Source organism: Magnolia sinica, chromosome 11, assembly GCF_029962835.1.
Source record: "Magnolia sinica isolate HGM2019 chromosome 11, MsV1, whole genome shotgun sequence".
Classification (NCBI taxonomy): domain Eukaryota; kingdom Viridiplantae; phylum Streptophyta; class Magnoliopsida; order Magnoliales; family Magnoliaceae; genus Magnolia; species Magnolia sinica.
In genome coordinates, this window is record NC_080583.1 from 22,987,189 (window position 1) to 23,059,277 (window position 72,089).

A 72,089-nucleotide genomic window follows, 5' to 3' on the forward strand; every position below is an offset into this window, starting at 1 on the left:
TGCCACTTGCAATATTCTTCTTTTTTAGTTGTTTGGCTAATGGAATCTTCTAATAATAATTAAGTTTGATAAATCCGACCTCTAACAGGAGGTCAAAGATTTCGTCGACTCTAGAGATGTTGAAAGGGCATTGTCTCGAGGATTCGAGGATACCCTTCTGGGGTTTAACGCCTGTGGATGTTTGAATCTCAAAACATTTCAAGGTCGGACATTTGTATGACTGTTTACCTACTACCTCCACAAAGACCAACTTGTAATTAGTGTCTTGACCTTCGCATGGCTGTTTAAGAGTTGTCTCTCTAATGCCTGACTCATAATTAGAGCTGCGGTAGAATATACCTTGTAACGAGTTCATCCAGTGATTCTCCTCATTGAGGATTCATTCGTAGTGGGTGGCCTTGATCGATAATTCAAATAGGTCATTAAAGTGCATGCCTTCTAACTTCTTTCAAAGCCCAAAGTCCATGCCTTCTTAGGCGAGCCCGACGAACTTGGCCTCGAGTAGAATCACAGGGCACCTGAGTTTTTATGCCCTTAAACTGAGCGATAAGTTATTTGGCCAATTCACTTGGCAATTGACGAAGTCTAGATAAATCGGCCATAGAAACCTCAGGCTCAATCTGGTAGAATTGCATGTGAAACCTTTCCTCCATCTAAAGCCATGTTTGAATTGAGTTTGCAAGGAGATTTATATACCAAGTAAAAGCCGCTCATGTTAGGGAGTTACGAAACAACCTCAATTTCAAGAAATCATGGGTCGATAACTCACCACATTACATGGTGAATTGACTGATGTGCTTGACTGTGGATGTTTCCCTTTCCCTCTCCAGAGAACGGGGTAAACTCAGGGAACCTGAATACTCTGGGCCATTCAAAGTATTGATATACTCATCCAGGATATGGTTTCTTGATGTCGGTCAAACAACTCATCAGCTGGGTGTTATACTCTTAGATGAGCCCTATGACGTCTTTCGACCGAGCGATTGCTACAACTATGCAAGATATTGCCTTTGCCACATGATTGATGGCCACTAGAGGTGGTGGGATAAGAGGTTGCCCCCCAGGTATCCTAACCCTATAATAGCCTTCAGAAACAGATAGTGCCATAGGAGGTTGCTTCCCGAGGTTCTTGATTGTTAGGTAATAATTCTTTGGCATCAACGAGATAGTTGGTTGCCCTGTGAGGTTATCAATGTCAACATGGAATTGCCCCCTAAGTGTATGAAAATTCTGGGGGTCGACGAATTTCAGTTGACTACAGTGTTGATCATTTTAGTTGTTCCCCCTTACCACCAGTGGGGTTGGTATCATTCGGCCTTGGGGTTCAACCTACCTAACCTTCGTTGAGGGTTTAATCGGCCGTTCTACCTTTGTTTTGTAGGAAAACTATTGGAAGGTTGAAAGTTCACAGACATCAAAAGTCTTTTAAAGAAAGTTTTGAGGCTTTGGTGAACGAATCCACTGAGGCCTTGTTGCCCACTACGATCTACGAAGATCTCCTCGCAAGTTGAGGATATGTTTCACGACATTTCCGAGGGTTAGTCATTTTAAAGAGGTTCCTGTACCCACGTCAACGACTTCCAACTGCTCTTCTTCGTCTTGTGGTTCTCCTATAACTTCAGGCAGGGAACTAGCCTTTCTTGCTCTGCCTATTATCTTTTTTTTTAACACACGCGCACACACCCCCACACACTCAAGCCATAGTGGGATTTCACCCCCTATGGATGCTCGAACCCTTGACCATTGTTGAAACTCCTGAGAGTCTTCCACCTGAGCAAGAGTAAGGATCCAACTCTGCCTACTGCCTTACTTTATTAGGAAACACTAAAAATAGCACACCGTGTCCCATCGGGCATGTCGAGCACACTATTTCGACTACACGTGCTGCTCGTGTGAGGGCTACATGTCTTTCGTTACAATGTCTTATGTGCAAACGTGTGTACGACTCTAAGCTGTTTTGCTTTCAGCAGGTAACATGCCACTGAAAGATATAATGTAAAAGATATCATCGAGGCGAGAGTAGGATTTCGTTCTTTGTTCGTGCGTAATGCCGACACGTGGTGACATTTCCTTAGTCCACCATAGGACAAGTGTAAACGGGCTTATGAATTTTAAGTAGGTTGGGTAAGGTCATAGGGTAATGGGTTGTGTGTCGGGGTTTGGGTTGGAATCATCACTTGTTTAGTAGATGGGCTGACCAAAGCCCAAAGCTTTGTTACTAAGTCATGGTCTAGATCCACCGGTCACAAGACAATCCCACCCATTGCATCAATGAATGGCCCAAACATAATGCAAACATTGCTCTTGAGTGCCTCATTTGAACTCGTAGAGAAAGGAGAGTACGTTTTGTACTACTCTACCAAGTATCCATATCTATGGCCCACAACGTTGCCATTAGGGCTAGGATGGCCCGATGGGCCTTCGAGCCAGGCTTGGGCTAGAGTATTAGGCCTATGGCCAGGGTCAGGCTTGAAACTCCAGCCTATTTCATAATCGGGTCAGGCTTGGACTTAGTTGTCTAAAAGCCCATTAGCTCGGCTTGGCCCGATAAACTTTTAAATTTTAAAATCAAAATTTGAAATTTTCCTCTCTATAATATTCAAAATTAAAACTTCCACATTCTTTCCTGATGTAGAGCGGGTTGCAGACACTTTCATGTCCAAGAAGGCCCGATCGAGGGTGGAAGTGATCATAACCATCAGAACCTTAAAACAGGCATATCCGCAAAACCGGAATGAGTTATTCGACGTACCATATATGATTTTAGGGGTAGGAGAAGCTACTTTAGCCAACCAACCTCGCTATGCCAGGTTTCCCACGCCGAATTTGTGATATTTCATTAGATCGACAGTCGAAAATCTATTTTATTTCCATTTTTACTATTTATAGTAAGTTTTAGTTTGATCATAACTTCTGATCCATTGAGTTTTAGGAGTCATGCCCGATATGAAAAGGGATTAGAAAAATTAGGGGAATAATGTGGTTAGGCCAAATTGGACACTTACTATTTTTGGCCGAAAACCATGAAGTCCAGTGGAAATCATGACCGTCTATAAATAGTAAGTTTACTATTTATAATAAGTAACCATTTTAGAGAGTTGGAGTTTGATTATGAAACTCTTCCTAGGTTTGGTATTACTATTTAAAGGGTTGTAAATTCATTTTTATTATCAATCAAGATATTTTCAAATTTATTAGAATTATTTTTATTTTTCTATTTTCATATTTTCCTTGTGGATTCGAGGAACTTCTATGAGGAGTCCAGAGAAGCTCCTTGGATTCGGAGTAGTTATCCCCAAGGAGATGGTGATCTACGTTATCACGTCCATCCTGCGTAATTTCCTAAAGTCCAAAACCTTGTCTTCTTTTAGTGTCAGGTAAGTAGATGACCTATCATAGGATGATCCGTGTGATTAAGGCCATCCATTAAATCACTCTGATAAAAAGGGAAAATATGGACATGAAAGCTGGTACTCTCTCTATAAATGGGAAGAGGGGTTTGCATATCCTTTAAACTCCTCTACATTGATTTGGCTGGTCCTGGTTTTGGGCGACCATCATTTTGAGAATAAGTAATCAAATAAACTAACGGCGAAAGCAATAGAGGAGATGCTTTCCTTTGTTCTGCTACTCAAACCCTTCCCACAGTTTTTCGACACGACTCTTCCAGGGAAATTCAGTTTCCTTGACCCATGCAATGATTCGCTGGTTTTGACTCACCTCGTTGAGTCGGTGCTGGTCACGATCTGTATTCCCCTCAACTTGACCAACTTGGCCACCATCAATGCTTCCCTTATTCCTTCTGCAGAGAGAGTACATGCCTCTTGCTTTTAAGGTACCCCTCCATGCATACTCGTTCTAGGCTAGGCTTGGGTTGGACTATTCTTTCCTGTCATGGGCCCGAGCTAGGAATGGACATGTTTTGAAGAAGACCGGTGACAATTGGACAGAGCTTGGTCCGGCCCTAACCTGCTATGTTGACACCCCTAACTGCCATAGTGGGGGAGCAGATAAAGTGTTACTTGAGTAAGACCTTGGTGGGGTTACCTTTACCATGGGGCCCACATTAATGATGTGTCATATATTCATGCCGTTCATCCATTTTTCCAGTCCAGTTTAGGACAAGTTCCAAAAAGTTATGCAGATCCAAATTGAACGTGGGCCGTACCATATAAAACATTGGTGATTGAACATCTGCTATTAAAAACTTCCTGAGGCTTATTGTGATGTTTATTTTCCATCCAACTAGATAAGGTTACATAAAGATAAGCTTGATTCAAAACTTTTAATAGTCCACACACAAAGATTTTAATGGTCATTCATCACTATTTCTAGTGGTGTGGTCCACTTGAGATTTGGATCTTCTTAAGTCCTAGGATCACATCCTAAAATGCTAAAAATGATATGGAAAAATGGATGAACGGAGTAGACATACAAAAAATTCATCGAAGTGGTGTCCTGTTAAGGGTAACGCCCACTAAGGTTGTATTACCCGGGTAACAACTAACACTTGATCTGCTCGCTATAGTGGGGAGCGGATTGTGTTTCGAGCAGGGTTGTCAACAGGCCGGGCCTGGGTTGGTCTTGGCCTGAATTTTAAGCCTTTTTGGGCTAGGCCGCTGCGCCAGGCCTACTTAAAATCTGATTTTCGCATGACTGAGCTCAGCCTTACCGAGTTAGTAACTAGTAGGCTAAAGCTTGCTTGGGCGGACTAGTGGATGCCTTAGTGGGTGTTACCTCAACTGTGTGGGGCCCACCTTAATGTTATTATTATTATTATTTTTGGGTATATCCACACCGTTCATCTATTTTTCCATCTCATTTTAGGATGCAATTCCAAACATTAAGAAGATCCAACTCTCAAGTCGACCAAACTACAAGAGACATTGATGAATGACAATTTAAAACTTTTTATGGGCCACAAAAGTTTTGGATCAAGCTAATCTTTGTATTTTCCCTTCATCAAGTTCTTCTTAACATTATTAAGAGGTTGGATGGGAAATAAACATTAATAGAAACTTACGATGGGCCCTTTGAAATTTTAATGGTGAGTCACTGAATCACTACTGTTCCCTGTGTTATGATCCACCTGAGATTTGAATTTTTTAATTTTTAAGACCACATCCTAAAATGAGCTAGAGAAACTGCATGGATATACAACACATCATCATGGTGGGTCCCACTGTAAGGGTTAATACCCACTAAGGTGTTACCTGGAAAACACAAAACACCTAATTCACACCTAAAGCGTTAAGAGTAAATTTTGTGGGCCCACTGTGATATCATGTGCTATCCACTTCGTCCATCCGTTTTAACAGCTCCTTTTAGGGCAAACTTAAAAAAATGAAATATATCCAAATCTCAGATAGAATAGACCACAGCAAACACTGTGAATTAATACTTACAGTTGAAAACGCCCGGGGCTACAGTAGTTTTGGACCAAGCTGATATTCGTGGTTTCCCTTCATCCATGTCATGTGTGATATTATGAATATATTGGATGACAAATAAACATCACGGTGGGCCTAAGAAGGTTTCAACGGTGGATGTAATTATTCCTACCGTTTTCTGTGTGTGGTCCACTTGAGCTGTGGATGCCTCGATTTTCGTCTCATGCCATAAAATGATCTGAAAAAACGGTTTGGATAAGATCCATACATTCACGGTGGGCCCCACAGAGTTTACACAGTACTCAATCCGCTTCGGTCATAGTGATGAATCTCGTCCTCCCCAATTTCTCGGCCCGGAAATTTTATAGGAGATTTTCGAATTTGAGGTTTTCCCGGAAAATATCGCCGGAGGTAAAATTATTAATTGTTTAATGATAAATATATTTAAATTTAAATATATATTTGTAAAACAAATTCTTTGAGGATTTTACTATTTTTAGAGTCAATATCGCGAGAACATAGAGATATTTAAAGATCTATTGGAAATATCGCGATAATATCATTGTGTATTTTACCGAATATTATCGCGATAATTGTCACGATGAACACCCGAGAGAGAGAGAGAGAGAGAGTGAGAAGAACCCTAGCTCTTTCAATTCAGAGAGAGAGGGAGAGAGGATGTCTCGAAGGGAAGAAGGTCGGGATTCTCACCATCAGAGCAAACGCCTGCCATCAAGGGTCGAAAAAGAAACCAGGTACCCTTCTTTCACACACACACACTCTCTCATGGACGGTGGGGATTTCTCATGTACGGTTACTATGATGATGATGATGCTGAGAACATTTCTATCAATGACATGATGATGATGATGATGTTCATTCGCTGGATTGTGGCTCTCTCCCCCTACATGCATGTCTTCCTCGTTTGTGTTTGTTAGGGCCTGTTTGGATGCCTGTAAGTTGGATTAGTGGGAAGTGACTTCCATGTATGTTTGTTGGAGTAGGTATACATTGCAGCCCCTCAATTTCTGAACAGAATTTTCAGGGCTAGACTTCAATGCGCTTTCTGTGAGTTTTTTGGACGTGGTAAATGAATTACAAGTGTAAATTGTTTACAGTCTGTCTTGTTTGGTTTTAAGCTGTAATTTGTTTACAGGTAAACAATTGTCTGTGTTTGGATGCCTTCTAAATTCTTTAAGCTCAAATTTCAAAATTCTGTCCATTAGGGCCTGTTTGGATTTCTAATTTCCTATGAAATGCAAAGTAAATAAGCCATCATTATCATTTTCAAGTGTTTGTTTAAACAAGAATTATGGCTTGTAAATCGAGAGTCAAATACACTCGTAAAGAAAATAGGTAAAGTGTAATCGTCACATTTTCACATTATAAAACTACCATTTTTGCAATGATTTCTGGGTGAAAAAAACAATGTAGGAAAATCTTGCAGTCAAATTAAGTGATTTCACCACACAATTACAAGAGTAAGTAATTATTACTGATTTGCAGCCATTTGCCGTTGTAATTGGAAAACCAAACAGGCTGAATTTCATTTGTAGGTCAATGGAATCAGAGCGTTTCGACAGGTTTTCATTTAAAAGCTGTAAATGCTTTGCAGCTTGTAAATCATTTGCAGGCATTTTTCAGCATCCAAACACTCCCTGTAAATCATTTACCTGCAATTCATTTACCACTAGCCCAACTTGTGGAAAGGGAAACCTAGATTAGAGTGGAAGTCGCCACAAGGATTAGGTGGAAAGGGATTCTTTCCATTTGGTCTGTTTGGATAGAGAAAAATCCAAAATATGGAAATGGAAAACCTCTATGGAATCTTCAAGAAATGGAAGATTACATAATCTAACTAGTTCCATTGTTTGTTATGAGTGTTGTTTTCCATGGAAATGTTTGAAGGTCAATGGTCAAATAGCTAGATTGATGCAGGGACATGTGATGGCCTAACCATAGATGCACGTATAATTAGGTTGAAGAGATTCAAATAATAAAATTAATCAACTAACTGTTATCAATCATGTTGGTTAAGCAAATCTCAACACAGAGATGAAATTGTTTCGTCAGGATCATGCTCCTTAGCATAAAATCACATAAACAGTAAAAATGGAAGACGTAGGAATATGAGGATATCCTTGATTTAGATTAAACTAGTCAACGGTCAAGTTTAGATCCGATTTTCCTGATTAGCCATCCCTCTTTTTCGTTCAAACCAAAAAAATGAATATCCAGAGAGGAACGAAAGAGATGAAGAATAGATGAGTTTGAGATGAAAGAAAGTATCGATTCTAGGGCATCAAAGAAAAGAAGATGGCTGATTCTTACCTTTTCCTGCACCTTAAAGATCTCGAAAGAAGGAAAACCTGAAACCGGGGTAGAATCCTCAACACCCAATGGCCAATCCTAAAACCCTAATATCTTTGGTAAAAAGGAAGAAATCATACGAATTCTCATTCATTCAATGCTAAAATAGGGTTTCTCACAATGTATATATAAGCCGAGGAAAAAATAAAAAGTGCATTAAAGCCCTAAAAATAAGGAAAAGAACAAAAAGACGCCTAAAACTAAAACACCCGCGTGACATGGTGTGAAATCCGCCCCATGGACTTGTGGTCAGGGTATGGTTATGCCGCTCCTGTATCCGTAGTACGTCAAAAAATAGGTCTGATGGACCCGGCATCCATACACATCAACTCTCTGCTTCGGTACTCTGTCGGTGATGCCTCCTCTAGTATACTCTAAAGGGTGCACTACTGATATTCGCATTATAGACTTATCTCTCGTACCACGAGATACATTTAATACGTTCTTTTTTTTTTTTTCTTCTGGAAATGGTCTCTCTCTCTCTCTCTCTCAGGAAAAGCTCGGAAAAGGAAATCAATTTCCCCATTTTGTTTGGTTTCCGAATAACAGGAAACCGTCACATCAAGGAATTCATATTCTTTTCCACAGTTTTCTACCTAAACAAAACAGGCTAGTTCTTGATTAGGTTTGTGTCTCATCCTAGTTAGCATGGACAGTTTCTCCTGAACTTGGTGTATTTCTAACAACATTACTTGGATCGTTGGTTGCTCTGGTACATGTTACTGGAATGGGTATGCAGTATGTGGCTTCCTCCAATACATGGTACGCTACGGCCTATGGGTAGAATCATGTGGGTCTCTCTAGTTTATATGCTAAGAATATGTGCTGTAGTTTCATATACAAATTGATATTGTATTTTATACACGAAACAATGAATTGTCAATCTTGAATGCATGGTAGGGGTGCACACGGGTCGGTTCGGTCCGGTTCTGGGGTGAAACCGGAATCGAACTGTTCCTAATGGTTCCAAGATATTCGGAACCGGAACCAGACCCGGACCGTTAACACCCTAGAACCGAACCGGAACCGAACCGTTAAAACCGGTTCAGGTCTGGATCGGTTCCACGGTTTTGGGCTTTTTATAATCCAGCCCAATTGCATGTTTTATTTTATTATCTAGCCCATGTCCATTCATGTTGTGATCCATTTGATGAATGGTTTAGATATTGTATAAGGTGTGCAAAAATACATTTATAGAAACAATCAAATGGTGCATTATAAACCATAAATCATGAGTCAAATATGAAAACAATCAAAGGGTTCCTAGTTTGGTTCCACGGTTCGGTTCTACAGATCGGTTCATAGTTCGGTTCGGTTTGGTTCGGTTCGGTTCTACATACCCCCAAACCGAGAACCGGACCGATGTAATCGGTTCTTTGATTTTTGGAACCGGAACCGAAACCGGTGCACTCTAGAACCGGATCAAACAGAACTGTTTGGTCAGTTCCGGTCTGGTTCCACGGTTCTATCGGTTCGATGTGCACACCTAATGCATGGTTCCATATTACATGCATGTTGCTAGAAAATCAGAATATAAATGTCTGATATTATTTATATAAATATACATTACAGCTCAATCAACACTTAAAAATATAGGACCATAATTTTGGATTGCTAAAAAAAATAGGGATCTAGATCACAAATGGTGATTTAGGTAACAGTGGAATCTAACCATGAACAAAGTTGACGCCTATAAAATCCCTATGATTGTTTACTACTCTGGCATCAACATTTGGTCACAAACCTACCTAGAATCTTACATATTCACTTCAGCAAATGAAAAACTAGAAATAATTTGCCTTTTAAGGAGAAAGGGAAAACAATTGGCGTCAATATATACCAAAGGGAAACAAATGATTGATAGAAAACATACTTCTGGTATAATTTGGGAATGATTGTTCCCCTTCAGTTTCTTGATGACTAAAGTTCAAACTATAGTTTGAAGGGAACCTATGTATTATCACAATACATTACCAATATATTTTAGTATTACAAACATATTTTGATATACACTTGTATCATACCACTTGATGAATTTTTCATGGTGCATTCCTAGCATGCTGGTATGATTTGATACATTTTGATATTTTGAACCTTGCCAATGACATTTCCTTCATCTTACCATTTTGTTTTGAAAGGCAATGCTTTTATTTAGAAAGAGGCCAAGGCCTTAAAAATTACAGAACCAACCAAGAAAGGGGAAACGAAAAAAATAAAATTAGTTAATACATGTGAAGCTATTGCCCATTCCATTACATTTGATTTGGCTGTATTTAACACTTCTAGAATTCAACCACTTCCATTCCTAAAGCAGCAATTATTTCATTTCTCCACAATGGCTTGCCAACCTTAACTATGCCACCTCCATGCCATGTGAAAAGAAACTCTCAATTGAGCTCGGCGATACACATGCCACTCCAAAATAGATGCAAAAAACTATTCGAAATACCTATCGAAAAGGAGCAATGGAAAAGGAGACGATTTACCGACTTGGCACTACGAAGGCACATCGCACAAACATTTGGGAGAATCATTCCTCTCTTGTGAAGGTTGTCCCCCATAAGCAGCTTTTCCTTTTCCACAAGCCAAGCCAACTTTGCAAACTTGGGAAGAATGCCACAGCACCAAATCGGAGCTCAGGGGCTGCATTCGCTACCCTTGGAAGATCCACTTTGAGCCTTATACTATGCTTTCATTGAGAAACACATAGATTTTCCTTTAATCCACACCATTTCATCCCCCTTGCCCAGCGACAAATTTGCTTCACATAATACCATCAAGAGATTAATCAAGTCTTCCGCCTCAATATCTGACAAATTCCTACACCATGTGGGAACCCAAATCACTTCTTCACCTATATTTATAACAAGTAGCAACAAGCCACCGAAATATTTGCCTCTGTTGAGATTCTTGCTGACGTTGGAAAAACTTCGATCAATGCCTTCTCACTCAACCAAACATCCTCCCAAATATGATTGTTCTTTCCATCTCCTAAGGAAAAGCCCACATTCTCTATAAATTGACACCGCAAAATCACTATTGATTTCCACACTGATGAAGCCCTATACAATGATTTCTCCCTTGTCCACCACTTCCCTATTTGAACCCTATAATTTTTTCAATAACCTTTCTTGGTGTCTGTTCTATCAGTTAATCCATTCATTGACCTAGTGATAGACTCATCTATCAAACAACTGCCGGACTCTTCACATGTATCTTCTTAGATTTTGGCGGTTTTGTCAGGTGCTTCAACCATGAGATCTTTAGACACTTCTAACGAGCCTTGGTTTTGTTCTTTGTTTTAAGATTCTTTGAAAAACTTGGCGTGTTGAGGTTTACTGCATTGGTGGTCACAATCCTCCAATCAGTTATCTCTTCTACCACGAGGATGATCGAACGGAACACCGTCGGAACTGCTAACATCTGGTTCATGATGCTGCTACATTTTCGTGCACGACGAGGCACTCTTTGATGTTGTGTCGACATTGCGAAATTATCCAATTGACCCAAAACCTCATGGAGCATTTCCTCTATAGTATCATCTCTCCTTTCTATTTCCTCCAAGACATTCCTCTTCTTAATTGCCACTGATCTCATAAAAGCCCATGGATGAAACCTGCTCTGATACTGATTTGACATAGGATGTGAGTGAGAAAGAAGAAAAGATTGAATTTTTGCACACATGATTTTTTAAGGGTTTTCTCCCTTTGCAAGAGATCAGTTTCTCCCAAAACTCAACATTTTTATTTGTTAATCATCCTCAACTTGAGTGATCCACCAGGCCCAGCCAGATTGCATGGGTAAACCATACAGACCAATTGGACTGTTGAATCTGGTCCAGATATATCATCCAACCCTGGACCTGGTTCAGATCCAGATACTTAAACCTGGTTGGTGATTTGTTGGATCTTTGAAGGAACATTGGATGGCCTTATCCGGCTTTGATGTCCAATCTAACATCCTGATCTTTGATTGGCCAGCCTCTGTAGCTATCTGGGGCCCCATCTGATGGCGATGGCTGGCTTGGTTGCGTCAGCATCAAATTTGAATGTGATATCTAGCTTTTGAAGTCAGTAAATTACATTGATCTACTAAAATTGTATTTACAACATAGAAGACCTTGAAATCCTTACCGCAACTTTCCTATGCCTGATACTTGTTACGAAAACACAATTCCCAGGAACAGGAAATGTTTTCCACATAATGAAAAAAAATCTCTGAAAATGTAGTTCTCACTCATTTCTCTTTTCTTGTTCACATTGTTTAGACAGCAATAGACATGAATCTATGGCTTTACATGTAGAAATCCACGATAAAAATGCATGTTAACATTCATTAGATTTTAGATTCGGTGTCTATCCAAACTAAGCATTCTAGCATGCATTTGGTTCTTGATGGCATGAGTTGAATTCTCTTGTAGTTTCAGACTTGCAGTAGCCCATGTTGGTCCCTTGGCATCATCAATCTTCAGCACCCAATGGAGGAAGCAGCAGGGTGGGAAAGAGATAATGCTGTGGTAGGCCTGTTATTAATCAGGCTTGAAATTCGGGCCTGGGTCTAGGGCTGGCAATGCGCCAGGCCCATGCAAAATCAATATTTTGAATACGCATGGTCCGGTTGGCAGGCTTCACGAGTTCAAAATCCAGGCTTGAATGAGTCTCATGTCTGACTGTTGCAAGGCCTACCTGGGTCCACCAGTAACACATAAACAGGCATGGACTGAAGCCCAAGCAGGGTATCAATGGAATTGCGAAGTATAGGCTAGGGTGACGTATATACCAAGGGTGTACTGCATAACTTGAACTGCTCTTTTACACAAATTTCATATTGATCCAAAACTTCTGTGATCCCAAAAAGGGTTTCAACGGTAGACGTTCAATCCCCTACTGCTTTTTGTAGTGTGGTCCACTTGATAATTAGATCTGTATTATTTTTTGTGTCAAGCCTTAAGACGAGCTCGTCAAATGAATGGACAGTTTAGATATAACGCATACCTCATGATCAGACCTACAGGAATTATTGACGTCAAATGAATGGACTGGGTACGCAGCGCGCTTTTATCGCACAAGTTCATAAATGGTACACGTGCCACGTGGGCCCCACCATGATATATGTATTTTATCCATGCCGTCCATCTATTTTGCCACATCATTTTAGGTCATGATCCAAAAAATTAGTAAGATCCAAATCTCAAGTGGACCACAACATAGGAAACAGTGGTTATAGAATGCTCAGCGTTAAAAATTTTTGAGAGTCCACTGTAATGTTTATTTTCCATCTAACCTGTTAATAGGGTCACACTGACGTGGATGAAGGGAAAACACACATGTCAGCTTGATCTAAAACTTTTGTAGCCCCCAATAAATTTTTAATGGTGGACGTTTAATTATTATTGTTTCTTATGGTGCGGTCTACCTGAGCTTTGGATCTACCTCATTTTTGGGCTCATGCCCTAAAATTATTTGGCAAAATGGATGGACGGTGTGGATATAACACATTCATCACGGGTGGGGCCCAAAAAACTTTGACACTCGTGTGCTACACTTCACAATCCGAGTCCCACCTAATTCGGGCCCTTAAAAAATTATACACAAGACATGTATTAACTTAAAATTTACCAATTAAATTATGGACTGTAATTGCTAACTCACAATGCCAAAATCAATTTGTTTGAATAGTTTTAATTGTTAATTTGTGGACACTTATTTTTTAAAATAGGGCCTTTTGATTTTTTTTTCATGATTCACTATCCAATACATATCCACCAATTCATAAGTGGGATAATGCCAATAAATTGCATGAATTTGAGGCTGATTTGGGGCATGGATTGGTCCTCCAAGTCAGCCCCAAATTGGCAGCGCCATCTACCTGAATTTAATTTCATTTTTTTAAAGAACTATTGGGAGAAATGATATCAAATTGTTAAGTATATCAATTAGATATTTAGAAAATTAAATATATGAATTTTGTAGTCAAATTCAGGTTATCTGGTTCATAAATTCATTAGACAGTTCGATACAACTTCTCACCAAAGAATGGACCGTTACACCACCATAAACTTGTTCCAATTTATAAATGAATGAATATTTGGAATGCTTAGAATATTCCGGATTTAATCCATATATTTTCATATTTTTTTGGCAAAAAAAAATAAAATTGCACCGTTACGGGCTGTTACACCCCCGTATCCGTATCGGTATCGGAGGGCACCATTACGCCAACCGATACCGATATGGGATACCATGGAAATTAGCGTGACAATTCTATTACATGCATGAGTCCCATGTATCTATTCCAACTTCTCCCACATGCTAAAGTTGAAGTTACACTTGCACAAAATCTCTCCTATTCTACATAGGACAGCTAGTCCTTAGCATCATTCAAGAAGAAAGGATGTCCAGTCTTTAGTGGGCTTTGTTTCTCATCCGACATGTTCTTCTAAGTTGGTTCGTATAATGAGGTATGGCTTTTTGTTACTCAGGCATGCGATTTAGGACTAGGCCCACCCTGTAAACCTTAAAAGCAGGCCAAAGTCAGTCCAATGGCTGGTTGGGCCTGGAAGCCTGACCAGCCAGTCTAGTCCATTGCCTCTCCTAGGCATGAGCAATGTAGAACTTCCCAGGAATTAGTAGCATATTTTTCCTTTTCCCTCTTCAATCATGCCAGCTCTTAACTTAAAACACTAAAGGGGGGAAAAAAGAGAGAAAAGAGGAGAGTTTAAAACCCTGCAACTTATTTGATTGCTTGATTTCTAATATATTGTTTACTGAATGGCTCCTAAACTCACTCTCATTTATTTCTTTTGTTTCTCCTCCTTACTGAAAACTCCAAAACTTAGATAATTTCTCTGATATCAAACTGGTGCAAGCTAAGGGCTGATTGTACAAGTCAACTCTCTAATTTTGTTGATGGAAAAATAGTCCTCTAATTTGCCAATAAACCCAAGCAAAGCAAAGAAAGTCCAAAATACAGAATAGAGAACCTTTTTTTTTTTTTTTTGGGTTATCTGCTATTTATTAACCAGCAAAAGACCACAGCAGAAAACAACCAAACAAAATGAGCCAACAATCACAATCCCCAAAACGGCTACCCAGCAATCAAAATGAAAGACCAGCATTGAGACAAAAGGACCATGGCCCCAACTACAAACCATCCCTGAAGTCCTCGTTCACAAAATTGCCAGAAAGTGCACCGGCTTTGGCCAGCTGATCAGCGTCCCATGAGCTTCTCTGTGGATATAAAGAAAGGACATCTGGTGTCTGGTTCTCAAGTCAAGATCCTCCACCATGTGCCTCCATGGGTGCCCATGATATCACAGTTTCAGAGTTACCTTCCATGACAGGGCAAAGCTTCATATCAACCACCTGACTGTCGTCAACAAGGCTGAAGCCTCTGAAAAATTAGAATCCTGGATCCCAATAGGACCTACAAACCTGATTATAATCTCTCATTTCTATCAGGCGTCAAACCCCCAACACCTGCAGGGCCTGGATTGCTCCAAGAACACCCATTGAAATTGGGTTTGAGGACTACATATTGATGCAGGACATGAAAATTAAATATGATATGCGAGATTTCAGGCTTAAGATCACGTTAGTTCAGAAACAATTACACAAATTCCATATCCCACATGAAAGTCCAAACATTCAATTAAGGGGAATCTATGCGGGTCCAGGCCTACACATGATAGGGATGGATCAATAAAAATTATGAACCAAACGATACTCAAAGATAAGAAATAATCATCCACACATGCATAGTAATCAGTCCCTAATCCAAGGGATTCACCAATTTCAAATCAAAGAACCCTAGGGTAAGAAAAGGGGCATAAAATTGGAGATTTGAGTAATTTAGGGTTAGGTTTAGGGATTTTGGGTGAAAACGGAGTGAAAGAGAGGAAAGAGACGAACCAGAGAAGTATCGCACGCGTGGACAACAACAACAGCCCAGACGCACGTGCGTGTGATCACGGCCGCACGTGTGTGGGGCCCACTATTCAGAAAAAGGCCACCTTAGCCCTGGTCGGCTAGGGATGGACTCCAAAACCCCCAAATCTCAGCTCGATCCGATGTATGGTTTGTGCGTGGTGCTCCGTCGAAGTTTCAGCCCTCCTGTAGGGCCAGATTCTAAAATTCTGAAGTGGAGAGGAGAATTGCTGCAATAGATGATTGATTCGAAGTATAGATGATGGGGTGAGATGAGAAGAAGGGATGGTAGAAGATGAGCAGTAGAGATGGCGATGATTAGGGGCGAATTGGGATAGATGTGGCTTCGCACCACGGTAGTTAACCCTTCGATGAAGGGAGGGCTTCGCACCCAATTAGGCTTCACAACTCAGAGAGTAGGAAAACGCAGAATTTTTATTAATCTTCAATGAATCAAAAGAACTACAAGGGGTGCCTATTTATAGGGAAAATCCTATACCTCAAAACTCGCACCATGTGCGCAACCTATTACTTGGTGATGAAGTAAACTAAAATAAAAACTAAACAAAGAAATCTAAAGCGTTCATGATGTTCTAAATAATAATAATAAGCAAAACCTAAAATATGAAATCAATCCGACTAACGGGCTATGATCATGAGATCCCATGATGGGCTTTTCTTGATTATCGGGCCCACTCTTTTGAACCAAAACTCCGTCTTCCAGTATGGGAGCCCTCCCTGGACGTCGTCATCGATCCAGATCGATGGTGGGGCCCTCCTTCCAAGAACACCCATTGAAATTGGGTTTGAGGACTACATATTAATCAAACTCACAAGAAGAATCTTCTCTGAAGTCTTCAAAATCCAGCAGCAACAATAATAACAAAAAAACAAGTCTAAAGACAGACCCATAAAGAGTTCAATCAGCACAAGTCCACACACAAGCCCCTACAGTTTGGGATGCATCAATTTAAAGCTCCCTAGCGTAACAGTAAACTGTACTTAGATTTTAAGCCTTCATTTATTCCAAGCTCATCTGTCTATTTCTGTATAAAAGACACTCCAACTTGGACCTGATTAAATGTGATGTGATGGCTCCATCATCACTCATTTGAATGGCAGAGATCCTCCGTCAACCGCATCACTTCCTAATGACATTTTTTTTTTCCGGTTTTATTACACACACACAGAGAGAGAGAGAGAGAGAGAGAGAGAGAGAGAGAGAGAGAGAGAGAGAGAGCTGGTCTCCTATGGTCCACGGGAGACCTTAAGTACTGTCTTGAGTGCCACCCCCACCACCAAGTGTGCCATCCCATATTATCCCCAAGGCCCAAATATCAACCCTATCAGTGATTCAAGTGGGCCACACCAAGGGAAATAGTTTGGAGGGTGAGTGTCACCTGTGCACTTGTCAATCATTTGGTTCACTTGAATCATGGATAGAGCTAGTTTTTCTTCCCTAGACCTAAAATTGGGTCATTGACTTGCTGGTCAGAGTGGATTTTGGAAATCATGATGGTGAGGCCCACCCCAACTAAATCATCCTTTGCCTCAAATTTATGGAGAAGTCTTTGTGAACGCGGTCGATTCTACAGGAGGTGGTACAACTCTTTACCATGGTGTTAAGACTGTGGGACCCACTATATGTATTTGTTTTATCCACACTGTCCATACATTTCTCCAGCTCATTTTAGGGAATGAGCCCAAAATTGAAGCATTTCCAAAGCTCAAGTAGACCACACCACAAAAAGCGATGGTGATAATGACGTCCATCAAAACCATCCTAGGCCCACCCAATGATGTTTATTTGTCATCCAAACTGTTCATGAGGTCTCATAGGCCTGGATGAATCCAAAACACAAATATCAGCTTCATACAAAACTTTTGTGGCCACGTAGGCGTTCAATTTCTACTATATTGTATGATGCGGTCCACTTGAGATCTGGAAATGCTTCAATTTTGGGGTTATGCTCTAAAATGAGTTGGAGAAATGTTCGATCAAACACATACATCACAGTGAGCCCCATAGAGTCTTCACACCACGTTAAAGGGATAACTGCCTCACTGCAGAGTCCAGAGTCTAGTCCACAGTCCAGTCCACGTAAAATTCTTTTACGTTAAAAATGTAAATTCCAAGTAATGAGTTATATAGATGGCATGGGCCCCACCATCATGAATTTTAAAATCCACTCCAACTTGTAGGTTAGGGATCTAATTTTAAATTGATGGGAAAAAAATCAGCCCAATCTATGATTCAGGTGGACGGCATGGTTAGAAACAGTGTACGAACAACTCTCACCCTCCAAAATTATTTTCCTTAGTATGGCCCACTTGAATCACAAATAGGCCTGATATTTGGGCTTTTTAGGCCTAACATGAGATGACACACTTGGTGATTGGGATGGATTCCGTGTAAACATCATAGTGGAGCCCACCTGAGCTGGCTAGGCCTCCAGACTGTAAGTGGATTACGTGGTGTGCCACACCCCACCTTGATTGTTTGTTTATGTCACCATGTTCTGTGGGCCCAACCATGAAGTATGTGTTATATCCACACCGTCAATCCATTTTTTGAGATCATTTTAGGGAATGGGCCAAAAAATGGGTCAGATCCAAGGCTTAGGTGGACCACATCACAGAAACCAATGGGGACCATAACACCCATCGTTGAAACCTTCCTAGGGCCCACCATGATGTTTATTTGCCATCCAACCTTTTCGTAAGGTCACATAGACCTGGATGAAGGGAAAACAAAAGTAACAGCTTGATCCAAAACTTCTGTGGCCCCCAAGAAGTTTTTAATGGTGAGCGTTCAATTGGCACTACTTTTTGTGGTGTGGTCCACTTGAGCTCTACATATGCCCCAGATTTGGGCCCCTTTCCTAAAATGACCTCGCAAAATTGATTATCGAGGTGGTGGTGGTACGGATCCATAGAATTTTGTGACGTCAACCCACCACACAAAGACCCTAACAGGACAGTCTGTCTCTAGTTAGGTACTGGGGGTAGTATCCAATCTGTGCTTGTCCGCTTCCCCCAAGATTGTAAATTTCTATTTACGGCCTGGTGTGCAGGAGACCATTATATATATATGTGTGTGTGTGTGTGTGTGGAAATGGTACTATGAGGTTGAACTGTGTGGGCCCCACTGTGATGTGTAATGGGCATCCATGCCGTGCATTTGGTAGGTCCCCTCTAGGTTATGGGATCTGCAAAAAATCAGCCGTATCTGGAACTCAGGTGGGTCATACCATTTGAAAACATAGAAAATCATGCTTAAAACATCTAAAATCACTTGGTGGGGCCCACCTAAGTTTTGGAATGGCCTGAAATTTGGTGTGACCTCTCATCCAAGTAGGACACACAATGGATGGGCTGGGCGTCTAAACCACATCTCACTAGGCCCTACATAGAATTAGGAAGATTTCAATGGGCAAGCATCCACTCTTGACCGTTGAGAGTGGTGCAGCCCACCAAAGTCATGGATTGGTCTGATATTTAGGGCCATGGCTCACCATGGAAGGGTGCACATGATTGATGGGATGGATGCTGTCACACATCATGGTGGGGTCCACAGACCTCATAGTGGTACCCCCTCACACACACACACATGAGAAAGCCTCATATTGGTTGGACCACAAGTTACACTCCAGCCAGTGGGTAACTTCCATCCTTTCATGTGCTTGCAACATCCACTCTGTCCAATAGGTTGGCCGCATTATCAGGATTTCCTAATGCAAAAATCAGCCACATCCACTAATTGACTTGGTGACCCTTCTATTTTACTATTTATCAATGGTTAGACATTGTTTTCTAGGTGGACCCATCTGATGAGTAAATGGGGCTGATTTTTGCATTAGGTTATCATCTTGGTGGGCTCAACGTATAGGGAGGGTTGAATGTCACATTTCACTTAATAAGATGGAAATTATATGTAATATAATATGATATAATGTAATTGAAATTCACGTCCTAAGATTCAAGCTTGATTACTGGATGTCTTATTGTTACATTCTTTCCAATATCAACTAAGATCCAGGAGAAAGGAGAGATGCCCGAAAACTTTCCTCTCTGTAGCCATACAACTCCCATGCCAAGCAAGAAAATCCTGGGTGGGCATCATCACCCAGGAGTCCCCTATAAGATTAATGAATTGTCACAAAACTGCCTATGAAAACGAACCATGCATGAGATGAACCACCAATTCTCGTCCCGAAGATAAAGTGATGCAAACATGGTCTCTTCAGGCATGAATCAAAAGAGGATGAGGGTTCCCACCTGGTTGCATGTGTCACATGTGTGGGCCCCACATGGTCATATGCGTAGTCCCATTCCCACCATGTCAATGGTAGTGCATGGTAGGTTCCAAGTCTCTTTAGGTGTTTTAAGTTGTCCAAATACCTTCTAATGCTTGTATTTTAAAATTTTTAAAGAAGGGGTCTATATCGGCTGGAAATTGTCCTCACCATGGTTCCAAGAGCATGATTACAAGCTTGAAGTAAATGAAATCTGTTTTAACTTTAGAAGGTGATCCTTCTCTACTATTTGATTGTTGCAATTACAACAGTGAAGAAAAATTGATGGGAGAAGTGTAGACTAGAGGAGTCCATTGTATGGAGAATGTATTCTGTTGTGCTTCTTCTCTGGTTCTCTTGTGTGGCGTTGCTTGCAAAACAACAGAACTTTGAGGCCTAGATTCCACTTGAGGATAATCTTGACTCTTTGATGTTGTTTGTTGATTATTGTTGATGCCTCATCAGAAGCCCAACAAGACTCAATCTGGTCATGCTCGGGAGAATAGGCATCCATTATGAACTGTGCTATTCTAGCTAGAGACCATTAAGATATTATTCAGGTCCTGATACATCATGACGCCACCATTCCTCTAATGTTTAGCTAGAGACCGTTAATTGCACAATGATTCTATTCCATTGCTCTTACAGGCATGCATGTTTGTGGATTTTAATGCTTTGTGACGGACTGGAATTTTTCTTAGGATAAAAAAATATGGGTCCCTTGGGTTCCCTGTGTGCCCTGATTAAGAAAAGAGCAATAGTTTGTCTTTTAGCCCATCAAAAAGTTGGGAAACCATTGTTGTCATCGCGTGAAGGTAATTAAACAACCAAAAGGTGGCCCACCTTCTTTGTAGATGGGGTAGATGTGGAGTAGTGATCTTTGCTGGAAAAAAGTTGAGCATGTAAATTACCTTTAGAATGATAGTTTGGCAATGATACAGCCAAAAGCTACCTTTTAGTTGTTGGAAAAAAGAAAAGAAAAGAAAAAGAAAATACCTGTAGTGTGTGTGTGTGTGTGTCTCATGTTCGTTTTGCCTTGTTCCAGTCCAAAGAGACCAAGGAGAGATGGGAAACCAGCTACAGAGAGAATATCTTCCAACAACCATAATGTTGAGATTGCGAGTCCAGCAAGTGCTGATCAAAAGCATCGTAGGCGGTTACAAGATGCTTTGCCCCTAGAGGCTCCACTAGCGCCTGACTCTAAGACAAGGCCTGATGTAGACAACAAAGGATCAGAAAAGAAGACTGAAGAACCACCAGATGCCACCAAGCGATCTTCCAACCCGACTGAAGTACCCCGCTCTCGATCTTATTTCCAGGTTTCGTGTCTGTTTCTACACCGTTGCTACAATCATCATCATCATAAGCATCTTAGCCTTTCTTCCAGCAATTAGGGATCGGCTTTCAAATGCTATATTATGTTCTTTGGAATTGGCCACAACAGCCTCACAATTACCATCCATGGTCATCTAGTGAATGCTTTAGATGCAAATATTTTAAATTGAGTCATTGAGTGGACTTGACCCTGCTGGACAACCAGTCGAGTTTATGGGTTTTTGAAATACATTTGCAATCCATGGGACTACGGTTAATATTATGAGAGGAATTGCATGATCTTTGGTGCTGGGACATGCTTACACTCATCCTTTGCTACAACCTGTTGTTTAAATGTGCATGTCTTCCTTTCTCATGTTTGCTCTGTGGTCTGACAATTGACAAGTGCTTCCTTGTGTGACATGGATCCTACTACTCCCCTGCCCCCCCCCCTCTCTCTCTCTCTCGTGCCTTTTTTTTAATTTCTTTTTGTGCTAGAGATTTTTCTGTAATCTTGATCTATTCTGCACAAATACCTGCTACATTGTTCACCTGATCTGCATACTGTGTATTTATGCAGACGTAAATTGCCATGATTTCCCGCACTTTGCAACTTGGGCTATTGGAATTTATCTTGGTCTTAACTGATACCAATTGGTTCTTTGCTGCCTATATCTTTTAGATTTGATCCGTCTTCTCTTTTGAATCGGTTATGAGAATTTAATGCTTGGTATTATGTTTCAAGTATTAAGCACTTTGGACTTGGTATTGCATAAGAAACTCCTCGCATTTCTCACCCTTAAGAAGAAAGTATCACAAGGATCAGCCATTCAAACTATGATACTTAAATATGGATATTGATACGGTAACAAATACCAGAATGGAGAAATGACTCTTGTTTTTCTCATTAGTGCAGGATAAGGATAAGGCTCTTCCATTCATAACAATGCTATTAATATCTAACCTGCTAGAACTGTATGATCTAATCTATTAATTTGTTGTTTTATTAAACAAGATTTTTTTCTCTAATATTTCAGGATTGCTAAATTTAATTATCAGGTTAACAGTTTTTGTAGTACCGTATCATCTTCATCATCAATTCATCTTCACTATCATGGCCTTATCCTAGCCATTTGTGGTCAACTTTATGAATCCTATTTTGCCAAAATTCCTAAGGCCATACCCTCACTAAGTGAAATGGCTTTCATGACCTCTATCTGAATCCTTTTAAGTTTTCCTCTCATCCTTGTTTTTGGCCCTTCAACCGTAATCAGAGTTCCCTTCATTTACCAGCCTGGTCTTCGGTTTTCTTAGCAAATGGCTGAACTGCTCTGTATCATTTTATTTCCATTCGGTACTACTTCAAGGTTGCATGTAATGACCTTGTTCTTAATTCTATCCTTCGTAGTCTTCCCACATATCTGTCTCAATATCCTCATCTCTCTAATGATCTTTCTCTGATCATGTTGCCTCTTAATTGCTCAATACACTGACCCATATTGCATAGCTGGCCTTATAGCTGTATTATAAAGTTTTTTCCTTAAGTTTTGTTTGCCCACGGTGATCACACAGCACTTCAGAGGCGCTTCTCCACTTCATTTTTGTCTACCCAGTTATAGTTTTGTTGTTAACATCCCCGTCATTCTCTCCATCTTTTCAATGATAGAGCTGATATAACAAAATATGTCACTTTGAGGATTTTCCTTACCATCACTTTTAACTAAGGCCTGACATCATGACTATTCACAAAGCTGAGTTCTAAATATTTTACCTGGGGAGTGCTCCCGTGTACCGGTATCACCATAACCTTTCAGTGGTACTGGCCAGATGTGGGGTCCAGTGATATGTTTGAGGAATCCAACCCTGCCATTAGATGCATCACCTCAAAAAACCCCAGCCTGCCAAAATAAACTCAGGTGGGCCTATAGTTAGTAAAATGGCATATGGCAAAAAAGATTACGGGAAATGTTCATGTTTAATTCAGTCTAGATCATTAAAATATGGTAAAAATTTCTGTAAAAAAATGGAATAACCAAAAATTCGGAGAATGAAAAGTTCAGGTTTAATGTGATTTGCACTAAAAAAAGCGAGTGAAACAAACAGCTATATGTGTGTATATATTATATTTAAATAAGGTTAATAAATTAGTCCGTCTCTGCTAACAATTTTCACCTTTTGCTCAATTTTATTGATGGGTGGCAGCTACCAATCTTTATCTTTTAAATTGCCCCTCCCCCCCCACCAAGTTTTTTTTTTGAATAAAACGTGTTCTATTAAAAAAGTGTGTTTAATTTGGTGTGAAAAAAGTCTTTTTTGCCTATCTTTTGAAATATGTGGAGTTTTAAACATTTGATCAATTATAGGTTCTTTTTATTTATTTATTTATTATATATAATATAGAGTTTGAAAATGGAGTTTTGCTAACTAGGGGTGGGCCACATCATGTAGAACATGTTATTTTTTTTTTAAAAAGGTAACTGAATTTTTTAAGAAACCGTGCAAAGGCGGAAAAGAATACAAAAAGGAGAAGAAAGAGAAAATTACAACCCCAAAAGGGCAAGAACTACGCAAGCATCTAAGTCCTTAACCCAGGAAGTCCATTCCACCACCCAATGCACCTCCTTGCGATAAATCTGATCTTCCAATTCCGATTTATTTTCAAAACAGTGCATGTTTCTCTCTCCCCAAATGGCCCATAAAGACGCCATCCCTGCCAGGCACTAAATCGCTTAGCCTTCTTTGCCAGGAATTGTTGTTCCCTTGCCAAAGAAAACTCCTGCGCATGCTATCACTATTTGAAATAACAGATTGGGGCAAAGAAACAGAGATCGAAGATGATGGTGGAAGCCATGAAAGAGATAGGGGATAAGGCTTAGATGATGATGGTAGAAGCCATGAAAGAGAAGCAAATCGCCGAAACGCTAGAGCTAGAAGAAGGAGAAATACTAGAAGAAGAAGACGAAGACAGTAGCTGGACCAGAGTGACTCGTAAAAAAGTGAAAGGCTCGATGCTTCCCAAGCAGAAGAAAGATGTAGCCAGCTATCCTACTCTTATGTAAGAGGGTATCCAGAAGGATGGAGATGCATAAATTTCTCAAGAGTGTTCGGAAAAGCGGGGGACGTGATGGATGTGGTGATCCCCAAGAACAAGAAAATTGGGTTTCCCCGCAGTTTTGCATTGGTCAGGATGAGATCGACGTTCGAACTCCACAACGCGATCAAAGCTATCAACGGTACAAGTTACGGTGGAAATAGAATGTTCGTCTAGAAGGTGAGATTCGGACCGTAGAAAAATAGGAAACGAAGTCCTCAAACCACTAATAATTCTTCATCGCAACATCGGGGCGTCCCAATCAAACAGCAGAAAACTTTCTCAATCAAAGATGCGGCCTCAGTTTCATTCAAGGAGATCCTCGTAGGTCAATCGTCCTCTTGAGGAATCATAGCGTGTAATTCATCGGCTCAGTTGAATCAAAGGAAGGACGTTCCAACAAACGAGTAGAAGTCGGAACCCACAGAAGCTAACACAATTCATATACGTCAGGATTCTATCGATAGCTATAGGAAGGCACTAGAAGGAACTCTGGTGGTGATGACTAGAGCAGACTCCTCGATATTGGAAGTATATGGCTAGAGGAAATAGGCGGGTTAGCGGAAGATGCATATGACTTGAAACCCATCGGTTTTAACGAATTGTGGCTCACGATGTCTCCGGGAGTTGACACTGATTTTCTTCTAATGGTAGCAGCTATCCATAGTCATGGGCTGGTTACTTAGATCCTATCTTGGAATCAATTCTCGGCCTTCAGACATGAAGACATATGGCTGTTGGTATGGTCCATCCCTCTAGAGCTGTGGAACAAAGATTTCTTTCTTCAAGTAGCTACATGTTTGGGAGAATTCATATAGCTAGATTCTAAAACCAGATCGGGAGACGAGATGGGGGTATTCAGATTCGTATTAGGAGGAAAAAAGGATTTCAGCTGCCATCGTTCATCAAGATCGTCGTAGGCGGAAGAACGCTTCTGTTGCTAATTCAACTGGAGCCGAACAATCAGCCCATCGCTAGATGGGGAGACGTTTGGAGATCGAGAAGAAAAGGAACAACATCTGGTTCCTCATTGCCCGGAGCAGGGAAGGATACAATTCCAGGTGCCCTGCGATGTCGAAGCTCGGATTGCCAACGAACCACTGGAATCTGTCCCGCGGAGTACCGAAACAACATTCGTCCATCTGTCCAGCTCAGCCAGTGGTGGAGACCACCATGCGCCAATGGCAGACCTCTCCTACTGTTAGTCCAGCAGACACGCGTCCGTGTCCGATCGCCCTAGAGCCGAGAGCACGACTCCCAAAGCATCAGAGAATGTAAGCTTTTTGGAAGCTTCTCCTCCTTACAAGCAAAATACGTGGCAACGGACGAGCGAGCAGGATCACACAGAAGGAGGTACGTGTCACCCATTAGCCTCCCAAGCGCCTTTTGAGATTTATCCTCTGGGTAATTCTCATCGCGACCGGTTGGCCCAACGAAGGATAGGTTTTATCCATCGGGTATCGACAACGTAAGTATTGAGAAGGACATGTTGCAGCAGGAGACGACGCTCCTTGCCAGTCATTCAGATATGTGTCTCCATTAGAGTGTATTTGCTCCGTCCATACGTGCACATCTAGCAGGTTTTGATCAGGCCACGGGTCATTAGGCGAGCATCTCGGATTCTGCCGAAGGAGACACGTGCTGTGCGATTATCATTTCCTCGCACGATCCCGCTACACCCTCCAAATTTCCAACGGGTCCTTCAGCCAGCACATGCGAATCTGAAGTGTGCCTAACTCAGGACTTCGCCACGTGTGCCAGATCTCTCTCTGTGGGTTTTCACATGAGACGGGTCGATCATCTTGAGGCTTCTTAGCGAGCAATATTTCCTGACCCTAACTTCTTCAACCTGCATTTGCTACTTAGAGAAGACAGCTTCCTTCAGGCCCCATTTTCTCCCTCGGAACTTCAGGAATACGAAGGCAGTGCAGCATCCCCCCATTCCCCTACTATTTCGACTTGCTCCCAATATACCCCGACAGGTAGTCTCTTAGAAGCGGATTCCTCCATGGCGCTGCTCGTTCAGGAAGATCTGCGAATCATTGAAGCCAAGCCGTTGCAGATGAGGGCATGCAACCCAACAGAGGAAATGGAAGATAACACTATTGCAAATCAAGAACTGGCTAAAGAAATTCAACAGAAAAGATGGGTAAGGGAAGCGGTGGGTCACATCGGAAGATCGATCGGTCTATCCGTTGGGGATCACCCGGAGGACTTCGTCTCGCTATTCCACTGTATTGAAACTCGGGGTCGGCTTCTATCCCCCTCCAGATCTCCTAAAGCCAGATGACCCAAGCCAAAGGCCAACAGAGAACTTCAAGTGACTTGCATTAGCTCCGGTGGGATGGTTCATGCTACGGTCACAGAAGGCCGAAGGGGTCCATCAGTTTCCAGATGTTAGTCTTATCTTGGAACGTTCGAGGGGTGGGCTCAAGTCGGAAGAGAAGCATCATCAAAGACATGCTTCAGAAGTAAAGCCGACATCATCTGTTTACAGGAAACCAAGGTTTCCAAATTCTCAGACAGATTATCCCGATCTTTATGGAAGTCTAAAGACTTCAAATGGGTGACATTGAACGTGGTTGGCTGTTCGGGAGGGGTGGTTATGGCTTGGAATTCTGCTATTTGGTCTCTAGATTGCAAGTGGGTGGGTAAGTACTTAGTTTCCATAATCCTTAAAGACACAGCTTCGAATTTCTCGTGCCTCTTTACCTCTGTCTATGGCCCCAATCTTGCAGATAGAAGGTCTGAATTTTGGGAGGAGCTTACACAAGCCCGAAATTTATTCAGCGGTCTGTGGTGCTTAGGTGGGGATTTTAACATCACAAGATTTGCAGAGGAAAAATCAAGCTGTCGCAAAGTTTCCTTGGCAATGAGGCAGTTCTCCAAATGGATCAACAGTCACGCGCTAGTCGACCTTCCCCTCCAAGGAGCCAGATTCACCTGGTCGAACGATAGGGCGAATCCAATCCGAGCGAGATTGGATAGATTCCTCCTCTCCATAGAGTGTTTAGAACAATTCCCCCGTTTATCTCAATCGGTTCTTTCTAGACCCACCTCAGACCATTGCCCGGTTATTATTAGTTCCGCAGAGGAAAACTGGGGGCCAAAACCCTTCAGATTCGATATCTCCTGGCTAAGAATTGCTGGATTTCATCAGCTAGTGACTGATTGGTGGAAGGGATTCTCAGTTGAAGGCTTCGCAGGCTTCAGTCTATTCAAGAAGCTCAAACTCTTCAAGGGCAAAATCAAGGAATGGAAGAATTCAGTCCTCTGCGAAAGACAACAAGAAATGTCGAAGATTCTTGAAGAGCTTCTCCTCGTAGACTCCAAGTCTGAAGAAGCTCCAATGTCAGCCGAAACTTGGAACCAACGGGCTAACTTAATTCACAGATACTCAGACAGAAGTTACGAAGATGAGATATCCTGGAAACAGAAAGCTTGGAGCACCTGGATATTGGAAGGGGACAAGAACGAGAATTAACATGGTTAAAGCTTTAGAAGTTAACGGGGCGCTGATCGATTCCCAGGAAGATATTTCAAAAGCAACAATCGATTACTTCAACACTCTCCTCAGAAAAGAGGATTGGTCCAGGCAGAAAATCGATCTCCTTCATTTTGATCAAATATCGGAAGAAGAAGCTTTATCCATTGAAGCCCAGTTCACGTTGGAAGAAGTGAAGGAGGTGATCAGCTCCTTAGCAGGTGATAAAGCCCCAGGCCCTGACGGTTACCCGATGCTATTTTTTCAATCTTTTTGGGAGGTGTTACAGAGGGACATCATGGCATTTATTTCTGAATTTCATGATCGGAGTCAGCTTTCTAAAAAGCTGGGAGCAGCCTTCATCGCCCTTATCCCAAAAATAGTGGGAGCAACAACTTTGAAGGATTTTCGGCCGATCAGCCTTCTAGGAGGGCCATACAAGATCTTGGTGAAGGTTCTCGCCACTCGGATAAGTCAGGTCATGGGGAAGATAATTTCAGAAAATCAAAGTGCGTTCATATCAGGAAGACAGATCATCGACAGCGCCTTGATCGCGTTTGAATGCCTAGATTCCATTCATAAAGCCAAGTCCAAGCATATCCTTTGCAAATTAGACATAAAGAAGGCTTATGATCATGTGGATTGGGATTTTCTTCAATATATGATGCATAAGATGGGATTTGGTGCGAAATGGTGCGGCTGGATTAAGGAGTGTGTGGGGACTGCGTCATTTTCGATCCTCCTCAACGGAGCTCCCAAGGGCTACTTCGCCAGTTCTAGGGGTCTTCGCCAGGGAGATCCTCTTTCTCCGTTTCTCTTTCTGATAGCGGCCGAAGCCTTGTCCAAGATGCTTCAAAAAGGAGTCGACGCTGACATAATTGCAGGTGTTCAGATCAGAAACATGCATCTCATTTCCCACGTTCAGTATGCGGATGATACTCTTCTCTTCTGCTAGACAAGGCGAGCAACCTTTGCACTATAGTCCGCTGCTTCGAAGTAATTTCCGGGCTTCGGGTTAACCTGTCAAAATCTTCGGGGTTAACATGGAAGATTCAGAGGTCACTGCTTATGCTGATCTGTTCAACTGTGCCATTGATTCTCTTCCTTAGACCTTTGTTGGTCTCCCTCTGTGTGTAGGTATTCCCCCCAAATCAATGTGGGACAGAGTCATCGACAAATGCCGAAGCTCGGTTCTCAACAAGCTAGAAAGATTGAGACGCGATTTTCCTTGGTTCGGAAAAGGAGATAAGAAGAAATTTCATCTGGTTGATTGGAACACGGTATGCCTTCCTGCTAGAGAAGGTGGCGCTGGCGTCAGAAAGCTGAAATGGATGAATATGGCCCTGCTCGGTAAATGGACTTGGAGGCTGGGATCCGCTCCCGGGGCATTATGGAAATCGCTGCTTAAACATAAATACGGTCGGTCTCCTAGAGGGTGGTGGACCAAAAACTCCACAGCATATAGAGCGTCTGCTTTATGGAAAGGGGTTCTTGAGACGAAACAGGAAGCGATCAAAGGGATACATTTCTCGGTGGGCAACGGAGAAAACATCTCTTTCTGGAATGATATTTGGTTAGGGGAGAACCCTCTTAAAGAAGAGTTCCCTCTTATTTATCAGCTCGCCTCAAATCGGGAGTTATCAGTCTCTGATAGCTTCTCCTTTCTCGGTTTCAATTTAGTGTGGGATATCCCTTGTCACAGAAATTTGCAAGACAACGAAATTTCCGAGTTAACGGCCTTGTTTCTCCTTCTCAATAACAGTAAACCAGATCCTGACAGCCCAGACAGTATTCTCTGGCATCAGGACAAGAAAGGGATTTTTTCAGTTAAGTCCCTTCACAGTCGCATTCTAATCAGACCTCAGTGCTCGTCAGCCCCTTCAGCAGATCACATGTGGAAGTATAAACTGCCGCCTAAGTTTGCATTTTTCAGTTGGCTGGTTAGCAACAGGAAGGTGCTAACAGTGGACAATCTCCGGAAGAGAGGTGTGTGGATCCTAAACATATGTCTTTGCTGCATGGCGGAAGCGGAATCGGTGAACCACCTCTTTATTCATTGCCCCCTCACGTTTCAGTTATGGACAGTGGTGCTAGCTTGCTTTAATGTTTCATGGGTTTTCCCCTCTTCTACCGTCAATTTGGTTAAAGCTTGGCATGGGGCGGATTTCAGAAAGCAGAAAAATCAGATTTGGAGATTGGCGTTAGTGGCAGTGTGGTGGGCGATTTGGGAAGAGCGTAACGGGAGATGCTTTAATGGGGAGTCCAATGTCGTCGGGTTTCTTATTAGGAGAATCCATTTTCTTGTAGTGGAATGGGCCTCCCACGGGTTGCATGCTTCTAGTGTTTTATTTTAGCTTCTTTTGTTGAGGGATTTTGGTTTGCTATCTCAGCGGGCCATCTCCTTTGTATCCTTTTCTTCTCTTTTTATAAAATTTCGTCACCTACCAAAAAAAAATAAAATACCACCACCATGCCACGAAGCCAAAAAGGAGGGGAGCGAGCTAGGCATCACCCAAGAGACATTAAAGGTGGCAAGAAAGCTATCCCAAATCTTTCATGCATAAGGGCAATGCAAGAGCAAATGGTCCACCGACTCAGCATCATTCAAGCACATGATACATCATTAGTGAGCGTCAAACCCCTCTTGCAAAGATTATCCACAGTTAAGATCCTTTTCTTGCCTGCCAACCAAATGAAAGTAGTGACCTTGGAGGGAGCTCCATACTACCAAAAATGGAACATGTTGAGAGGGAATGCCTACCGTTGATTAGAGGGGAGGGCCGATTTTGTTGTATATGTAGAATCCAGGCTGTTCAGATCCTTCATCCAGGCCAAATGAATGGTTAGGTGAAAAAATCATGCTGTTTTACAACTCAGGTTTGCCCCCATGAAATTCAAGGGCAGGTGTTCTCTCCTGGCCTTCCCTTTTCTATGGCCCAATTCAGTTTTGGATTGAGCTGAGTATTGTGCCTTACTTGAGGTGACACATCCGGTGGACGGGTTGGATGGCGTGAATACACGTGGGCTATTTTTGAGGTGACGCATCTGATATTTTCCCAGCTTATGCTAATTTTAAATCTCTAGATTCTAAAGCCTTCTTCCAAACCTACACTTTTGCTAGAACCTACTCTCCAGTCCCAACAACTAGCACCTGGGAATGCATCCTGGATACTAGCAGTTAATTCATCTATAATGAGTGCGCAAAGGGAAGGGTGTAATGCAGACCCTTGATTGAGACTCACTGTTACCAGGAACACATTTTCTAATCCAGAAACCCGAACCGGACTAGACACCCAGAACAGACCCATGCATTATGGGCCAGGTTGCTATGGGCCCCGCTTTAAGAATGGAACCACCTGGGTCATATGGGCTTTCTGGCCTCACCACCTAACTGTTTGGCCTAGATGGTTTCTACTCTCAAGTGGCCTGGACGGTTAGACCAGCAAATTTGTCTCCTTTCTTCTTGCTGCATTGGTTACAGAGATTGAGGATTAAAAAAAAAGAAAAAAGAGAGTTCGGATGTGGTATATGCCCCCATGTTGTGAAATCTACCTCGTGTATGGTCCATCTAAACTCTCCAAATGTGATGTCTGGTCCATTTACAACATTTCCCACCACTTTTAAGACAAGAAACTAGGGTGAAAATCAAGATTATTCCAAGATGGAGCTTCCAGTGGCCGTCTGGCTACATTTCTCATTTCTCTCTCTAAATTTAGGTGCCATTCAATTGTTTACAATCTTTTCCAAGTGTTACTTTTCATATCAATTGCTGTTTCGTCTGTTAATGGTGATTTAATGTTCACTCCCCAAGTGTAGGGTTGTGATGTAGTAATAGACTCGGTAAGACCGAGGTCGAATCCACAGGGACTGATACCTGTACGTGATCTGAAACCAAGTAGAACTAGAACTAGTCTAAGATGTGATCTAAACCAAATAGAATTTAAGAAATATTGGTGGAATAATTATCGAAAACTTCAGACAATCCAAGGAAGAAAACTAGGGATTCAGAGGATCCACTTATAGAGATCAGGGAGATCTTTTGCCTGCATCAGGAATCATGGAAATTAAATTGAATTTCCTCTGATATAACTTTAAAGGGATGAAAGGTATTTGAATCAGAATAGATTCCATCATCAGACCATGCCCAGGAGACAGAGCAAATAATAGAATTAAACTAATCACCAACCAATCAGATGATTATGAAGGTTAGGAAGGGTACCGACATCCAACCATGCCCAGGAGACGATGGCGAACATCAGGGCTTCCTGACATTATAATCAAAATAAGAGAAGAAGAATACTCAAAGCCATTGCAAGCCCATTGTAATTTCAGTCACAACATGCCATTAAAAACTAAAAATATTCCCATAAAATTACATCAAAAATCTCTTCAATCTAATCAAAAGGCACAAGCAACATCTCTCCCATCAGGCTACAAGCTTCACCTCTTAGCCCTAGCTAAGAGGTTCAGCCGGACATGGATGGGCTGGAAAAAATAAATAAATTAAAATACAAATAAGAAGAAAAGAAAACAAGAAGAAAAAGAAACCTCTGCCTTTGCTGACGTCCACCTCAAGCTTCCCTGCCAAACTCCCACGTTGAAGCCTTCCTGTTGCCTTCTTCCCCAGCACTCCCGGCCAACGTGCCAGCAGTTCACGCAAAGTCCAGCGCTCCCCTGGAAAACTCTTCTCACGTTTCTTCCTTTCTGCTTCCGTGCTTTCACGTTCCAGCCGCTGATGCAGCCAAGCCAAACTCCACGTCTTCTTCCTCTCTGTTTTTTCCCAAGACCGAGCACACCCTCCCGTTTCTCTCTTTCACACGCTCCTTATAGAGCTGTCCTCCGAGAGTCCTACCGGAAATAGGGTGCGGAGATACTCCTTACGCAGCCAGGACCGGTGGAGAGCTGGAGTCCGCAGACGAGCCAGCTGCGGAAACTTTCTCTACGCAGCGTGCGAAACAGGGCTGGTTCCGTGTTCGACGCTGGTGATGATGGGCCCCAATTATAGTATTTTTTTCGAAAATCAGAGCCGTTTAATGTATTTGTAGGACCGATTTAGGCCATGAGCCAAAATCTGGAATGAATCCAAATCTTAGGTGGGCCGCAATATCAATCAACGTGGCGTCCTTTCCTCCCATCTTCCAATCTCGCTGTTGTGCATGGTTGCAAAAGAACACCATGGTTCTTGTTGAAATCATTCCTTGGACCCACTGGACAGCTCGGATCATCCATCTAGATGATCTTTGTGGGCCACAAGAATCCAACCCGAGCCCCTGTTTATGATTTTCGTCTCTGCTTCGGATTCCACGGAAGTGCAATAATCAGTGGGGCCACTATGGAAATCTTCTAGAAAATCAGCTCCGTCCATTAGCTTCCTCATGAAAAACCGGTCAGTCCTGATCAGTTTTGGATCAAAAACCGTGGTAGCCCACCTGTTGGATCTTTCGACCGTCTAACCTGCGTTTACATGGTTGAGATGCCATTGTCGCTGGCATTTTGAAACTCTTCCACCTAGGCCTTGGTAATACGGACCTATCTGGTCTAATGGACGGTCTAGATTAGTCCTTAGAATCGTGCTGGCGGCCCACAATAGAGAACCGCGATCCCTGTTTCTTCCGCAGGAAAAAAAATTCGAATTGGAGAGGGAGACTCGGTCAAACTTGTTGCCGTGCACGGCGAGTGCACCTATGCTGTACATGTGCAATGCACATGTGGGTCCCACGCTGATGTATATGAGAGATCAGCTCCGACCAACCTGGTTGCCATATAATTTAAACGGTTGACACCAAACTTGAAGTATTTCAAGATAGCAGGCGGGCCCCAGATTGATAATTTGTGGGCTGATCTGTCCGTTGGGACATTTCCACAAAGATCCACTGGCTGATTTTTGACGTGTACGGTTAATTTATGGTCTTCAGGCCGTGTATGAAGTTTTGAACCAAGCAGATGGCGGAAACCCAATGATCTTGCATTTTGGCTGACTTTCAGGCCGCTTGAGCTTCAGTTTCTCAATTTTCGCGGACCCCAGGAGTGTAATTCCGTTGATCCTGGTCCCCTGGAGTCCGTCCCTTGCTCTGATGACTTCGGAGTGTCAAATTCATGCTTTTGATACTATTTTTCAGTCCACGCTCCTGATTCTACCTTGCAACAGAAACATGATTAAAATGAGATATTAAATGGCACCATGTTTATAAATCTAGGCAACAACTGGGTCTGATATGCAATATTTGACCCTCAACACAACCCCCAACCAGCATCTTGCTAGTCCCGAGCAAGGTATGCGAAAAATAAGTTGAGAATTACAGAACAATTTATAAACTCGAGTGATTTTTTGCAGAGTAATCCAGATATGAGAAGGATATTACTTTCTCCTAGACTCCAGCGCACGGTAAACTTCATAATCAAGTTCAAAGTATTATTCCATTAATTAGAAAAATTCTAACTATTGAGATCTATGAATGTATAGTCTAATCTCGACTTGTCAACATTAAGATTCACCTCGATATTTAAGGATATCATTGGTAACAACTAAGAGAATTCACGATAACCCAACTTGACTTACACATTATCTTTTTATTCTTTTAATTTTTTGATTTTTTTATTAGACGTAACGCCAAGAAGAGGGATCAGATCCTCACCTATAGGGAGCAAACCTAAGATAAAGACTGTACACCCAATTGTTTCACATATCATTCATGGGGAATCGAATCCTCACCTATAGGGAGCAAACCTATGGTAAAGATTGTTCGCTCAATCTATTCGATTTCTCAAGTTGGTTCCTTTCATATTTAGTGATTACCAAGTTAATCCTTTAATATCGAACTGAAACCTTAATATGCAAGCGAGATGTGTCCTACGAATTCATGTCTCAATCAATGTTTACAAATTCTGGTAATGGATTAACAATTCAAACTTAGCTGTGAAATTTAATAGATAACTGAATCCAAGAGTCATAAAGTACCAACATCACGCATCTTGAAATTCTAAGTGCCCTAGATGGCCGTCAAAATCACTTCGAATTCATCAGAAATCCTGAAAAATTAAAAATTTTCACAACTTTTGCTCAAGATGAAGAAAACACTGATTAGGAAACCTAATCCCCCACCCCCAACCAAAAATCTACATTGTCCTCAATGTAAATAGAAATAGACATGCAATGCACATGAGACAACGGAAAAATAGGAGTGATGGAAAGATAGTACCTGGACGAAAGAATCAAGAGGCTTTCCAAAGATATCTACGTAAGAGCGGGTCAGTACAAGAGAGAAACCAACAAAAATAACAAAAAAATGAAATCCTACCTACACCACTTTCGTAGGTACTCTCGATTGCACTTAGCATATGCAACAAGCCTTTAAACCCCTAGGTTACCCCTAGTGGACGAGTTGTAGTCTCGTGAGGGTTTGCAGCAATGTTACCCACAAACATTCAAATAACTAATGATAAGAATGAAAAGAAGTGAAGAGCTGGGTTGCCTCCCAGGAGCGCTAAGTTTACCGTCTTCAGCCAGACAAATAAAGCAACTACCCTAGTCCTATGAAAACGATAAACCTACCTATACCTCCATCAGACTAGGAGATCAATCCTGGTAAACAGGATCAGTCAGAGGCATGGACATGTCCTCTGAATCAAATTTCTCGACAAATGATTTCAATCGATGTCCATTGACTTTAAACTCCTTGCCATTGTCGGGATCTCTTATCTCAACGGTCCCATATGGAAAAACAGTGACAACAATGTAAGGGCCGGTCCAACGAGATCAAAGCTCACCCGGAAAGAGATGTAATCGAGAATTGTACAAAAGGACCTTCTGACCAGGCGTGAATGATTTTCGCAAAATTTGTTGGTCATGAAATGCTTTCATCTTGTCCTTGTAAATTCTCGAATTATCGTACGCATCATTCCGAATTTCTTCAAGTTCATTCAATTGAAGTTTGCGTAGCGAGCCAGCGTTGTCCAGATTGAAATTTAGATTTGGATCGCCCAGTACGCTTTATGTTCCAGCTCCACAGGCAAGTGACAAGCCTTCCCATAGACAAGTCTAAAGGGAGACATTCCAATAGGGGTTTTAAATGCAGTACGGTATGCCCATAAGGCATCGGTCAATCGAATTGACCAATCCTTACGATCTGGGTTAACCGTTTTCTCCAAAATGTGTTTGATCTCCCTATTGGAAATCTCAGCTTGTCCACTTGTCTGAGGATGGTATGGGGTGCTCACCTTATGAGAGATACCGTATTTCTTCATTAAGCTCTCAAATGGTCTATTACAGAAGTGTGAGCCCCCATCACTAATGATGGCTCGAGGCGTTCCGAATCGAGAAAGGATGTTTTCTTTTAGGAATTTAATGACCGTGCGATGGTCATTCTTTCGACACGGAATCGCTTCGACCCATTTAGTGACATAATCCACGGCGAGCAAAATATCTGATTTCCAAATGATTGGGGAATGGTCCCATGAAATCGATGCCCCAGCAATCAAATGCTTCAATGATAAGAATGGGATTCAAAGGCATCATATTTCGACGGGATAATGCTCCCAATTTCTGACAACGCTCACAAGCTTTGCAAAACTCATGAGTGTCCCTAAACATAGTGGGCCAGTAAAAGCCACACTGCAGAATCTTGGCCGTGGTCTTTTTAGCAGAAAAGTGACCACCACAGGCCTCTGAGTGACAGAAGGAGATGACGCTCTGATGCTCATCGTCTGGTACACATCTCCTTAGAATTTGGTCTGGGCAATATTTAAATAAATAAGGATCATCCCAGAAAAAGTTGCGCACCTCAGTGAAAATTTTTTTCTTATCTTGCGCAGTCCACTATGTCGGTATGGCACCTGTAGCAAGATAATTAGCAATATCAGCGAACCAAGGTGAATGGGAAACTCGGAACAGTTGTTCATCAGGGAACATGTCGTTGATATGAGTCGCCTCAAGGGAATCAGAGGTATTAAGGCGAGAAAGGTGATCGGCCACTACGTTCTCTACTCCCTTTTTATCTTTAATTTCCAAATCAAATTCTTGGAGTAGAAGGATCCATCGTATCAAACGGGGCTTAGAATCATTCTTAGAAAGAAGATACTTAAGTGCCGCATGATCTGTGTAGATAATGATTTTGGATCCGATCAAGTAGGACCTAAATTTGTCCAAGGCGAACACTACAGCTAAGAGTTCCTTTTCCGTAGTCGAGTAGTTCACCTGGGCAGAATTTAAAGTTCTACTTGCGTAATGAATGACGTAGGGCCGCTTATCTTTTCTCTGGCCTAGGACCGCTCCAAGAGCATAATCAGAAGCGTCACACATAAGCTCAAAAGGAAGGCTCCAGTCGGGTGGTCGCATGATAGGTGCGATGGTTAACGTGCCCTTAAGCTTGGTGAAAGCTTCATGGCATTGCTCGATCCACTCGTACGGAGCATCCTTTTGAAGAAGATTACATAAAGGACGAGAGAGAAGACTAAAGTCCTTTATGAATCGCCTGTAAAATCCTGCGTGTCCTAAGAAGGATCGCACGTCTCTGATGTTCTTGGGTGGAGGTAGGTTAGAGATAAGATCGATTTTTGCCTTATCTACCTCGATTCCTTTGGACGAGATGATATGCCCAAGGACAATTCCCTTTTGAACCATGAAATGACACTTCTCCCAATTAAGTACCAAGTTCTTTTCTTCACATCTTTTCAGCACACATTTAAGACTTTCCAAGCACTTGCTGAAAGATGGACCGTAAATAGAGAAATCGTCCATGAAGACCTCTAGATATTGCCCCACCATATCAGAAAAGATACTAAGCATACATCGCTGAAAGGTGGCAGGGGCATTACATAGTCCGAATGGCATCCTTCGATAAGCAAAGGTGCCGTAGGGACATGTAAATGTGGTCTTTTCCTGGTCTTCAGGGGCTATCTCTATCTGGTTGTAGCCCGAATACCCGTCAAGGAAACAGTAATAGGAATGACCAGCTAACCTTTTCAGGATCTGATCAATGAATGGTAAAGGAAAGTGGTCTTTCCTCGTGACGGTATTCAACTTCCTGTAGTCAATGCACATTCTCCAACCAGTAGTGACTCTAGTTGGCACGAGTTCATTATTAGCATTGGCTACGATGGTGATTCCGGACTTCTTAGGGACCACTTGAGTTGGACTCACCCATTGACTATCAGATATAGGGTATATAATACCCACATCCAATAGTTTAAGAACCTCGGCCTTAACCACTTCCTTCATGTTTGGATTTAGTCTACGTTGTGGTTGCCGAGCGGTTTTTGCATTATCCTCAAGATATATACGGTGAGTACAAATCGAGGGATCGATTCCCTTGAGGTCCGCTATCGTCCATCCCAGGGCTCCTTTATGCTCAATGAGAGTAGATATGAGCATACTCTCCTGTTCTTTCTCCAGGTGGGCAGAGATCACCACCGGGTATGTCTCATCTTGACCTAAATAGGCATATTTCAAATCAGAGGGCAAAGGTTTTAGGTCAAGCTTCGGCGGCTTGAGGTTAGACGGTAGAGGTACTACATCAGTTTGTGGCAATTCTTCAAATTGTGGCCTCCACCGGTTAACTTCAAGTACCGGTGCAGTATCAAGCAAGGCACACGTCTCCCTAATCATGTCATCATCAAAATCATGGTAGTGGGCCAGGCACGTCTCCAGATGGTCGGAGGATAAGGTTAGAGGTGTTGTATCTTCCACGAAAGAGTCAATCATGTTAATGTCGTGGAAATCGTCATCATCCTCTGCATTGCTGCCGTTATTGAAAAAAATGTTTGACTCCAATGTCAAATTTCCAAAAGACATAGTCATGATACCATTCCTGCAATTGATAATTGCATTTGACGTGGCAAGGAATGGGCGACCAAGAATGACGAGAATCGTTTTCCCATTTCAGTCAGGAAAACTTTCCAGGATGATAAAGTCTACAGGGTAGTAAAATCTATCAACTTGGACCAACACATCCTCAATTATCCCTCTTGGTACACGAACAGAGCGATCAGCAAGTTGTAGTGTGGTTAGGGTGGGTTTTAATTCACCCAAACCTAACTGTTTGTATACCGAGTAGGGAATCAAATTGACGCTCGCTCCTAAGTCAAGAAGTGCGTGATCAATTCGATGGTTCCCGATTACACATGATATGGTTGGGCTACCGGGATCCTTGAATTTCTGCGGCACGTCTTGCTTCAGGATGGCACTCACTTTCTCAGTCAAGAAGATTTTCTTTTGAATAATATTCCGTCTTTTGGTCGTGCATAAGTCTTTTAGGAATTTGGCATATGAAGGTATCTGTTTCACGACATCAAGTAGAGGAATGTTGACTTTCACCTGTTTCAACACCTCAGGATATCCTGAGAGTTAGAGAGAGGTTTTGGTGAAACCAACCGTTGGGGGAATGGAGCAACTGGCTTCTCTAGAAGTTCCGGTTCTACTTTTTGTGGGGCATCACTGGATCCATCATTGTTGTCCTCTTCTGGTTCTTGAGGCTTTTCGGGCCTAACCGGAAGAGTTTTATCAATGATCTTCCCACTCCTAAGAGTGGTGATGGATTTAGCATGCCCCATCTAATTTGAAGAGCTGGGATCATTATTCTCGTACTGCGGTTTAGGATTGGGGAGAGGTTGTGCAGGAAGCATCCCCTTTTCTATAACCGTCATACGAGAATCTATCTTTTGCATAAAATCTGTAATTCCCCGCATTGCCTGAGCCAGCTCTTGTATGGGATTTTGAACCGTTTCCTCTTGAGGTTTCACTTGATTTGGATTTTGATTGAAGAAACCTGGAGGAGTAGCCGTCTGTCCATTCCTCCAACTAAAGTTTGGATGATTTTTCCAGCCAGGGTTGTATGTATTGGAGTTAGGTCCAGTAAAAGGTCTTTGATAGTTATTTACGGCATTGGCTTGTTCATTCAACACTCCTTGAAAGGCAGGTATTGTAGGACAGTTTTCAGTTGTGTGAATGTTGCAATCACAGATGCCGCAAACAGTTTCATTAACCTTATCCTTCTTTCCTTCCATGGCCTCAACTTTTCTTATGAGCGTAGTTACTTTACACTTGAGATCATCCTCTTCTTTCAAGAGATATAATCCACCTTTCTCCTTTAATTGAGTCGGCCTAGATGTGGTGTTCGCCATTGGGTAATAGTCCCATGATTGTGTTTTTTCAGCGAGACTATCGAGGTAATCCCATACCTCGTCAACATCTTTGTTGATGAACTCTCCATTACACATTGTCTCGACCATTTGGCGCATGGAAGATGTCAGTCCATCATAGAAAAGATTTGTAATGCGCCACGTTTCAAATCCGTGTTGTGGGCATGAACTGACCAAATCTTTGAACCTTTCCCAACATTGGAAGAATGTTTCATCTTCCTTTTGGGCAAAGTTCATGATTGCTTTTCTGAGGGTAATCGTTTTATGATGTGGGAAGAATTTTTTTATGAATTCCCTCTGCATGTCGTTCCATGTGCCAATGGATCTAGGACGCAGTGAATGTAACCACGTCTTAGCTTTCTCTTTTAAGGAAAAAGGAAAGAGTTTCAGCCTAATTGTATCCTCAGATACATTAGGAAAACATAATGTAGCTATAATCTTATTGAACTCTTTCAAATGCAAATATGGACTCTCTGATTCAAGTCCATGGAATTTGGGAAGAAGTTGGATAACTCCTGGCTTGATGTCCATTTGTCCTGTGTTTTCAGAAAAAATCATGCATGAGGGCGTACTCACTCCCGCCGGTTGTAGATAATCTCGTAAAGTACGAGGCGGGGATGCCTGTTGCACCTCATTTTCATCTTGGGTATCCTCCACCCTGGGTGGAAGTAGAGGAGGTTGGTCTTCAGTCATAATTTCACTTAACTCAGGGGATTTCGAGTGGTGTCTAGTCCTGCGATGGATAGTCAACCCCTCAACCAATCCTCCTTCAGTCAAGAGACGTCGAGTGTTGTCACGGGCCCACTTGGGCATGAAACACTCACAGCCCTCAACTAAATTCAAAGCCTAATCCTAAGAAAGGAAAAGAAAATCTAGAAAGAAAGAGAGAGAGAGAGTTGGAAAGAAATTACCAAATTGGAGTCCTGAGTTAAAACCTGCAAAATAAAAATAAAATAAGTTAGATTATAAAAGAAGAGGAACAATCCTTTAAAATAAAGGTAGTAGTAAACTAATTTCTAAAAGAAAGTGGAACCTTCTAAAATAAACTAGGAAAGTCCTATACTAGAAAGTAAATTACTAAAAGAGAATTGAAAAATAGAAAGTAGAGAAGGAGTGTACCGAATTAGAGATTTCTATCTTAAAGGGCTACAAAATAGGAAGGTTAGTTTCTAAACAAAAATTCTAAAAATAAATTAGGAAACAAATTAAATTCTAAGAGAGTTAGAATTAGAAAGTTACTAAAATAAAAATAGCAAGTTAATTTCTAAAGAGGGAAGGAAATAACCTAATTTCTAAAAATAAACTATTTCCTACAGAAGGGAGGATACTAGAATTAGAAAATTTCTAAAATTTAAACCCTAATTAAAAACAGAAAAAGTAGAGAATTTATGAAGGGATTACCAATTTAAGAGCTTATGTCAGGATCCTACAAAACAGGAAAACAGGTTAGTTCTAAAAATCAAATAAACAAAAAGAAACTTTAACCTAAAGTTAGTAAAATCCTAATCTTAACCTAATTCTAAAACTAATTAATCCCAGAAAACGTAATCGTCAGTCCCCGGCAACGGCGCCAAAAACTTGTTCACTCCCCAAGTGTAGGGTTGTGATGTAGTAATAGACTCGGTAAGACCGAGGTCGAATCCACAGGGACTGATACCTGTACGTGATCTGAAACCAAGTAGAACTAGAACTAGTCTAAGATGTGATCTAAACCAAATAGAATTTAAGAAATATTGGTGGAATAATTATCGAAAACTTAAGACAATCCAAGGAAGAAAACTAGGGATTCAGAGGATCCACTTGTAGAGATCAGGGAGATCTTTTGCCTGCATCAGGAATCATGGAAATTAAATTGAATTTCCTCTGATATAACTTTAAAGGGATGAAAGGTATTTGAATCAGAATAGATTCCATCATCAAACCATGCCCAAGAGACAGAGCAAATAACAGAATTAAACTAATCACCAACCAATCAGATGATTATGAAGGTTAGGAAGGGTACCGACATCCAACCATGCCCAGGAGACGATGGCGAACATCAGGGCTTCCTGACATTATAATCAAAATAAGAGAAGAAGAATACTCAAAGCCATTGCAAGCCCATTGTAATTTCAGTCACAACATGCCATTAAAAACTAAAAATATTCCCATAAAATTAAATCAAAAATCTCTTCAATCTAATCAAAAGGCACAAGCAACATCTCTCCCATCAGGCTACAAGCTTCACCTCTTAGCCCTAGCTAAGAGGTTCAGCCGGACATGGATGGGCTGGAAAAAATAAATAAATTAAAATACAAATAAGAAGAAAAGAAAACAAGAAGAAAAAGAAACCTCTGCCTTTGCTGACGTCCACCTCAAGCTTCCCTGCCAAACTCCCACGTTGAAGCCTTCCTGTTGCCTTCTTCCCCAGCACTCCCGGCCAACGTGCCAGCAGTTCACGAAAAGACCAGCGCTCCCCTGGAAAACTCTTCTCACGTTTCTTCCTTTCTGCTTCCGTGCTTTCACGTTCCAGCCGCTGATGCAGCCAAGCCAAACTCCACGTCTTCTTCCTCTCTGTTTTTTCCCAAGACCGAGCACACCCTCCCGTTTCTCTCTTTCACACGCTCCTTATAGAGCTGTCCTCCGAGAGTCCTACCGGAAATAGGGTGCGGAGATACTCCTTACGCAGCCAGGACCGGTGGAGAGCTGGAGTCCGCAGACGAGCCAGCTGTGGAAACTTTCTCTACGCAGCGTGCGAAACAGGGCCGGTTCCGTGTTCGTCGCTGGTGATGATGGGCCCCAATTATAGTATTTCTTTCGAAAATCAGAGCCGTTTAATGTATTTGTAGGACCGATTTAGGCCATGAGCCAAAATCTGGAATGAATCCAAATCTTAGGTGGGCCGCAATATCAATCAACGTAGCGTCCTTTCCTCCCATCTTCCAATCTCGCTGTTGTGCATGGTTGCAAAAAAACACCATGGTTCTTGTTGAAATCATTCCTTGAACCCACTGGACAGCTCGGATCATCCATCTAGATGATCTTTGTGGGCCACAAGAATCCAACCCGAGCCCCTGTTTATGATTTTCGTCTCTGCTTCGGATTCCACGGAAGTACAATAATCAGTGGGGCCACTATGGAAATCTTTTAGAAAATCAGCTCCGTCCATTAGCTTCCTCATGAAAAACCGGTCAGTCCTGATCAGTTTTGGATCAAAAACCGTGGTAGCCCACCTGTTGGATCTTTCGACCGTCTAACCTGCGTTTACATGGTTGAGATGCCATTGTCGCTGGCATTTTGAAACTCTTCCACCTAGGCCTTGGTAATACGGACCTATCTGGTCTAATGGACGGTCTAGATTAGTCCTTAGAATCGTGCTGGCGGCCCACAATAGAGAACCGCGATCCCTGTTTCTTCCGCAGAAAAAAAAAAATCGAATTGGAGAGGGAGACTCGGTCAAACTTGTTGCCGTGCACGGCTAGTGCACCTATGCTGTACATGTGCAATGCACATGTGGGTCCCACGCTGATGTATATGAGAGATCAGCTCCGACCAACCTGGTTGCCATATAATTTAACCGGTTGACACCAAACTTGAAGTATTTCAAGATAGCAGGCGGGCCCCAGATTGATAATTTGTGGGCTGATCTGTCCGTTGGGACATTTCCACAAAGATCCACTGGCTGATTTTTGACGTGTACGGTTAATTTATGGTCTTCAGGCCGTGTATGAAGTTTTGAACCAAGCAGATGGCGGAAACCCAATGATCTTGCATTTTGGCTGACTTTCAGGCCGCTTGAGCTTCAGTTTCTCAATTTTCGCGGACCCCAGGAGTGTAATTCCGTTGATCCTGGTCCCCTGGAGTCCGTCCCTTGCTCTGATGACTTCGGAGTGTCAAATTCATGCTTTTGATACTATTTTTCAGTCCACGCTCCTGATTCCACCTTGCAACAGAAACATGATTAAAATGAGATATTAAATGGTACCATGTTTATAAATCTAGGCAACAACTGCGTCTGATATGCAATATTTGACCCTCAACATTTAACAGGGGGGAAGGGGAGGGGATGTATGCCTCAAATTGCAAGTGGAGCAGATTTTGCTGGAACGGCTGGGTTCCCTGTTCTGCTACATGTTTGGGAAGTGCACAAAACAAATGACATTGTGTCAGACACCCGCTATTCTGCGAGTAGAACTACTATTATTCAATTCATAATCAGTAAATGACAAAAAAGAGGGGCCATACCTTATTCTGAGCTTTGCTAAGTCCACATGTATGTGCAATAAAGCTCATGTACACACCACACATGTACCAGCATAGCATGATAGGTCCGAGATCCAATCCATCCATCAGGGCGGCACCCACTATATTGATGCCCTAGCCAAAGAATCAGGCTGATCCACTGGTCAGTTGGGCCACAGTTCGCGGAATAAATGTATGGTTTTGGAAAACTGGGATAAAGTTTTCTAACCAATCCACCTGTTTCAAATGTTGGGCCCACATACTGATTGGAGCAGATATTATTTTTGTGAAAACATGTAGAAGGCCAGGCCAACCTGATGTTGGATTAGATCCTATATGTTTGTGCCATGCTGGCACGTGTGGCGTGTACACGTTGCTTAGCAAAGCTCCCCCATTCCATTCATGAGTTGCAATTTCTGTGGTTAGAACTCCAACTTGAAATGCTTGGAATTGCAATCAGTGTTTGGATGCCATGAAATCAAAATGTTGCAACCCTGGGTCATTTCCTCTGTTTTGAGCTTCAGTTTGGTTTAGTTGAGGATCACACCACTCACAAGTTTTGATTGGTTCAGATGAATTCCAGCTGTCAGTCTTTTGAAATCTGGAATTATTTCGATGAATGCTCGTCATTTCAATAAGTGTGTTGCGCTAAACTACTTTTCTCATAATTCAATGCATGCAAACGTCTTTTTTCCCCTGATGTAGCGGGATTCTTGTTCCGACCTGTGCCTTCTTCAAGTGCTCCACTGTATAACAATGTTAGGCTACCTATGCATGTCTTATACAGCACGATGAGCGTAGCAGTGCTGGGCAAGGTGGTCGAAGCTTCAGTCGCAGGGCTACTGGTAATTTGTCATTCTTTTAAACTCATCACTGTATTCTTCTTCCGAGATTTTGTATGAAGGCAGATTGAAGTGGAGCTTCATGGGGCAGGTGCGGATGTGGCACAACTATGTGAATCCGGGGGCACACTGTCCCTAGCCTAAATATCAGGTGGGTCCACTTGTGTGGTGAACCATGCATATCAATCTGTTGCTGGACTAATTTCTGGGCCATGGCTTGTTGGACTGTGGGCCCCACCTGATGAATGGCCTGCTCCTGCACACGTGCGATGCTGGTTTTGTTCCATGGATATTAGTAGCAACCTTCCATTTCTTTCTACTTCCCTTCTTGTTTCATCGTAATGTATTTTATGTGATCCCTTGTTCTGCACAGAGCGCAGCAGGTGGAGTGACCCGAAGGACCGATCCAGTGATAGAACGAGAGACAAAATCGTGGCCCACGATATGCAGAAAGGTGATGAGAGGACCCAAGCTCAGGCAGACAATAGCAGTGCTTGGCGCCATGATGGGTTCTTTGAATTGGAGTCAGAAGCACCTCCTTCAAGGAAAAGGCCCGCTTTTAGGGAAAAGAAGATCCCAGCCGAGCCAGGAAATCCTGCAGGTGCAGCTGCAACAGAATCTGTCAAGCAAACCCGCTTTGACCGGCCTACATTCAATAACATAAAAAGGGAGGAACGAGGGGGCCATACCCCACATGGGTCGGACAAGCCTGAGAAGCCACTCATAGAAACGGATGAAAAAAATGCAAGAACAGAAGACCGGGCCCCACCTAGGGGAGAAATGCCAAGGGGTGGGTTTCCATCAAGAGAGAGGTTTGGCAGTGGTGGCAGCTTCAGGGGAAGAGACAGGTTTGGTGGGAGGTATGGTGAAAGGAATCAACACCGTCAGGGTGCAGTCCGTGTGGAGAAGTGGAAGCACGATCTCTTCGATGAGGCGAACAGGAGCCCCACCCCGAAGAACGAAGAGGATCAGATTGCAAAGGTTGAAGCTCTCTTAGCTACGTAGCAGTTGCTTGTTGTGGGACTAGGTTGAACAGTAGTGTTGTTTTCCTATGGCTGCTGATATTTTGGTTTTGGAAAAATGATCACATACATGGATTGTATGTGAACTTCCACATACAGCATTGTCTTTCCCGTCATCATTTCATGTGTTTAGGACATCCGGTCATACCATGAAGATTACCTGCCATGGAAATAAGGCTGGTCTGCACCAGCGGGTCATCATGATGTGGTCCACCTTTTCAATGCTCAGATTGTCTAAAAATATGACATGTTGACGGGTAAGACGGGCTAAACCTGAAAGTTCAAATACGGTGCCTGCGTGTGATCATTTGCAGCTTGTTTTTTTGTTTTTGTTTTTCTGTTAAAATATTTTCGACTCGTGTTTCTCTGCAATCTCCCATTCTCTTGAGATTGTCTGACTTATAAATGACTTTATATTAGTTAGGAGGAATAAAAAGTTTTGATGCATCAGATTATGAATAACAGTGTCAAGATGCACCAGATTTACAAATGGGGGGCTGCACTTCACTGATCCACACCTTTGATTCATCAATTATCTACCTGATTCAGGGTTCCAAACCTTTTGATAAGCAAACCATGAATTGGAGGTTGTATGAAAAATATATACATGCCCAAAAAGAATACCAAAGGTTTGTTGGATATGTTTTTGGTTCTGATGAGTATTGGATCATTCCCCATCAGCTATGTGATTGATGGGCCATGGGCCAGAGTTATATCAAATAGGCATTCTGATGTATTAGGGCTATGGTTCCTTGTTACTGAAAGTTGGGATCCGATGGTGGTTTGTATCCTTGAAACATGTGTGAAGCCTGGGCCATTCATCAGGCGGTCCACAGTGAACATGTTGTGGCCTAGAAATCAGGCTGGTTTGCTTAGTGGTCCGCTACAGTGAATACTGGTTATTGTTCTAGCATGGGTGTTTCTTGTACATTCAGGCTCATGTAATGGAAGGACACTACTAATTTTCAGATGAGGCAACTCCACCCAATGACCTAATGAATGGCCTGGATTGTTTACAGGGGTACCACATTGGCACTTGCTGGCAGTCTTCTCTTGGGTCTCAATAGAGGCAAAGATCTTGACAGCTGTTCTCTGTTTGCTTGTGATTTTACTCTAAAGCTGGTCAAGCAGGAAGAAAACAAGAGGCCGAGGCCCGCTCAGCTGCACTAGTGTTCGAAATATTGGTATCGCATCATGTATAGTGCGCTTGGGATACAAATCCGCATGTGATATAATGTTGGAAATGTAGGAAATTCGTCGATTTTTTTAAAATGAAACTTCAATGATTGTTATAAGAGACATCAGTACACACTTATAAATCAAAACAGTACAAAAAGTAAGTACATGGAATAAGTTTTCTTTATATGAGATCGCTGTCTACCTGAATTGATGCAAGTATATTCAAAGTCTATTCATAAAATTTATAAATGTAAAAAAGATAGTGTGAAAATGCAAGCGATATATTTAAAAGCAAAAGAAAAATCACTAAATCAGGTTACATATATGTTTGATTTTATGTTTGGACATAAAAATTATAATCAATTTGTGAAAAATTGAAATTTTTTTATTTTCAAAAAAATATTTATAACTCAACACATTTCCTTTAAATCTCGAAATCGAAGTTCTTAATTCATGATTTTTCATGCAGGACAAAGAAGTTTGAATTTGTAATAATTTGACATTGATTTAACATGATATATATATATATATATATAATAATAAAATATATTCACCGAAATGTGAGAAATTTCCCACTACTTTTGCGTTTTGTATCACATGCACATGGAATATAAGATACATTGTAGAATATTTCAGCCAATATTGTTGATAATTAAAACACTAAGCAACACCATAGGTTCAATCAACCCATCCATGACAAAACCCATGTGGTTGCTGGACTGTCCTTGGCATATGGTGGACCCTGCACTGATTGGGCTATGGGAGAAGCATCACATCAGCCAGAGAATTTGTTCTGACTCTGATTGGACACTGCAGACGGACGGACGGACCATTTAAAAACATACAGTGGTAGATTTTAACAGAAAAAATCAATCAGCTAGGATTGTCCTGTAGGTTTGATTTTCAAATTTAGATCTGAAATTCATTCTATTCAGATTTTTTTAAAGCTGCCCAACAATAGCCGGCCCTCCATCTGCACTATCTCAGGATCAACCGAATATGCAACCATGATTGTCCAAGCTTAGATAGTTAAAAAGCAAGATTAACTTCGAGTTTTGATGAAAGTAGAAAATTTGAATCATGATAATCTCCTCAAATTTCTTTTTATATGCATTTCTATTGAAATACTGGCGTTACACTGCATTGAATCAACACCCAAATCACACAAATGGACGGTAGTCCTGCCTTGATCCCCGTCCCAAATTATAAAGGATGTAAGTTCTCTGAGTGAGATTGTATGAGGGCTGCTATGGACAAAGCAGCTTCACCCATAAAATAATCCATACAAATCCCAAATCAAATTTCCTTAATCCTAATCCTTCTGTGGCACTGTTGATAATGACTCCAACATCTCCCTCATCTCATCATCAGATCCAACATTTCTATGCCATCACAAAGGTAAGATTTTGAGATGTTACTCATCCATTGGACCCCCTCATCTCATCATCAGATCCAACATTTCAATGCCATCACAAAGATAAGATTTTGAGATGTTACTCATCCATTGGACCGCTTCCTTGAACGTTTGAAAATTTAGGCAAATCAGTCAACATGAAATTCTCTAATTGTGGCTTTGATTATGGCAAACATGGTCATTTTTTCGTCACATGTGAAATGAGATTTTTTTTTTTTGAATTTTGAGGCAAGTAGAGGATTGGATTCATTTTCTTAATATTCAAGAATGAGAATACAAGCTTTTTACTTTCGTTTTGACCAGTGTAACTGATGATGGGATGGGATTGTAATTATATGTGCACTGGTGAGTGGACTTTAAGCATCTGGGATGTGGATTGCTTACTGACTATGCTAGAACAACGTGGCTACCGGTTGGTGCTTTATGAACCGTTCATTTATTTTTGGCAGTTTGTTTTAGGATATGAGCTAAAAATGAGGCAGTGCATACCTTTGCCTGGGAGTTATACTTGGTACTTGGGTGTATTTAATTTGTATTGAAATATCAGGTGGACCACATCGCAGGAAAGAGTGGTGATTGAACATGCACCGTTAAAAGCTTCTTGGGCCATGAAAGTTTTGTATCAATGTGATAATTGTGTTTTCCTTTAATTTAGGTTTGTGTGATTTGATCAACAGATTAGATGGCAAATAAATATTACAGTGGGCCGTAGGAAGGAAGTTTTTAATGGTGAGTATTCAATTACCACTGTTTTTGTGTGTAGTACATCTTAGATTTGGATCTTCTTTATTTTTTGGCTTGTGGTGTAAAATGAATCGGAAAAATGGATGGATGATGTGGATAAAATACATACATCTTGGTGGTGATGTAGAGCCGGTCGCGGATAGTTTGATGATCAAGATGGACCAGAAAAGGCTTGATCGGGGATAGTTTGATGATCAAGATGAACCAGAAAAGGCCTGATCAGAGATGGAGGTGATCCACCCAACCTACTACTCCGAGTTAGTCATGCCTAATTTGCGAAATACTATCAGATCAATGGTCAAATTCCTATTTTAATTTCATTTTTACTATTTATAGTAAGTTTTAGTTTGATTATAATTCTTCATTGGTTGGGCTTTAGGAGTTTGGACCAACATGAAAAGTACTTAATAATAATTAGGAGAACAAGTTGTGAAAACCACGCGCTACAAATCAAATGTTTATAAACAGTATGTCTACTATTTATAGCAAGTCGTGATGATTTCTAGGAGTTTTAGTCGTAGTTTAATTCTGAAACTTCTTCCGAGGCTTGGTATCCCAATTTAAAAGGGTGTAGAATCATTTATTTCAATTATCAATTAATTTATAAATTTAGTGTCTCTGACGCAGGTGGGGGCCTCATAGCACCAGCCAGTAGCGATGTCGGCACTGGCAGTGTGCAATCCGTGTACAACCGACCATTTGCGGCAATTTCTGCTCAACTGGCTTTTGGCAGAATTTTGGGTCATGTGACTCATGTCCATCAGCAAATGTATGTCTTGTGATTGTGCTCGATTTCATCCGTGTGGGGCCCATAGGTTCATGATCTAAGCCGTTAATATGGTAGGCCTCTGAGTGGATGGGTATGAGACTAAAATTTTGTATAATGGAACCATGGGCTCCACATATGCACCAGTCCCAACTTGTCAATGAACTGTAACGTATCAATCTCAGACTGTCACCTGCAACTCTTTTTAAGTTCTGTGGGTCCCACCACAATATTCATACCATACCACGTCTACTACATTCATGCGTTTTGCCAGAGGCAGATCCTAAAAGCTCAAGTGGGCTGCACTGCATGAAATTAGCATGTTGAAAATCAGAATGATTCACTCAGTAGGTGGGCCAACCCTCTGTGCTGAATTAAACCGTCAGTTGTCTGTTGATTCTAATAGTGTGGCCCACCGGATGATCTAACTAGGTCCGTTTTTTGTTCCTGGTGATCTTTAAGGTGGGGCCTACCGGTTTAATGGTACTGATTTTCTGAGGAAGTGGCATGTCAATGGAAAAGATGGTACCGTAAATTGTGGTACCATGCATGTAGGTGATTAATTATCAAGAGGAAATGCAGTGTGTGATTATGTGGTCTAATTAGATTGCAACAAGCAGGATTTTTCTGCTTTCTACGTCATTGATGATGTCGTCCAATTAGATTGCAACAAGCATAATTTTCTTATTTCCCTGCATTGTGATTGGTTCACATAAGCATTGCTAAATTAAATGTAGCGTGTGATAATGTGATCTAATTAGATTACAACAAGCAGGATTTTCTAATTTTACTGCATCGTGATTGGTTGACATCATCACTGACAATATCAGCACTGCTGCATTAAATAGTGTGTGATGATGTGGTTCAATTAGATTGCTAACTCTAGCAAGATCAGGATTCTTTTCTAAATTTGACAGTGAAATCTTTTAGTCAAGGCTATCCTATCAGTCTGACTTTTGCTTCACGTGGATTCCTAACATGGCCGATAGTCTGGATGGTCAGGATTGATGCGCAGATGAGTCATCACCCTTTAATAAAGTGTGGTAATAGCATGTTTATGTCGACTCTGATTTAGAATTATCCCGGTCTACTTTGCTGGGCCATATTCGGAAGCAAGTATATTTCAACACCAATGACGGATGTTTGGCGTCATTTACAGTATTAGGTGTGCGGGTGTGTCAGAATTGAAACTGCAGCATCAATTCAAATTAAACGTCAAGATAGTCAGGCCAGTAGTGTATAACCGAGATTCAATGAGATCAGTCGCCTATTCAGCCACTTGCTCAGCATATAAAGTCAAATTATGTGATATTTAGAGGGTTGGGTTTGTCCTTCGATAATAGGTTGCATCTTTGCCTTCCATACGAAATGATTTTTCAATATAGATAAAATGATATGAGGAAGGGATTTTTACAGTTGGTTGTGAAGAACAGCAGCGAAACACCTTTTCGATTGATAAATTGAATCCAACGCACGGGAATAGATTCAAATTACAGCTAATAGTTACCAGCTATTTGGTTACCGCTAAAGATTATACTACAGAATGTAAACAACAGGCCGAAAAGTAAAAAGATTACACTAAGAAATGTAATTTACTTAACGGAAAAAGTAAAGGATTACACTATGGAATGTAAATTGATGAGTAATTGAAAGATAGATTTTGGTTTGATTGGGTTGGTATGAGACGATTTTTCTTACTGAATTCATTTGTTATTTATAGCCTTGATCAGGTCACTTGGATCATTTCTAGGTTCTGACGGTTGCTATAACTGTTCAATACTACTATCTTTCGGATGCTTCCCACGTTCTAACAGTTGCTATAACTATTCAGCACTACACGACCTTATAGAGACTTCCTTGTCACATGTTCCAGTAACCACTCCAGACCTCCTTGTTGACTCGATTGCATTCTGCTCGCCTGCTCGATCGAGCTCTTAGATGACCATCTGCCGCTTGATCGAGTTCTTGGATAACCATCGGCCGCTTGATCGACACCCTGTATGAACATTGGCCACTTGGTCGACCTCCTGAATGGCTATCCGCTGCTTGGTCCATTACTTGGTTTGCTTTTGAATTTCTCCCAACTACCCTCTGTCTTGTAATCCTGTCAGCTGTGATTTAATAAAAATCACTCCAAGCATTCTTGAAAATCTTTAGCCTGCAATATATTTCTATTGCTATAACACTCGTCTTTTTTAATTGAGTTTCATAAGAACGGTCAAGAATACAGTACAATAATGGTTGGGCCCACTTTTGACAACGGCATAAGAATGACATATTGATTGCAATACAATGCAATACTAACAATGTGAATGAAGAAATATGAATTATAGCGAGGGTGGCAAACCGTAACTCTTTCAACGTGGATTGCGTGTACAACACACTACTGACCTCCCTGGTGTGTTGATGTCACCAAGTTCCATGGGCCAACCATGAGGTATGTGTTTTGTCCAAACCATCCATCTATTTGAAGACATCATTTTAAGGTTTGATAAAAGAAAAAAGACAGATCAAAATCTTAAGTGGACCACACTGCAGAAAGCAGCCGGGGATTAAATGTCTACCATTGAAACCTTCCTAGGGATCACATAAGTTTTGGATCGATCTGATATTTGTTTTTTCCCTTCATCCAGGTTTGTGTGACCGTATAAACAAATTGGATGGAAAATAAACATAATGGTGGGCCCTAACAATATTTTAACGGTGAGATCATTGTCCCCACTACTATTTGTGGTGTGGTCCACTTCAGCTTTCGACATGACTCATTTTTAAGATTATGGTATAAAATCATCTCACCAAGTGCATGGACAATGTGGATATAATAAAAACATCACTATGGGGCCTACGGAACTCAGATCTTCTCTCCATCATTCGTACGTTCGTTCGTCGAGGACTCTTCTCCAACCATGTACACAAACTATGAAAATCGGTGGTATGTAATACACCACGCAATCTCTGGAAGCAGATTGGTTGGTGTACCACACAATAGCTATATAGTTGTTGTAGGTACGTGTCGTGCGAAGACGAACACTGACACTCCTCAAGCTCCGAGTTGTACGAACGGTTCAAAGGAGATCAAAGTTACATCGCCACACAGTAATGTATTTATTATATCTACACCGTTCATCTATTTTTAGAGATCATTTTAGAGTATTATCCAAAAAAAAGAGAATCATATCCAAAGATCATCTGGACCACAGCACAAATAACAGCGAAGATAATGATTTTCACCTTTCAACAATTTATAGGGCCCACCATAATGTTTATTTTCCATCCAATCTGTTCGTAAGGTCACAAAGACCTGAATGAAGAGGAAAAACAAATTTCATATTGATCCAAAACTTCTGTCACCCCAAAAAGGGTTTCAATGGTAGACGTTCAATCCCCCACTGCTTTTTCTAGTGTGGTTCAATTGATATTTAGATCTGTCTTATTTTTTGTCTCAACCCTTAAGACAAGCTCGCCAAATGGATGGATGGTTTGGATATAACACATACCTCATGATCAGATCCACATAACTTGTTGACATTAATACAACAGCAATATAACTAGTGTGAGGTACACCAGCCAATCCGCTTTCGCAATCTCCTTCCTAACTCTGCAGCCATGGCACAGATGGGTGGACAAAGAGGAATGCGGATTGCGTACTTCCTTGTTCGTCTCCAGCTAGAAACGGGTAGGAGCTCTGACTGGCCACCGTGATGTATGGGTTTTATCCATATCATCTATTTATTTCTCCATGACATTTTATAGAATGAGACAAAAAATTAGGAAAATCCAAGCCTTAAGTGGACCGCACTAGGAAGTAGTGGTGGTGAAGATGCTCACCCTTGAAGCTTTTTAAAGGGCCCATGGGGATATTTATTTACCATCCAACTTATTTACAAAGTTACTTAGACTTGGATGAAGAGAAAACACAAATATCAGTTCGATCCAAAACTTCATTGGCCCTTAAGAAGTTTTCAACGGTAAGAGCTTAATCACCATTCTGTGGTCCACTTATGTCTTGGATCTACCTTAGTTTTGAACCTATATCCTGAAATGATACAGATAAATGGATGGATAGTGTGGATAAAATCAATATATCACAGTTGCCACTCAAAGCTCCTGCCCGTTCCCCGCTAGAGAATGGCATAGTAGGATGATACCAAATTTGATGCATGACATGGAATTCAAATATAATATGCGAGATTTCAAGCTTAAGATCAGTTAGTTGAGAAACAATTATACAAATTTCATATCCCACATGAAAGTCTAAACCATTCAATTAAGGGGAATCTATGCGAGTCTAGGTCTATACATGTTAGGGCTAGATCGGTTAACATTATAAACCAAACGATGCTCAAAGATAAATAGTAATCATCCACACATGCACAACAATCAGTCCCTAATCAAAAGGATTCACCAATTTCAATTCAATGAACCCTGGAGTGAGAAAATGAGCAAATAAATTAAGGATAATGTAATGTAAAGTTATGATTTATGAAAAACTAGTATGAGATGGTAAAATAAGAAGAAAACCTGAACCGGAAGACAGTTCCCGCGCATGGACAGTAACAATGGCCAACGAAGTACGCGTATTTTCCACAAATGTAGCCCACTTGAGTTTTGGATCCATCTCATTTTTTTTTTTTTTATCGCTAGTCCTAAAATGAGCTCGCCAAAACGGATGAATGGAGTATATTTTTCACAAACATGGCAGTAGGCCCTACCCAGCATCCTCACGTAGGAAGGAAGTTCTTGCACAAGGATGCTGAGTGAGGCCACTGTGATGTTTGTAAGAAATCCACCACGTCCATCCATTTTTGGAGCTGATTTTAAGATGTTCAGCAAAAATGAGGTGGATTCAAAACTTAAATTGGCTGCACGAGAGGAAACAGTGTTGATTTAATGAGCATTATTGAAACATTATTATTGCCATAAAAGTTTTGTATTAGGCTTAATTTTTTTGTGTTTTCGCTTCATCCCAGTGGGAATGAACTTATAAACAGTTTGGATGGCATATAAACATCAAAGTGGAGCCTAGGAAGGTTTCAACGGTAGAAATTTCTTTCCCTCGGGTTTCCATGAAGAGAGAGGTTTGGAGTGGTGGCAACTTCAGGAGAAGAGATAGGTTTGGTGTGAGTCTTCTCAGTTCTCTACAGGGAAAGATCTTGACAACCTTTTTATGTTTCCTTGTGATTTTACTCCTTGAAAAGCTTGTGAAGTAGGAAGAAAACAAAAGGCCAAAGGACCACTCAGCACTAGAGATTCAATCGTAGGCAATCCATGATGCAACGGCTTCCGTGGACTGTCCTTCTACATATGGTTCGATTGGCTTCTACCACACTAGCTCGGTGGCTGATGGTCTGTGCTCTGTGGGCCACACCATGACGTATATGTTTTATCCATGCTGTTCATACATTTTAACAAATCATTTTATGGATTGATGCAAAAAATGAGAGGGATATAAATCTCAGCTGGACCACACCACAGGAAAACAATAGTGATTGGATCTCCACCATTAAAATCCTCCTAAAGCCCACTGTACTATTTATTTGACATCCAATCTGTTGATTAGGTCATATAGACGTAGATGAAGGGAAAATACAAAGATTAGCTTGATCCAAAACTTTTATGGCCCCCAAAAAGTTTTTAATGGTTGACATTCATTCAACACTGTTTCTTGTAATGTGGTCCACTTGAGATTGGCATATGCCTCATTTTTGGTCTTATATAAGAAAATGATCTTAAAAAAAATAGATGGACAGCATGGATGAAACACATACATCATGTTGGGGCCACATAGCACTGATCACCAGCCATTGGTAGAGGGAGTAGCCAATCTGTTTTCGGAAGGATGAGCTACTGGAGAAGCATCACATCAGCCAGAGAATTTGTTCTGCCTCTCAATGGACGCTGCGGATGGACCTTTTAAAAACTGTACAGAGTAAATTTTCACGGGAAAAACAATCAATTACAGTTGTCCTGTCCGTTTGATTTTCGAATTTGGATCGGAATCTGTTCTTATTTTTTGTGGGTACAGCCATGTGTACTGTCTCAGGATTACCTGAACGTGCAGCTATGAGTGTCCCAATCTCCTCAAAATTATTTTCTAAATGCATTTCTATTAGTTTGGGGTCCGTGTGGTTGCACTCGAATCACCCATGGATCCGTGTTTGGATACATTTCTTTTACCCAAAGGAGCCTTTTGTGCGCACCCAAATTGCTGGTGGATCCATCGTCACCAGCCATTTCTATAATTCACAAGTCGAAATATTGGCGTTTGGGTGCCCTGAGTTATATCAATTCGATTCCACGCTCAAATCACGCTGAAAAAAGAAATAAAAAAATCAACCGTGATCATGCCTTGATCCCTGTCCCAAATTGTTAAAGTAAGTGGGCCCGTTTGGACTGTGGGATTAGGTGGGATTGGGTTGTATGGAATAAAATTTGACTTTAGATATGATGAAAAAGATTAGATTAATTCAGGTATCATATCATCCAATTGCAACATGAGACCTAGCATGAGATACTGCGAGATTTCTAGAAATTTATAGTAGATTTTGAAATCCATTATAACTGTAGATCCTAAGTCAATGCATGTGTTTTATCCATGTTGTCCATCCATATGCCTCTATATGTGACAATTGAGTTGCATATGTATCTAGGTGTCTAACATCAGCTGGTGAAATCAGGTCCATTGATTACAATTTCTCCAAATGCAAGCTTCACTTGGTATAACTTTTTTTTTTTTTTCCTAAAAAGTACTTATCTCTAATGTGGGATTTGACGGTCAAAATACCATGATATTTCTATACAAATTATCATTGTGTAATAATAATGTCAATTCCACCTAATTCAATTCAATATTATTTTGTCTCTAATCATGCATTCCAAATAGGCTCTTAGGGGGTGTTTAGATCTTAAGTTACTTAAGATAAGCTACTTATGCCTAAAGTAACTTATCTTAGTTTCCACTTATCAAGTTGAAGTGATTAAGCAAAAAAAAGTTACTTGTAATTGATCTTAAACCAAACTTATCTCCATTAAGTTACTTATTTACTACCTTAAGTAGAAAAAGTAACTTATTTGGTGGTATCTATTATGGGTAAAAATGGACTAGGCAAGGAGAAGGGGGTTAGCTCGGACATTTGTACTCATCACGTGATCAACAGTGCCAGTCATGATCAAGGAGCTCCTCAACGGCCAGAAAGCAGTACTCCACTGCTGGGGAAACTGCTCACTCCTCGAGCTCAACTATCAGAAGGAGTATCTCCACTTCCATTAGACACTGAGCCCTTCCATGGTCCTATCCATTTTTGAGCTGTTGCTCAAATCATTTCTTGGTAAGGGCTCCTAAGGTATGACTCTGTACGAGACAAGACTCTAAGCTGTTACACTCAGGGAAGTCTTGCACCATACGATAAGATGAAGATGATGATCGTCTCGATTTCGTCTATATTATATTGAGGAAATGAGTTCGATCTCAATGCTCGGATACGACATCCAAAGGCAGGTCGGTAGATCGGTGTTTTGCTCACCGTTAAAGGAAAAACTCGACCATGGCTCACCAAAGGATCTAGGTCGGTAAACTATCCCTCAAGATGCCTATGTAAGCTACTTCAGATGCCCGACCTCGGCCTCCCATTACATGTTTCCTCTGAATCCAACTATTCAGGTCTTATTGAAGAGATCTGTCCGAAATCTCAACCAAAGACCTCGGAGGATAATTGTAACATGGATTTGTCCGGGATCTCAGCCGAATATCTCGGAAGAAAACCACGACACGTTTGGGATACGATTTCCTCTACAATACGAACCTAATAAATAAAAAAATTGCCATCTACGCCCCCTCATCCGCAAGGCTATAAATAAGAGCATCTCCAATGGTGAAAGGTACGCACAACTCCACACACAAATCATATCTAAAAACCCTACGTTCTACTGGACCCGGTTTGCATGTCTGACTTAAGCATCGGAGGGTCCCCTGTTACAACAAAGGTCTCCTTTGTCTTTTTCGTGTGCAGGTACTCGAAGTTCCAAGAAAGGTAATCAGATTTCTGCATCAACAGTATCCAAACGGACCTTCATAAGTCGCTTAAGATAAGTAACTTATGCCACAAGTAACTTATTTTAGTTTCTACTTATTAAGAAAACAAGTATATTTAGTAAACAATCTACTTATCAACTTCTCCTCTCTTGGGTTTCTCTATGCCTCTCTTCAGCAACTTATGAAAAGTAGAAAAGTGAACTGAAGTAATTAAAAACTTTTAAGTAAAGAAGTTACTTATCATAAACCAAAGTTATATGAAATGAGTTACTTATCTACTACTACAAGTAGGAAAAGTAACTTATTAATTTGGTGGTATTCAAATGGCCCTTACTGATATGGTGCAAGGGCTACCATGGACAAGGCATCAGCTTTACCGATAAAAACGTACAAATTCCAAATCGAAATCCCCAATCCTTTTGTGGCACTGTCGACAATGACTCCCAGAATTGACAATTCCAACGACCTGCAACATCTTTACTCGACTCAGCATCAGAACCAACATTTTCAATGCCATTTTCAAGATTTTCAAAGCGTTGGAAAGCGAAAGTGCAGATAGAGTTTGAGATGTTATTCATCCATTGGAGCACTCTCTGGAAAATTTAGGCAAATGTTCATGGAACAAATAGCACCAGTCGTGAAATCCCATAATTGTGGCTTTGATTATGGCAAACATGGTTAGTTTTTCGTAGATATTCCACTTTTCTCTTCTACATGTGAAATAGAATTTTCTTAACATGCAAGAATGAGAATATAAGCTTTCCATTGTCGCTATGACAAGTGTCACTGATGAGACGGTGTAATTATATATAAGTCCACTGCTGAATAGGCTTTAACCACTTGGGACTTGGATTGCATACCGATTTGACTATTGGTCGGTGCTATGTGGACCCCACTATAGTCTATGTGTTTCACCTACTCACACCGTCCATACGGTTTGCCAGTTGTTTTAGGATAGGAGCTCAAAATAAGGCAGATATAAAAGTGGACCACACCACAAGAAATAGGTAGTAATTGAGTGTGAACTATTAAAAACTTCTTGGGTCCACCACAATTTTGGATCAAGCTAGTATTTGTGTTCTATCTTCGTTCAGGTATGTAACTTCTTCAACAGGTCAGATGGTAAATAAACATTTTGAAGTTTTTAATGGTTGGTGTTGAATCACCCCTGTTTTTTTGTGGCATAGTCTAAGATTTGGATCTTTCTTGTTTTTGTGCTTGTGCCCTAAAATGAACTGAAAAAATAGATAGACAGGGTGAATAAAATACATACATCATAGTGAGGATAACAGAGTACCAATCAGCAGCAATGTCGGTACCGGGGTCTAACTATGTTATTAATAGATGTTTGAAGAAATTCGACTAGCTTAAGAAAGTTCAGCTGAAAGTCCAATAACAATGTATTTTGGAACTTTTGAGAAATTTGACTAGTCGAAGGGTACCCTTCGACTAGCCCAAGCTCTGGCTCGACTAATCGAAGGGCACCATTCAACTAGCTCAAGTTCTGAGTCGATTAGTTGAAGGTTACGAAGACTGTATAAATTTGAGGTGATTTTTGGACTATTCCAAATCGGTGCGAAAGTAGGGTTTCCTAATCTATAAATAAGAGTTCTTAGGGCCATTCTAAATCATGCTAAGGCTTTATTCCAAAGGCTTTCTGAAAGAGGTTCTAGGGTTTCAAATGGTGTAGTAGAAAGGATGAGATTCGAGGTTGTTCGAATTGGATAAATTTTTATTCTTTATAATTTATGCCTTCATAGTGGATTTTTGTCGTTTTGTATCGTGATTTTTTTTCAAAAGAATTTTTCACGTTAAATCTTTATGTTCTTTTGTATTTGCTTGTGCTCTCTTGTGTTTGCTTATGCTCTTGGATTGGCATCCTGGATCCATCTTTGTGTGATTCCGCAGTCCAATCACCAACAAACCTTTGTGGCAATTTCTGCTTAACGTGGCTTTGGCAGAAATTTTGGGTCCTGTCCATCAGCTAATGTATGGCTTGTGGTTGTGTTCGATTTCATGCATGTGGGGCCTATATTTTCATGATCTAAGTGGTTAATATGGCACGCTTCAACGTGGATGGGAATAAGACTAAAATTTTGAATAATTGAAGCATGGGCCCCATATATGCACGAGTCCAGTTTGTCAATGACCTGTCCATTAGTTCATGAGCAGGACTGTTTCCTGTAACTCTTAAGTTCTGTGGGGACGTCCAATCATTTTTTCCAGCTCATTTTATGACATGGGTCTAAATATGAGGTCGGTTCCAACCCATGGTTCAGTGATAAATAGGGTGTGGTCATGGGTTCGAGCCCTATGTTACCTGTAAGTACAAAAGGTCAAGCCTTGATTTGTAGGGTTAAAAATAAAGTGAGCCCAAAACTCAAGTGGGCTGAACCACAGGAAACCGTTGGGATGGAAATGCACACGATTGAAAACTTCCTGGGCCCACCGTGATGTTTATAAGCCATCCAACCCGTTCATAAGGATATTTTCCAAGGGAGAAGATGCATATCAACCTGATTCAAAACCTCCTGTATGCATTGGGTTAAACGGTGTTAAACGGTTGGATCTGGATGCATGTATGCAGATTCAGACCGTCCAAAAGTTCGGCCTCAGTGCGGAAGAATAGAACAAAAACCGTATATGTTGCGTCCTACGCTCGTCGGTCTCCAGCTGGGAACGGGCAGGAGCTTTGAATGGCCACCCTGATGTATGTGTCTTATCCACACCGTCCATACATTTTTTATTATCATTTTACAATATGTGAAAAAAAATGAGACAGATCCAAGGCTCAATTGGACCACACCAGAGGAAGCAGTGGTGATAATGATTATCACCGTTGAAACTTTTCTAAAGCCCACCGTGATGTTTATTTTCCATCAAATCTATTCATAAAGTTACATATATCTGGATGAAGAGAAAAAAATAAATATCAGCTCTATCCAAAACTTATGTGGCCCCCAAGAATTTTCAACGGCAAAAGTTTAATCTCCATAGTGTAGTCCACCTGAGCCTTGGATCTGCCTCAATTTTTTGGTTTATATTCTAAAATGATACAAAAAAATGAACGGACGGTGTGGATAAGACCCATACATCACGGTGACCACTCAAAGCTCCTGCCCGTTCCCAGCTCGCAATCCGCGTCCACTGATTCCAGGGGGACCGTCGGAGGCAGCTGCACTACAAACTGTGGTACACCGTCATTTTCCCCACCAACATACCCCCTTCTTAGGAAATCAGTACCATCAATTAATGGATCCACCATGAATATTTAATTTCTCCAAAATTTCAGAATGATCCACTCACTATATGGGCCAACATTCTATGCCGATTTAAACCGTCCGTTGTCTGTTGATTCTAATAGTGTGGCCCACATGAAAATAAATAAATAGGTTTATTTTGTTCCACATGATCCTTATGGTGGGACCCATCTCTTTAACGGTACTGATTTTCTAATGAAGTGGCTTATCAACGGAAAGGATGGTACCACAGATTATGGTACCTTGCATGTAGGTGATCAGTTATCAAGAGAAATTGGTCAATTTTCTAAATCTGACGGTGAAATCTGATGCTTTGGGTTGTCCTATCAATCTGACTTTCCCAACATGGCCCACAATTTGGATGGCCAGGATTGACTCACATGTAATACCTGTGATGAGTCACCACCATTTAATAAAGTATGTTAATCGCACGTTTATGTCGGCCCTTATTTAACACTCTCCCAGTGTCCTTGTGCCATATCCGGAAGCAATTAAATTTCAACATCCAATGATGGTTGGGCCCACTTTAGGCAGTGGCCCTAAAAGAGACACGTCAGCTACAAATCCATAGCAGGCAGTACTGACAGTGTGAACTGGGAAATATGAACTGTCGCGAGGGTGGCTGAAGACGTGGCAGTACACAGATCGTTCGTTCGCCGGCATGCCAACAGCATTATTTCAATATAAAAAGCGTTGGACGTTTTATCTGAATCGGTCACATCTCACAGAATTCCGACCACTCGGCTTCGTACACGTGGCACCATGCATGACAGTCTTGATTCCCAGATCATGGGCCATGTAGCAGGCGGAACATAGATGGAAAATCACACCGCTCGGATGATCTTGACCGTCCAAATGATGGATCGAGTGTAGATGAGAATCACGCTGATAGGACGATCCTAACCGTCTAAAGGGTGGCAATTGGAAGGACACTTGTCATCAGCGCGAATACAACCGTCTAAATCAGAACATTCGGGTTGTCTGATAATCTGATTTCTGGGCTATCATCCATCGGTGAATTGGATGGTACACGTGTGTGCTCGTACACCAAGCGTACGGTTGGTGATTGCCACGTGTCAAAATTAGACTCTCTGACAAGGGAGCGAAATCGCATTGCCCACTGTGAGTGAATGTAATATGCTGTATCCACGCCGTCCATCCATTTTTCCAGTTCATTTTATCGGTTGATACTAAAATTGAAAAAAATACAAATAACAAGTGGACCACACCACATGTAACAGTGGGAATAATGATTTCCACCGTTTAAACCTTCTTAGGTCCCAACGTGATGTTTATTTGTCATCCAACCTGTTAATGAGATAAAAAGACAGACGAAGGGAAAAAAAAATATCACCTTGGTCCAAAGTTTGTGTGGCCCCAAGATTTTTCCATGGTTGAAGTTCAATTCACATTGTTTCCTGTGGTGTGGTCCACGTGATCTTTGGAGGTGCTTCATTTTTGGTACCAAGCCTTAAAATTATCTGGTAAAATGGATGGACGGAGTGGATAAAATAAATAAATCACAGTGGGCTCCACAGAATTTCCTATGGTGTGGTCCAGCCGTGATTTGGTTCTGCTTATTTTTTTTTGTCTGATCCCATCAAATGATATGGAAAAATGGATGGACGACTTGGATATACAATGCATACTGATCATCTTACTCGACAAGTAGGTACGGTACAGCCACCCTAGTGAGAGTGGATCGGCCTGATTTTCGACAAGGGTTATCTTTACTGTGGGACCCATCATGGTATTGGACGGGATTGCGTCCTAACTCCGCCCGTCTCTAGCCACTAATGGACAGTTCCGCACTATGATTTATATATTTATCTACGCCGTTCATCCCTTCTCTCTATGAGCGTACATCGGGTCGAGCCAAGTCGAGCTGGCCTTAAATCTACTCGGCTGGGCTGATCTTAGTTTCAACTCGGCTCAGCTTGGTCCTAGGGTTTGACTGGCCCGCTCGGCTCAGTTCGATAAGCAGCTCAGGCCAGTTCAAGCTAAGATTGAGCTGAGTTCACCATTGCAGCATTTTCACAAACATCTGAACTGCACCTTTAAAATCTATTTAGTTTTACAGGTTATTATCAAACACCTAAGCAACATAAAAATCAAAGAAAAAAAAAAGATGTTGGTTTTATATACATGTCTCTTTTTACTTTTAAATCCAAATGAGCCCCAATTAAGCAAAGGACTCAAAAGTTTAACATCTCTAATTTTAGCAATTGGTGAAGTAGTCACATTAAGAAAAAAAAAAAAACAAGTCACATTGTCTGGCTGTACATAAAACTCCCAAAAAAGTATTCCATAAACACCAGCCGCCGTGATGCAGTTATATTTGCATAGTACTCAGCCTTATACCCCCTGTTTCCACGTATTCGAGCTCGCATGTCAACCTGGCCTCTCTTGCAATTGAAATGTCTCCCTTAGGCCAACACGCTTGATATGGATGGACTTTTTTCTCCAGCAGTATCCTTGTATGAGTGCTTCTCGACCTTGACTTAGTCAATTTCCTTAAAAAACTTGACAAGTTCCATGGTGAGTCCTTTGCATGACTTCGCCATTCCCGAATCTAAACCCCCTATACATACCTTCCTTGCCACCGGCCACACTTCTTTGAGTCATTTTATCAAACACTTGGTGAGCAACATCAATACCAAAGTAACCGAGTCACCAAACTAGTTCGATCTGAGTCCGATTCAAGCTAGGTTCGATCCGAGCCGAGGCCATTTCGAATTTGGCTCGAACTCATTTTCAAGCTCAAAAAATCAGCTCAACTCGGCTTGAACTTAGCTTCTAACTGAGTCAAATCAAGCTTTTTCGAATCAAGCAAGCTAACCGAGCTAGCTAGGTTTGTGTACACCCCTACTTTCATGTCATTTTAAGGTATAGGCACGAAAATGAGGTAGATCCAACTCCTAAGGGAACCACGCTACATATAACTCTTGCATTTAATGCAACTTGCATTCCATGCTCTGTGCATTAAAGGCAGTGAAGCTTATTATCTGGTGTGGCTCATTTTAGCGTTATATCTGCCTCTTTTTGTGTGATATAAGAGGAAGGGTAAATGGCGTAGATAAATAGATAAATAGCAGCGGGCCCGCCCACAGAACTGCCCGTTCGTGGCTGGAGACTGGCAGGGTAGGACGCAATCCTTGTCCCATGGTATTGATGTTGTAGGCAAGTAGGCATGTCGCCAGGTAAACAGTGTGGTGCCACAGCTTGTGTAGAGTTGCCCCGGACACGTGGAAGCATGATTTTTAAGTAGCTTTTCCTATTCAAATTTTTTATTATAATTTTCTTTATAAGGAGCAGCTTGCTTTTTTAAAGTTAGAGGTGCTGATGTCTGAGCGCATGCAATGAGAACCTATCATTACCTTACATGGGCCGAGTAGGGGTGTAGTTAAATAGGCATAAGTGTATGTTTGAAAATTTATTTTTATATATAAACGTTTATGCTTTAAAAATACTGTATTTTATTATCCGCAAGGTAAAAAGGAAAAAACAAAACAGCAAACAGTAGAAAACAAAAATTACATTGGACCCTCATCTATCCTGAACCCTAGAGAGAATTTTTTTATTATTTTATTATTTTTTCTCTTTTTCTTTTCTTTCCTTTGGTATTTTTTTGAGCTTCTGACCTGGATTAGTAATAAGAAAGTCTATCCTCACTTAAAATTTTAAAAAAAAAAAATAATAATAATAAAAAAAACACTCCAGTGCTTCTGACCTGGATTAGTACTAAGAAAGTCTATCCTCACTTAAATATTAAAAAAAAAAAAAAAAACACACTCCAGAGAGCACTCCTTAATAGACCTTTTGCAATTGCAAAAGACAATTGTCATGTTCATCCCACATGACCCATAGGACAAGGAGAGAGCCTCCAAAGTGATGTCTTTCTTCTACCTATCCAAACTACTTGCCAACTATAGAAAAAGCTTTTAATCAAGCTTCGGTCACAATTAGAAAGAATATCATTACAAATACTCACAAATTAACAATGGATGATCATTTAGAAGAACGATCCCCCCTTTGGCGCAAGTTATCGTTCATGAGGATGCAATTTCTCTATGCAAGCCAAGCAAACACAATCACTTTGGGAGGGCCCCACATTTCCAAATCGGATCAGCATATTCGATTTCTCCTTACAAGCCAAGCAAACACAACCATTTTAAGGGGGCCCATATCTCCAAATCAGACCAATATAGAACAGTCGAATGAATAACGATGTATCAAAACTCTGTAGAAAGATTTCAATAAGAAAAGGCCTGTTTTATCGAAGAGATACACTAGGGAACCTCATTAATAAATTAGTAGCGTGTGGGCAAATGCCCGATCTACACGCAATTCCCATCATAATATAATTACATATAGATGCATAAATAATTGACATTAAAAAACCACACACCTCTTAGACAAACCTATCCACCACTTTTATTCAGTTTCTTCATTTAAATATATTTGATAATTAACAATTTTATTTTCTAATATTACTTTACGCAGCGGTCAATTAATGATGAAATTCATCCCATCCTTGTGTATCTTGAACTATCATCCATCACAATAATTATAACTAGATGAATGCTCCTAAATGATAAATCACCCTTTACACAACTCTATCATATTTGGGTGCTTACACATCTTTTGTAGCTTCTCCCTAAAATGTATCTAAGGCTAGACTTGAATATTAGTTTAGGTAACTTACATATGTTAGAGACTATTCAACTACGAAAATAGTATAGTTTCGAATGGTTTTGAATAACGATTATGTTATGTCAGTGTCACAAAATATTAAATATATTGGTCACTTTCATTACACCTTGTAGGAGTGAATTGGTCTTGTTGATAAAACAATGACCATATCAGCCTATCAGCATCGATGCATATATATATATATATATATATATATATATATATATATATATATATATATATATAATCGACAGTATATAGGATTGAGTCATGAGCGGCGACCCATATTCATATCATTATAAAACCCCCTTTTGAAATTTTCTTTTCAAACTCTGTCCTAAACCTAATTTAAGGATCAAAAAATAAGAATTGAATAAAAATTGACGAATCAAGTCAAAATTGGCCATCTAAATAATATTAGAAAAAAAGAGCAACTATCACTTTCCTTTTCCAATTTCCTCTTCTTTTGGTTGTATATGATAGATCAGGATTGACCAATTCATGCTTGATTTTTGTTCGACCATGAATTTGTTTGGCTGACTTTTGGCAAGGCAAGCCAAGAAGCAATATTCATATATATATAAAAAATTGATAAAATGTTGAGCATACGTTAAAAAAATAAAAAAGAAAAAGATCAAATGTAATGTTTTACATTTTTTTTCCTAAATTTCTTTTATATATATATATATATATATATTGATATCGCAGCTGACATTGCCATGTGGTCCAATCCAATTCGACACCGTCCATATGGCACTGTTTTTGGGCTTAGTTGATACGGGGATACCACTATTCAAAATCTTAATTTCAAGGTAGTATAGACCATCAAATTCACCAACCCAATGAAGCAAATAAGCCTATCCTAATGCTTTATTTATTTATTTATTTTGGACCATACAAAAATGGTTGAAGCCGATCGTAATGGTAACTATCCAATTCCCATTGATTTTGGACCACTTACCATTCTACTGTTAGTCATCCATTTGGTAATCATTAATTAGATGGTTAAGATCACCTGATCAGTGTGATTTTCAAGGCATGCTCTATTGACAGTGGGATCCACCATTTGGATGGCATGGGGAAACGGATTGGTCGGTGATCTGTGGGCCCCGCTATGTATGTGTTTCATCCATGCCGTCCACCCATTCTTCCAGATCATTTTATGGTATGAGTCCAAAAATGAGGTTGATCTAAATCTCAAGTGGACCGCACAATGTTGATTGAACGCCCACCATTAAAAACTTCTTGGGGCCACAACAGATTTGGATCAAGCTGATATATATTTTTATCCTTCATCCAAGTCTGTATGACCTAATCAATAGGTTAGATCTCAAATAACCATTACAGTGGGCCCCGGAAGGTTTTTAATGGTGGACATTCAATCACCACTGTTTTCCCATGGTGTGGTCCACCTGAGATTTAGATCTACCTCAAAATCTTTTTTTTATTATCAAGCACTAAAATTATCTTTCAAAATGGATGGACGGCGTGGATAAAACACATACATCATGGTGGGGTCCACATAACACCGACCACTAGCTACCGTGCTGGTGTCAGCGTTACTAGCCAAACCGTGTCCATGGTATGGATAGCTGTAAATCAATCCCACACGTCAGGAGAACGAGGCAATGCCATTTTTAAGTTGTGGAAGACTAATACAGTAGTCTTCCTATTAAATACTAAAATAATACAATTAGGCCAAAAATGCCCCCCCTAAGCATGTTGATGCTCCACGCACAATAAGGTCAGCCAGATGTAGCCATGCCACTACACGACAAAATACGGACCAAATCCTCTGCAAAACCTGTCTTACTCATTGCGGAAAATACACAAGATTATGGACCCACCAGCCTTTCTATTTTACATCCAGATCGTCCATCAGGTCCTTTCATTAATTTTAGGCCATGAGGACAAAAATCATCCACATCCATAACTCATGTGGATCACACCATACGGAATAATGTAGATGTAATGCCAACCATAGGTTTATGTGTATGTCCATCATGATGTTTATCTTTCATCAATACCGTTCATCAAGATTTTGTTTTCACAAGGATGAAAACATTATACAAAAATAATGCTGATCTAAAATTCAAATGGACCACAACGCCTAAATTTAGAGGTATTAGGCGAAATTGTACATTATTTTGACTGGAGTGATCTATTTGATTATTTTATTGGAATAATACCTTTTATGTACGGTGGAAATAAATTTTCTCGCCTGATGGACGGACTAGATTTTATGTTTACAGAATTCTGGATCTCACAGATTCTGCGTAATTTACGCGCGGTATAAAACAGGCGTTGTGGACGATTGTGGTCCACAAAATACGTAGTACCCGCAATTTCTGCAGATGGCGGGGCACCGTTTTGTCATTTTCTTGGGAGTTGTCTGTATTTCCCTCTTCATTGCACACGTATTAAACCTGTCTTGTGATTGGGACCATTGATCTGGTGGGGTCCATTTTTGGATGTGCTAAGGTAAAAAAAACTTCAGTGACTGAACAGCTCTGATGATAGAGCTGTTGTGAGATTTACTGGATCAATCTGGACTGCTTCTGTAACCGTTCTTTCTGTAGTCCATATGATGGATGGATAAGAAACTCCAATCCAGTTTCTTTTACAAAGATGTTCTACCCTCGTTCTCGACCGCAATAATAACTGTTTTGATTATTAGAAATGATTGCCAAGTGTACTATGAATAGGGAAATTTATAGAAATTTTATGCAGCAGCACGTATCGTTCCGTTTTTTTTTGAATTAGGAAGTTGGCGCTTTCACCTCAGCCAGAAAAGAACAGTAGATGAAGCATCATGCTAACTCGTGTAAGATAGTAGTGTATCTTCGCGGTATACTTGCTAACTTGACACGTATGAAAGAAATCGGACTGTCCAAAAGGTTTATGAAGCCGTGGAGATGCTTTTATTCTATGGAAGCACATGTATAGTATACCATAGTGCTATAAAATATGAACAATGGTAGATATTCAACATAAACATGTGTCCCATATGTATAGATCATGAATTTTGAGCCATCGTCCGCTAACGGCATTACCCAACTGATGAGTGGACAGATCTTGCAGATGTATGAGCCGCGTGTCGTGTGGCCAAAGGGAAAGGCTCTGAAGTGGATTGCCTCCTGCACTCGGACTGAGTCCAGAGAGGGTGCGGATTAGGTGCGACGCCGGCTTCACCCAAGACGGTGCGGCCCTTACTGTGGGGCCCACCTTGATGTATTTATTCTATATCTATACTGTACATTCGTTTTTCCATATCATTTTAGAGCATGAACCCAAAAATGAAGAAGATTCAAATATTAAGTGCACCATACTATAGAAAACAGTGGTATTGGACGGCCTACCGTTAAAAACTTTCTACGGCCCACCATAATGTTTTGGTAGTGTTTATTTAAGATCCAACCTTACCTTGGTGCAGGTTAAAAAACAAATATCAATCAAAACTTGTGTAGCCTTTTAATGGTCAATAACCAATGTTTCGGAGGGGGGACGCGGTTTGGCTAGTGACGCGGCCATCAGGCAGGTGGCTAGTGGTAGGTGATATGTGGACCCACCATGATTTCTGTGTTTTATCCATGCCGTCCATCCATTTTGAAAGATAATTTTAGGGCTTTATCCAAAAAATGAGGTAGATCTAAATCTCAAGTGAACCATATCATGGGAAATCAATAGTGATTGAATGTCCACCATTAAAAACTTCCTAGGGCCTACTGTAATGGTTATTTGACATCTAACCTGTTGATTACGTCATATGGATGAAGGGAAAAAATATGTATCAGCTTGATCCAAAACTTTTGTGGCCCCAAGAAGTTTTTAATGGTGGGCCTTCAATCAAAACTGTGCGGTCCACATGAGATTTGGATCAACCTCTTTTGGGCTCATACCTTAAAATGATCCGAAGAATGGGCGAATGGCATGGATGAAACACATACATCATGGTGGGGCCCAAAGAGTACCGACCACTAGCAACTGGCTAGTGGCAGGGGAGTAGCCAATCCCATTCCCCCGGGATGCTCCACCTGGGAATTAGATCTGGCAAAATGGATGGACGGCTATGATATAGAATACAGACACCAAGGTGGGCCCCACCGTCTTGGACTGGGCCACATCTTATCCACTCGTGTCCGGGGAAGGGCTCTGTGGGGCTTATCATGATGTATGGATTTTATCTATGCCATCCATCCATTTTGCCAATCATTTTGGGGTATGAACCCAAAAATGAGAAGGGTCCGATGTTGAAATTTGTGGTTTTTTTGAAAAAATAATTCAAAATTTTGAGATTTAGCCGCCAAAATAATTTTTAGAAATTTCAAATGGAAAAGTGTGGTGTGTGCTTTTGTCCCACATTGGAAATGATAGGAGAAGATTTGGGGTTTATATGTGGATGCGTGTGTAGTATTCTTACTTGGAGCTTTAGAGATTGAAACGCTTAGATGCACTGGAACACATGCACGCATGAACGTGGGCAGTGTGGCTGTAGTGGCACTAGTTGGCGCACTTCACACATGCACATCGTGCCGCAGAGTAATCTCTCCCTTGCGACCTTACGCGAATCGTCGCGAGACGGTGCGAGTGGTCTAGTAGGAGTCTAGGTCCGATGGATCTGAAATGAGCCGAGGCTTTATAGGCGACTGAGAATGGTTGGATCTTTAATCCGAAACGGTCAACCATTTCTGAAAACAGCTAGCTATCTTGAAAGCCACAATGGTCCAAAAACGGACGAGCCATGATGATCCAACATTCAAATCTTCCGATCCGATTACCAAAAACGGCTGAAATTAATGATTAACGGTCAGAAACATTTTTCAAACGTTCTAAACCATTGATGGCCATCAAGTAATGGTCTACTCCCTGGTGCCTATATAAACTGGACCATTCCGGCCCAAATTTTATCATCTTGAACACAAATCTCTCCCTTTCCATTAGATTCTCTTAATAGCATCTCATTTTATAATACCGTTAAAACACATTCACAGTTTGACTCTACTAGACGATATACTGCGTTGAATTGTTCCTAAGTGGACCCATCGTGATTGCTGCACACCGGATCCAGACAGGCTTGTCTTATCTTGGAAGCAATTCACCCGTAACCCATCAACAATTGATAAGGGGGCAAATCACGCTTTAAGGACAATGTATATTTTTACATGATTCAGCCTAGTAAAACGAAATAATTGAACTTTATTTCATTTTATTTTTTATTTTTCGATATATCCAACACATTTTTCCAACATCCAAGGCTCAAGTGGACCACACTGAGGGGGCATTTAAGCAAGCGATGAAACTAGACTGAATCATGACTTCTCTAACGTTGAATGTTCTGGGCTAAGAACAAAGCTTGTACTTTAGGTGGAAGTTTGTGGAGAAGTTAAGCTTGGACCATAGGAGTTTGAACACTTTTATCCAGAACCTCCAAGTGAACTTAGGATCCCTATCACTGATGATGGTCCAAGGTATGCCTAGTATTTTACATAATCTTTTACAAAGAATCTTACAGAAGAATTGCAAGAACAGCAAAAGGCTCTTGGGAACGGCAGAAGTTTTGATTAAGTTAATATTTGTGTTTTCCATTCATCCAAGTTGATGCCATGAGCAAGTTAGATGGTGAATTAATATCATGGTGGACTTTAGAAAGGTTTCGTGTATATAGATAGATAAGTAGATGAATCTTGAATAAGAGGTTTGCTCTAACTATTTAGACTTGACAAAAAAGGTCCGTCTTACTGCTATTATGGATCCTCACTTTTTTTTTTGTTTTTTTTTTGTTTTTGTTTTTTTAAAGATGCGCCTCTTAGCTCATATTGTGAATATGGTCTCATCTAGTAGCCATAGGGGTATTGCTGCGAGGTATTCGAATGACCCTATCAAAGCTAGTTGTTATTCTTGTGAACTCGCTCT

General features: G+C 41.0%; 1 protein-coding gene, 1 non-coding gene and 1 pseudogene across 2 annotated transcripts; 2 read left to right on the forward strand and 1 right to left on the reverse strand.

Annotated features, from left to right (window-relative positions):
* Positions 1-5,987: 5,987 nt before the first annotated feature.
* On the forward strand, positions 5,988-46,539 carry LOC131218954 (uncharacterized). Its single transcript, XM_058213873.1, has 4 exons — positions 5,988-6,145; positions 21,026-21,299; positions 45,013-45,070; positions 45,441-46,539. The coding sequence occupies exons 1-4, from the start codon at positions 6,069-6,071 to the stop codon at positions 46,070-46,072; spliced, it is 1,041 nt and encodes a 346-aa protein (XP_058069856.1). The 5' UTR covers positions 5,988-6,068; the 3' UTR covers positions 46,073-46,539.
* LOC131219857 (small nucleolar RNA R71) lies at positions 40,153-40,259 on the forward strand. Its single transcript, XR_009158498.1, has one exon. It is a non-coding gene; the product is annotated as a small nucleolar RNA R71 (small nucleolar RNA).
* A 17,200-nt stretch (positions 46,540-63,739) lies between the features above and the next one.
* On the reverse strand, positions 63,740-64,048 carry LOC131218300 (uncharacterized; annotated as a pseudogene).
* Between the last annotated feature and the right edge of the window lie 8,041 nt (positions 64,049-72,089).

Excerpts from the sequence above, each read along its gene's own strand:
- LOC131218954 (XM_058213873.1), top strand. The coding sequence starts at position 6,069 with ATGTCTCGAAGGGAAGAAGGTCGGGATTCTCACCATCAGAGCAAACGC. Across the intron at positions 21,300-45,012 it reads GCTCTCGATCTTATTTCCAG|CACGATGAGCGTAGCAGTGC; the intron begins GTTTCGTGTCTG and ends TGTCTTATACAG. Across the intron at positions 45,071-45,440 it reads CTTCAGTCGCAGGGCTACTG|AGCGCAGCAGGTGGAGTGAC; the intron begins GTAATTTGTCAT and ends TGTTCTGCACAG.